Consider the following 71,799-nt stretch of genomic DNA (forward strand, 5'->3'; position numbering starts at 1 on the left):
GTTCGCAGTTTTCTTCAACACTTGATTTTTCTTTCCCAGAAGAAAGTGTATAAGCTGATTGCACGATATTGTAATGACTCCACCCCGAAAGCGGAGTATGGCTGCCTACATGGCGAGTGAACGTTGGAGTTGCAGCCCGCGAACGAAGAAGAAGAAGAAGTAATGACTCAGCTTTAAAGCGGAGGGTACATTCGGCAGGATCTTTAGTCAAAGGGAATGGTCATCAGATGTTGATTGCATTCATTATATTATCGAGTCCAGCCCGCTGCAAGGGGACCAATGAGAAAACAATTTAAGATGATGGCTGTGTTCAAGTGAACAAGCATCATAAACAGGGAGGGGAAGGACATTCTGTTTAGTCAGCAAAAGATCAGAGTAAACATGATTGTAGCTGCCCACACCTCGCTACTCCCGTCACACAGTGGAAGGACATTCTGTTTAGTCAGCAAAAGATCAGAGTAAACATGATTGTAGCTGCCCACACCTCGCTACTCCCGTCACACAGTGGAAGGACATTCTAGACGGGCGCAATAGCCGAGTGGTTAAAGCGTTGGACTGTCAATCTGAGGGTCCCGGGTTCGCATCATGGTGACGGCGCCTGGTGGGTGAAGGGTGGAGATTTTTACGATCTCCCAGGTCAGCATATGTGCAGACCTGCTAGTGCCTGAACCCCCTTCATGTGTATATGCAAGCAGAAGATCAAATAGGCACGTTAAAGATCCTGTAATCCATGTCAGCGTTCGGTGGGTTATGGAAACAAGAACATACCCAGCATGCACACCCCCGAAAACGGAGTATGGCTGCCTACATGGCGGGGTAAAAACGGTCATACACGTAAGAGCCCACTCGTGTGCATACGAGTGAACGTGGGAGTTGCAGCCCACGAACGCAGAAGAAGAAGAAGAAGAAGGACATTCTGTTTAGTCAGCAAAAGATCAGAGTAAACATGATAGTAGCTGCCCAACACCCCGACACTCCTGTCATACCCACAATATAAAGTTAATATTCACAAGGGAAATATCAAAGTGAATTCACTTGGCAAGATATGCACAGAAAATCTATAGCACAGACCAAAAAATATTTTGTTGCATATTTATTCTTTCCTTCACACGAGGCTAGCCCAGACTGACCCCGGGGTAAAAACCAGCAAGGGGGAGGGGGGGTAGACTGAGGTGTTACACCGGATTGCACAAAACCTGCTGTCAATGTCTTTTTACCTGTAGAATACACACACACACACACACACACACACATATACACCGAGTAAGGTATCAAATGAACTGCAAATACATCATAAGAACACCACCGTATTAAACCTTTTTTTCCCTTTCCGTATAAGCTAGTGCGTCCATATTAACATTGTAGTCTGTCTTAGAATATAAAAGCCATGTACTCAGTGTCCAACGGTGTGTCACACATACAAAATGACGAATGAAAATTTCATACAGCTCTTCCCCCTATGCAGTCCATAAGGACTGTGACACTATTGAAAGGACAATTGAATTATTCACGGAACAGTTGCAACTTATATTCGTCAAACATGGTTATTTCAGATGATCGCGCCGAAAATCAAAATGTACACCTTTTGCATTCGTGGGCTGCCATACTCTAAGCTCAGTTGAACACCAGCCAAACAGTTCGACTTGGAGACGGCTAGGGAGACAGATTAGAGCTTTCTTTGACATTGACAAGGGCACACAAAGAGAGAGAGAGAGAGAGAGAGAGGTGGGGTGGTGGTGGGGCTCCATGTTTGCAAACAGGCCTGCAAGGTTCCTTTAATTTCAGGTGGTCAGGTGGTGTGTGCGGGAAAGGGGGGGGGGAGGGGATTCGTGTGCGTGCGCATGTGTATGTGTATGTATATATATATATATATATATATATATATGCATATATATACATGTGTGTGTGTGTGTGTGTGTGTGTGTGCGCGCACACACACACATGCGTGCGTGCATACGTGTTTACTTGCTCGCTTGCTGTTTGCATTAAGTACACATTGATTCTAGTTGCCATTTTACTTCATGCAGACTTATTTTTGGGGGAGAAAGCTATTTGTCAGTTTAGACTTTTGAGGTATTGTGAACGATGAAGATAGCAAAATGCATTTGGACATTAATTTGTTTGTTAAAACTGCTTTGTACGACTGTAGCGAAGTGCGGTAAGTTTGAACGCGTGTTGGATAAAGGTATTGGAAGGTGCATGGGTAGTTAGAAAAAGCCGGGGGTAATTAAGTACAGGTACACGTTGGCAAGATTTTAGATAGTGGTAGGTAACTTAAGTGTAGGTAGGTATGAAGGTGGATTTGGAAGGTATACAGTATAGGTAGGTGTAGATTCATAGATACGTAGGCCGGGTATAGCTTGCCGTAGATTGGTAAGTATATATGTAAATATGAGTTGTAGGTATGTCTGTATAGGTAGTTGGTGCTGTTCCGCGCTGAACCCCGGCTCGGCTGTGTCCATGCAGAGAGCTTTGTCTGGCACTTGATTGGCACCAACAGCTGGTTTTTAGCCTGTGGGCAATATACAGCCACCAGTCACGCATGGTCGAGCTGCCGGCTTACCTAGTAGCTCCTTATATTGGAGCTCCTCACGTGTGTGTCTACACTTTGTGTGTGTGTGTGTGTGTGCGTGCGTGCGTGCGTGTGTGTGTGTGCGTGAGTGTGTGTGTGTGTGTGTGTGTGTGTGTGTGTGTGTGTGTGTGTGTGTGTGCGTGTGAGTAGAGGTTATTTGATAAAACCATTATAATATTTAATACAATTTTGCATAGAAACAAGAAACAAACAAAATATTAAGATAATAGTAACGATGATAACTACTACTACTAGTAGTAGTAACAGAAGAAGAAAAAGAAGACCATTTGCGACTGCTCAAATGAAAAAAACAAACAAACCAAAAAACAAACAAAAAAAAACACGTTTTAACCTTAAACAGTAAAGCAGCATTTTCTTTTCAAACATTAAAAGAATGCAAGAAGATCACGAATTTGATACAGGACAACACGAAAGTCCTAAACAATAGGCTTCTATTGAAACCAAACGGCTTCTATTTAAACAAGATAAGAAGATCTGTGTGATTTGTATTTGTATTTGTATTTGTATTCCTTTTTATCACAACAGATTTCTCTGTGTGAAATTCGGGCTGCTCTCCCCAGGGAGAGCGCGTCGCTATGCTACAGCGCCACCCATTTTTTTGTATTTTTTCCTGCGTGCAGTTTTATTTGTTTTTCCTGTCGAAGTGGATTTTTCTACAGAATTTTGCCAGGAACAACCCTTTTGTTGCCGTGGGTTCTTTTACGTGCGCTAAATGCATGCTAGCACACGGGACCTCGGTTTATCGTCTCATCCGAATGACTAGCGTCCAGACCACCACTCAAGGTCTAGTGGAGGGGGAGAAAATATCGGCGGCTGAGCCGTGATTCGAACCAGCGCCCTCAGATTCTCTCGCTTCCTAGGTGGACGCGTTACCTCTAGGCCATCACTCCACTGATATGGATGATACACGGTGTTCATAAACAGTTGTTTCCCCGTTGACATTTTGTTGTCGGAAACTATTAGTATTACTGACCTTTGAGCGCCAGGAAACAGTTTACACCACTTCAGTTAAAGTAGATCATGTCTGAACGTAATAAAATGGTGTTTAGAAAGGGGGGTATTTAGGGGCTAGAGTGTCGAAATGGAGCTGGTCTGTCTGTTGTTGATATATACAAATATTGAGGAATTTATTTCTCAGCACGTTTAAAGGTTTTTTTTTATGTGGCTTGTAAAGATCTTACAAGCAGAGCAAATCATGCTGTATTATGTATTTATATATATATATATATATATATATATATATAAACTGCCAAGTTTAGGAAACCAGTCTTTTCAAGTATTCATTAAACCTTTTGATTATCAGGTTTAGCCAATAATAGATCAATATGGTGCTGAAGTGTGGGAACTTGACAAGGCTGCAATGCATCGTGGAAAAGTGCGTTATTGGCCCTTAAGAAGTTTCAGGAGTATTCATACAAACGCCAAATGACTTCTTCTTCTTCTTCTGCGTTCGTGGGCTGCAACTCCCACGTTCACTCGTATATACGCGAGTAGGCTTTTACGTGTATGACCGTTTTTAACCCGCCATGTAGGCAGCCATACTCCGTTTTCGGGGGTGTGCATGCTGGGTATGTTCTTGTTTCCATAACCCACCGAACGCTGACATGGATTACAGGATCTTTAACGTGCCTATTTGATCTTCTGCTTGCGTATACACACGAAGGGGGTTCAGGCACTGGCAGGTCTGCACATATGTTGATCTGGGAGATCGTAAAAATCTCCACCCTTTACCCACCAGGCGCCGTCACCATGATTCGAACCCGGGACTCTCAGATTGACAGAATGGAACTCTCATGTTTAAGACAGTAATAAAGTTTGTGGACAATCTAATTCGTTGCACTGTATTTCAAAGTATATGTCAATGAAAATGGATAACATTTACAAAAAGTGTTATGACAAGAGAGAGAGAGAGAGAGAGAGAGAGAGAGAGAGCCAGCAATCATATATAAAGGCGCACCGTCGCAGACGCCTCCCCTCCCACCATCACACCCCCTCCATTGCAAATAACGTTTTGATCACCCATGTCTCTCTCTCTCAGGCTCTCTCTCTGTGTGTGTGTGTGTGTGTGTGTGTGTGTGTGTGTGTGTGTGTGTGTGTGTGTGTAAATCTGAACACACAATTAAACTTTTCAAACAAGCAAATCCGTGTACAAGGCCAAAGTACGTCAGTGCTGGCATTCAACAACTGAGATCAGGACTATTTAATTCTACGTGTAGACAATCAAGTTGCTTGCTCGGTAGAAAACTGAATGCTGTATTGGCGGCTACCGTACACGTGCATAAATTATGCTTCCAAGGTACCACTGGGCGTTCCCTGCTGGGAATGGAATCAAGTCGGTTGCGGGCATGTAATCCAGTAAAAGAAGCATTAAGTGATTAACCGTTTGTGCACATGTGGCCCACCGTGGCACTGCGGTCATGACACGTACTATTTACTGAGTGCGAAGAGAGTGTGTACTGATTGAGTTCGGTGCAGGTCGGCTCCTCAGTGACAGACAGACTTACCGGTATATGTGGGCCTACTTAATGTGTTACACACACACATACACACACACTGGCACACACACAACTAATAAATATAACACACACACATACACACACACACACATATATTATCATGATCATCATGGGCATTTACGCCTTATCTTGAAAATAAGCCCTAGGCGTTTATAAATAGAACAAGTACCTAATTAATATCAAAAAGTAAAAAAAATGAACACAAGATAGCATATAAAATATTACGATTGACACACACACGCGCTCGTTCTGTACTTGAAAACTCTCCGGTTCAGTTTAACAGATACCTCTTCAATTTATACACCACCAATATACCTCACAACCAGTACCTGAAAAGTATTCAAAATGTCTTTAATGAAATTGGATTAAGTAGTTTCTGGTAAAACCAGCACAGTTTCCGTTTCAGGTTCGACTGAATCCCGCTTTCCCCCTTCCTCCCAAGTTCAGTGACTGGAAAATCAAACTGAGCGTCTAGTCTTTCGGATGAGACGATAAACTGAGCTCCAGTGTGCAGCATGCACTTGGCGCACTGAAAAAGAACCCATGGCAACGAGAGTGTTGTCCTGATATAAAAAGAAATCCACTCTGATAAGTACACAGATAATATACAAGCATGCACTCAAGGCCTGACAAGCGCGTTGGGCTATGCTGATGTCAGGCATCTGCCCAGCAGATGTGGTGTAGCGTATATGGATTTGTCCGAACGCAGTGACGCCTCCTTGAGAAACTGAAACTGAAGCTAAACCAGCACAGTCTTGAAGTACGTCAGTCCCACTTGGTTCCAATTTCAGTTTCAGTTTCAGTTTCAGTAGCTCAAGGAGGCGTCACTGCGTTCGGACAAATCCATATACGCTACACCAGATCTGCCAAGCAGATGCCTGACCAGCAGCGTAACCCAACGCGCTTAGTCAGGCCTTGAGAAAAAAAAGGTGAATAAATAGCAGATAAGCGTACTTAAATAAGTAAATAAATAAATAAATAAAAATTATAATATATAAAAAGGGGTAGTACTAGTAGTAGTAATAATAATAGTAACAATAAATAAATAAATAAATAAATAAATAAGACAACAATGATGATAAATAAGCAAATAAATGTCCAAGAGAAGGTCAAGTGTTGCTTAAAAGATAAGTTTTTTGCAAGATTGGTACAGCCATACAGACAACGATGCTATGTATATCGATCATGGATGTTTGAGCCAAACGTTCGTCAAGCTGCCCATCAGTTTTAAAGTGTTACCAAACAACTGTATAATCCATAAGTTAGAACAACCAATAATACTTTTTCCCTGATAATAGAATGCGTGTCGACGATTTACCCAGAAATGAAAGAGTCTGATAACTGCTCCACAAATGACATTGCCGGTGAGCTTCTCTATTTGTTAGTTTCCTTTTTTTTCTTTTTTTCTTTTTTTGACAGCGTCAGACAAAAAAATGTTTATCAAGATATTTTAGAACCCATCCAAACTGGCTCCATTAAATTCCACCAGTTACTGTTTTCCGAAGAAAAGAAAACAATATTGTTAAAATTTAAATCATTTATTTCTTAATTTTGTAGTTCTTTTCGATAGAATTGATTTTGTTTGTTTAAATGGACAAGAATTTTGTCAATAGCAAAAAAAAACCCCACAAACTTATTAATGTGTATATGCGTGTTTGCGCGATTTGTTGTCGTTGATTCTTTTTGTTAGTTAAAAAAATAAAAATAAAAATAAAACTATAAAAAAAAAAAAATCCCCAAACTTCACCCTTTCTTTAAAAAAAAAAAAAAAAAAAATGTGTAAGCTGTATGAATCATAGGTTTTGGCAGGTTGCCGGATTGATTGATTGATTAATGTGAGGGCTTATGGCACAGGATGCACATACTTCATGAGTGTTTGTTCTGTCTTCCCTTTCTCTGTGTATTTGTTCCTGTCTGTTTACATATTCCTTTGTCTGTCTCTGTGTCTCACTCTGTCTGTCAATGTGTTACAAAAGCTACAAACAGCTCAGTGTTGTGTTGTTCGTTTAGTACTGAGTAAATATCCTTCTGTCTCCCACTCTCAGCTGCGCACTGTGAATGTAAAATAAGTATTTCTTTAACATTTCAACACCCCCCCCCCCTCTCTCTCTCACACACACACACACTGGCACGCACACACACACACACACACACACACACCGAGTCAGTGTCGGTTTTGTGCAAGCTCGCCGGACAGATAAAGGCAGGCTGATAGAGATATTCTCACATAGGATGGAAGGGCAAAAGAATGGGGTGAAAATTATCACAGCACACATGCCCGGCACACTGAAACACACAACATATCACTGCACACATGCCCGGCACACCGACACACAACATATCACTGGACACATGCCCGGCACACCGACACACAACATATCACTGGACACATGCCCGGCACACCGACACAACCAACATATCACTGGACACATGCCCGGCACACTGACACAACCAACATATCACTGCACACATGCCCGGCACACTGACACACAAAACATACCACTGCACACATGCCCGACACACACAACATATCACTGCACACATACCCGGCACACTGACACACACAACATATCACTGCACACATGCCTGGCACACTGAACACAACATATCACTGCACACATGCCCGGCACACTGACACACACAACATATCACTGCACACATGCCCGGCACACCGACACACACAACATATCACTGCACACATGCCTGGCACACTGAAACACAACATATCACTGCACACATGCCCGGCACACTGACACACACAACATATCACTGCACACATGCCCGGCCGGCACACTGCCACACACAACATATCACTGCACACATGCCCGGCACACTGACACACAACATATCACTGCACACATGCCCGGCCGGCACACTGCCACACACAACATATCACTGCACACATGCCCGGCACACCGACACACAACACGCCGCAAAGCGGAACGCTTGCTTGACGCGGCTGCGGGAGAGAGCAGCTCAACATGGCGCACAGAATGTTTTGCCACGGCCAAACACAGAAACAAAAAAATTAACTAGCCCGTAGTGTTTGCCACCGTGGTCCATAAGAGTAGGTGAAACTGCAACTGCAACTAATAAACCACTTGACGTTCGGGTCGGCTGTGTACTTGGAAAACTCACGTTGAAAAGTGTGGAAGACAGACAAACGATGTCTTTGTCCATTGTCAGCTGACGTGTTTGTGTCAGCGGGCCGATACGAAAACCGGCATAAGGCATGCTTGACACTTTCCCCAAAGGACTGTGTGTGTGTGTGCGTCAAAGTGTCAGTGATTGTGTGTGTGTGTGTGTGTGTGTGTGCTTGCGTGTATGCGTTCGTGAGAGAGAGAGAGAGAGAGAGAGAGAGAGAGAACCACTCCCCACTTTCAGCATCAGTCCATGGCCCTCGTTTCTTTCACGAAGGCCATGATCAGTTCCTCCCCCCTCCCCCTTCTTCAGTTCGTTCACCTCTGTGCTGGCCCCCCCATCCCGCACCCTCTCCGCACCATGGAGTGTAGTTATTTCCCTTTACTCTGTGTGTGTGTGTGTGTGTGTGTGCCAGTGTCCCGCCAGTGTGAGTCACGGGCCCGGACAAGGCGTGTGTTAACATTCAAACGACTTTGACAGAGCAGTAGTAGCAGCCCCGCATTCTGCGCCCGGCAGCTCACAGCGCACGTTCACCAGCACGTCCTCCACTGACCAGCTCGTTTGAACTCCGTCAACCACCATGGCCGATTTGACAAAACTCTGGAGCCAGCTGCAGCATCAGTCGCTGTTGAAGAAGAACCTGACTGTAGATCTTTACAATGAGCTGAAAGACAAAAAGACCAAGTATGGGGGAACCCTTGCTGACTGTATACGATCAGGTGAGAGAGAGAGAGAGAGAGAGAGAGACAAGAATATGCTTCGGGTGCATCGATTTTGCTTTTTTCTGTTGTTGAACTGTATCCAGATCAGTTTCGGCAATATCCACAATTCTTCCCCTCCACTCCTCGGTGTGAGTGACGGAGTGAAGGTCCACGCCTTGTTGTGAACACTGCTCACACGGAGGAGTGGTTGGGAAGAAATGCCTTGCCGGTGTCGTTTTCTCTTCCGGATTAAGATGTGGTTCAAGTTTGTCTTGTTTTTTTTATTTTTAGAAATAACGAGGAAAGAGGAAAAACGTTCGGTGCTGTTCGTACTTTATAATTACAACAACAAAAAATATATGCAGGAAGGCTGTTAGTGGCATTGTGAAGTGACACAAATTTGATTTTTTACACACACACACACACACACACACACACACATACACGAGCAATCGAGTTGAATCCAAGTGAACGTGGTGTGGGAGCCGTCAGTGGGTGTGGGCGATTGTCGTGGGCTGCTTCACTCAGTGTGGAGTACTTAAGGCGTCAAAAGGCAGGAAATCGTGGTTTTTTTTTTTTTTTTTTTTTTTTTTTTTTTTTTTTTTGGGGGGGGGGTTGGGGGGGGAGGGGGGTCGTCTTAGTACATAATTATAATTACCCATGCGTGGATCATTTACAACTGATCTTTTTTGACGCTGTTAACTGCTGAAATCATGTTTCACAATTTCTATCATATGAGAACAATCACAGGGCTTTTAATTGTAACCTATATTGTAGCAAATCACTCAGCGAAACACCAGTCTGGACACCAAGGGTCACTCCCTGAAACTGGCCCAGGGTAGATGCAGGCTTGCAGTACGCAGCTGGTACTTCTCCCAGAAAGTCGTAAACACCTGGAACAGCCTACCTGAGGAAGTGGTCACAGCCCAATCAGTTGATAGGTTCAAAAGCAGGCTCGACGCTTTTTGGAAAGGCAGTTCAACTGTCTACAATCCAGTTTGTCTTTGTTTGTCTGTGGGCATTATAATACCCACGAATGCCACAGTAACAGTAGGAGCGTATGGACCGTGTAAAGACAGAAGGCCTATACACTGATTTTGTCAAGTTCAAGTTCAAATCCTGCTAATGGTGTTACTGTTAGTTTCCTTGTTTGCTTCCGATTTTAACAGTTGGGAGAAAGGGGTTGGGGGCGAAGGGTGTGGTGGCAACAACAAAAAACAACAACTTTGTTTTGTTTCATTTCGCTGTTGGGGAATAGAAACGAAACAGCGTCTGCAACACACACGTACATAGCTCTGTTCGACCCGGCAGAAACGACAAAACGTGCTCCGCACAGCGTGTGCGAACAATGCAAAATGTCACGTTTTTGACCTTCACATTTTGATTTGCCATGTCACACACACGCACACGCACACACACACACACACACACACACACACAGAGGAAGAGACGAACGTGACACGTAACTATCGTTTACAAAGAAACATGTGGGCCTAAATATAGGCTGTAGGTTACAAACAGGTATAACAATACTGTAGGTTACAAAGAAACAGCTGTAATTGTACTGTGTAGATTACAAAGAATTAGACATGCCCATACTGTATGTTAGAACGAAACCAATATATAACTTTACTGTAGGTTACAAATGATTAGACATGATCATACTGTATGTTACAACGAAACTGATATATATCTTTACTGTAGCTTACAAAGATTGAAAGAAACAGATGTAACTACCGAAGTTTACAAAGAAACATATACTACACTGTTGGTTTTAGAGAAACACCTGTACTGTGGTGTAGGTAGGTTACAAAGAAACGTATATACCTGTAGGTTACAAAGAAACGTATATACCTGTAGGTTACAAGGAAACATATATACCTGTAGGTTACAAAGAAACGGATCTAACAATGCTGTTGGCCTCAAGGCCTGACTAAGCGCGTTGGGTGATGTGGTGTAGCGTATATGGATTTGTCCGAACGCAGTGACGCCTCCTTGAGCTACTGAAACTGACCTTAGTCACAGGCCACAAAGACGAAAGACAAAATGAATGGTCGAGTTCAATCCGGCCAAAGATTGCAGAGGTCGCGAAAACGCTGACGCTGTTTTTCGCTTTGTCACTGGCACGTCTCGCGTGTGATTAGATATCTAGCTAGCATGCGTCAATAATGTCACATGCCCAACGATTTTTTTTTTTTTTTTTTTTTTATAACTTGGAGGCCCATACCGAGCAAACATTGAGTTTTTTCGTTGTATTTTTTTCATTATTTATTATTTTTCACCGGTTATGTAGATGTTTGGTGGGATCGAAGTTGGAAGGCGTTAATTTAATTGTGTGGACGGTTGGACTCCTGGAATGCTTTTCAATACTTGCTCCACATGAAAGCCGTTTCCTTTTTTTGTTGGAGGGTCGGGCTCGCTCTCTCTCTGTCTCTCTCTCTCTGCCTCTCTCTCTCTCTCACTCACTCTCTCTATCTCTCTCTCCCTTTCGATGCCGGTTCCTATCTCTCATTGTTTTTTCCTCTTTCTTTCTCGCTCTCCCCCCCACCCAGCTCTTTCTCGGGTTCACACACACACACACACACACACACACACACACAGAGGATACGGATACATAATGTGGGGTGGGGTTTTTTTTTGGCATTTAGCCAGTGCCCAGACGACTGAGTAGAAAGATTTTCAAGCTGAATGAAACCGGATGCGCGCGCGTTCGTGTGGTGTGTGTGTGTGTGAGAGAGACACTCGGTGACACTGGCACAGATTTTTATTGCCATTGGCAAAGATATCCTTTCAGCAAGGGGGTTACAATTCATTTTGTGCCGGCCAAAAATTTGTTTGGCTAATATAAAGACACGTATCCAAACGCAATCAACAATGAACCAAAATATGCTCATCCACACTCGCACACGCTGACGCACAACCACTCATACGTTCACACACATTTTCAACAACATACATGTATCATCACGCACGGACTTCACCAAATCCATTTAACTTCAAAAGATGACCATCTGGCTACCAACCAAATCAAGCAAACTTTAACCTCTTCCACACTCCCATCCACTGGTGACCGAAGGAAAAACTGAGTATTGGTATTCTTTCTACGCAAATCGCTTGCTTCTGAAATGAATTTTGCGAAAGACACAATTACTTCATCACGTTCAGTTTGTGTGTGTGTGTGTGTGTGTGTGAGAGAGAGAGAGAGAGAGAGACCGACAATAGACCACTGGAGAGTTCCGCGGCCATCTTGGATCTTGCACATGCGCATCAAACTTTTTACTCGAAATCGCAAGCAATGCCAAAGGTGATCGACATCGGCAAAAGCAGAACTACATGTGCTGTCCCCCATTTCTTCTGTTGATAGCCTCCATTGCTACAACCAGACACAGTACAATGAAGTGCCATCATGTGCACAATAAAAAAAAAAAAAAAAAGAACAAAAATAATTTTAATATGAAACAAAAAATCGGAAAAAGAAGCCTTTCTCTTTTGCACGTTCCACCTCTCTCGATCGCCTTGTTGCTCGAAATTTCGGAGAGCCAATCAACTTCGAGAGCACAGATGATGTGACGCGCATCTGTAAGTCATGTGAGCACGTAACTCGCCAGCGATCTATTGGCCACACCATGGCACTTCAGAAAACTGACTGGCGATGCCCTCATTCCTAAAGTTCCCCCCCACTCTTGTGTGTGTCTTGCGGAATGAACGTTCACGCCTTGTAATTACTACTCACCCCGTTGTTAGGGGGGTGGGGGAATCGCCAACTGACTTCGTAACTGATTGTCAGTTCGAAGTTCACAAACAAAAATTACACTGCATTTTGACATTCACGAACGGCAGAAACCCGGGGATTAAAGAAGGAAACCGACGGTTGTTGCGACTGGGTCAGGCTGAGACCGACACTCGATCGGTATTCGGACGATACTAGCTGTATATTGTCATTATCTTAATGAACGCGCGCACACGCACACACATACACAACGCACACACACAGAGTTCTGGCGTACTATCAGAAAGGCGCTGCCAACAAACGCAGATCAATATAACTGTGTATAGTGCCTTGACCTAAATTGGTATTTTCTCTTGTCCTTCGATTTCTTTTTCCCAGGTATATGCCCTTACCGTTGGTCTGTCATTCTATGAGCGCAGTAAATCTTTCGGGTAGGGCTGGAGCTTTGGGAGGTAAGGGGGCGGTGGGTGAGAGATGATAGAGGGATTTTCAGAATTGTATGAAAATCAAAATATCTAACGAAAATACACGTATTCATACATTATTTGAAGCCAGTATCTCGACGTGTAACCCAAGCGCGCGCGCGTGTGTTTGTGTGTCTTTTTTCCCGAATAGATTTGACATGTTTTATGTATATCTTGTTCAGAGCACATTTAGTAATTAAAAATGGCAGTTCCTCACAGATAATGTGTATATGTACGAGCGTGCGTTGCCTGTGTGAAAGCTACTAAGAGTAAGAGGGGTTTGCCCTTTGTGCTAAGAGGCAGCAGCTAGCAGGGCTGTGCGGCACGCACTTGGCGCACTGAGAAAGTACCCATGGCAACAAATGTTTTTTGGCAAAATTATTTTAAATAAATCCAATTTGACAGTTTCACAAGCTATAGGCAACATGTAGGCTTATAATATGCTTGCACTCAAGGCCTGTCTGAGCCTGTTAGGCTGTGCTGCTGTCAGGCTTCTGCCTTGCGTGATGTGGTGTAGCGTATACGGATTCGTCTGAACGCAGAGACGCCTCCTTGTGAAACTGAAACTGAGCTAGGGGACTCCAACGTGGACAAAAGAGCGGTGAGCAAGTTACACACATCGTGTGTAAAAACAGCTGCGTAAACTGACGTGTGTGTGTGTGTGTGTAGAACGTTCAGCTTTAGCCATTTAATTAAAAATAAATCAGTCACTTTCTTAGAATTTTCGTACCATACATTATTACCGCTCGCGCGCGCGCGCGAGTGTGTACCTACGTGTGTGTGCGCGCGCGCGAAAGCGCATGAACCTGCGTTGCACTCCCATTTGGAACGGAACATGAACTTGAAAACCGCTCAACATAGACACATGCACCGTGCAGTTTCTTAATCTTATCAGCAAAGACCAGGTTAAACCTCTCGAAGGTGTGTGCATGGACTGAATGACTGTGTTGTCCATGTGCATTGCTCAACGTTCGTTCAAAGGCACCTTGAGACAGCCAGTGCTGACGTTGACAGATCTATGTGCGGTCATGGCCTGGGGGAGGGGTGGGTGGGAGAGGGGGTAGGGGGGGCGGGAGAGCCGGTTGTTGACATAAAGGTGCTGTCGCCTTGCCGGCCGGCTTGTAAACGACTCAGACCGCAGTTGATCCTCTATCTCTCTCTCTCTTCATGATAAGTAGTTGTTGTTTTTTATGTTATGATTTATATTGTAATATGTTGAAATGTGGGTTTTTGTTTTTTCACTGAGGTTCGGCTTCAAATGTGAACTACTTCTTGAATAGTAAGAGGAAGACTAAAAGAATCTTGGTTACAGTCGACTTAGTTGGAATAAAAGAGCCGACGTATCGAGCCACAGGCTCTTCTTCAGGCAAATGAAAAATCATTTCAGGGATTCTTGAATATCTGCCAGACCCACGTATTGTAATGCATATCACAGTGTGTCAGCAAGATTTCCAGAGACCCCTCACATTGAACAGCCGAGCCTGGATTACCCCGACCCATCCCCAACCCTCCCCCACCCTACCAACCCTCCTCAGACCGTTCCACATTTCCCTTTGTTGTTAAATGACGTGTAATGGGGGAGGGAGCTTATTCACTACGGAGGAGGGCGAGTTGGCGAGAAGGGTTGTATTGGGGAAGTGGGAGAGAATGTGTGAAACGGGATCAGCGTATTGTATTTTGCTTTTACACACCAGTTGGTAGTCTGAATAGCGCTTGTTTAAATACATACATTCCTAAGGTATTGATTGGATTGCCCCCCCCCCCATCCACCCCCTATCCTCTGTCTTCCCTACCCTCTATATAAGTTGCCAATGTATCAAATAGATATCCTTGGAACGACCTCTGCAATGACCGGTTGTTTTTTTTCTTTTCTAGTTATAATCTCCAGAGTGGGGAGGATGAAGGGGTGTAGGGGTGGGGGGGAAAGCCTTGAAGTCTGCATGGCGGGCGGCGTGAGCTGACGACCGTCAGAGATCGATATAGCCTATATGCCACCCCTACCCCCCTCTTTGACAAGCAAGCGCACCCCCAACTCCTCTGCAAAGAACGGAGAAACGGACAGGATCGTGTGTCAGCGCTGGTATTATTGTGGTTCTTGTATTCACACCAAAAATGTTGACACGGAAAGTCGCTTTTCAGACCTGTATGAATTCCCCTTTGGTCTAATCTTCAGATATGTCACTGATTAAACAGGGTCAGCTGGGTATGTTCTTGTTTCCATAACCCACCGAACGCTGACATGGATTACAGGATCTTTAAAGTGCGTATTTGGATCTTCTGCTTGCGTATACGCACGATGGGGGTTCAGGCACAAGCAGGTCTGCACATATGTTGACCTGGGAGATCAGAAAAATCTCCACACTTTACCCACCAGGCGCCCTTACCGAACCCGGGACCCTCATATTTAAAGCCCAACGCTTTAACCACTCGGCCATTGCGCCCGTCACGAGGAGGGATAGGTTTTTGTTTGTCGTATAGGGCTTCATGGTTCACGCGGAAGGCTCCTCACCAATTAAAAAAAAGAAAAAAAGAAGAAGAAAAAAAAAGAACAAAAGATCTCCGTCCATTATTCATTTCGTTTTGTTTGGAGTGAATGCACTGGATAACTTGTGATAGTTTAAAAGAGTGTCGTTTGAATAAGTGTGTGTGTGGTTTTTAGTATTCAGGTCACAGTGAGCCTCCACACAAACAGCCCAGTTTCAAATGACTACACTGGTAAGAGCACGTAGTACAAAAATCTTCCTTGCTGTGGGTCACGATTGTATGACGTATCTCTTAAACTTTTAAATGTTTTTATTTTATTTTATTTTATTTATTATAAATATTGACAACAGCTGACTGGCACATTTCCCGCTCGACATGTGAGCCTAGACTTTCTTTGTTCACCTTGTCGCAAAGGTGTGCAGCGTGCACGGGCGCATGTGAAAAAGCACGTACGCAGCAGTGTGAGTTGACACAAGCATGCGTGTCAGTTGGTTTATGCATGAGGTTAAACTGATCATTGCGATCGCAAAGCGCCGTTCGTGGTGGGCCGTCCTCTCCATCTCCACCCCCCTCCCCCAACCCGCACGCACACATCCCTTCATCTGCTTCCCCCGCCCCCTCTCCCCTCTTCTGCTTCATGGCCTGCTGAAGTGTGTGTGGTGCACATCTCACTCATATCTCGGAGGGAGGACGGTGCACGATTGTAGTGATGTTGGTCGTTTCTATAGTTTGTGGTAGAAGGGATTTTATTCCCCTGATCCTCGCAGCGTACGTGGTTTTTGTTCAGACATGCCATCTTTAATTTCGTGCATGTCATAGCTATGACTTAGTGTGTGTGTAGGGGTAAGTTTAACGACTTGTGGGCATTTCGCCCGTTAAGTCTGTTCCGTGAGGGCTGGTATGGTCGAGGCGTTGGTCCTGTGGTCCTGTGGGGGCGTAGTCTTGGCTGGCGGTCTGAAGGTGGTCCGCGCTGTGTCCTGGCCGTTGGCGTGCTGGGGATGTCCTCCCTGTGTCCTGGCCGTTGGCGTGCTGGGGATGTCCGTGTTTGAGGTCGGAGGGTGGTCCTCCCTGTGTCCTGGCCGTTGGCGTGCTGGGGATGTCCGTGTTCGAGGTCGGAGGGTGGTCCTCGCTAAGTCCTGGCCGTTGGCGTGCTGGGGATGTCCGTTTTTTAGGTCGGAGGGTGGTCCTCGCTGTGTCCTGGCCGTTGGCGTGCTGGGGATGTCCGTTTTTTAGGTCGGAGGGTGGTCCTCGCTGTGTCCTGGCCGTTGGCGTGCTGGGGATGTCCGTTTTTTAGGTCGGAGGGTGGTCCTCGCTGTGTCCTGGCCGTTGGCGTGCTGGGGATGTCCGTTTTTTAGGTCGGAGGGTGGTCCTCGCTGTGTCCTGGCCGTTGGCGTGCTGCGGATGTCCGTGGATGAGGTCTGAGGGAGGTCCGCGCTGTGTCCTGGCTGAGTTCGGGTGGTGGAGTCCTGGCTGTCGGTCCGAGGCTGGTCCTCATGGTGTGCTGGCTGTTGTCGGGTGGGGGAGTCCTGGTGCGTGTGTCTGGGAGGGCGAACGCGTGCGTTTAGTCTGGGTTGATCGGTACAGTGTCCGGAAACGAAAACATAAAACCTAGTCCCAGAAAACGGGGTATCGTTGCCGAAACGACAGGCCTTCGCCACTTGCGTGGGAACTGCAGGTCACGAACACAAATTATGGGCTGTGCATGTATACAGTTTATTGTTATTAAAAAAAAAAAAAAATCACTCGGAGACAAACTGGGAAATTGACACCGTAGACATTCTCTCTTCTTCCTCTTCTTCTATTTCTTCATCCATTTGACTATCCACAACCATCAGGTTGATTTCGCGATACTGTTTTGGTTGAGGTCCGAAGGTCGGATGGTCAGATAATTTCTGTGCGTGTGTGTGCGCGCGCACACAATGTCTGTTCTGTCTCCACATTCAGCCTCAAAACGCAAAAATTAATTAACTTGAATAGCCCAGTAGCTTTGATCATGTATCGACTTGAAGGCACAACTGCAACAGTAATATTAGACGTCAAGTCGGTTCGGTTGTGTGGTGTGTGTGTGTAAATCATTGAGCTGCAGTGACAACTGCCCAGACTGGCACACAGCAATCACTGTTCTGGTCTGCTTTCCCAGGCAGCAGTGGATGACCTCTGCCTGACATTTAATGGCTTGTGTGACACACGCGCAGGCCGTTGACACAAAACAACCATACCCGGTACACGTGGCTGTGCCTTGTGTCGTCACGCGTTGCCCTGGGAGCCCCTGTCGCCATGTACACACGTAAAAAGCAAACAACAAAACAACAAAAAAACACGCACTGTATTGATTTTAGAAAAGTTACTTTTGGCTCGCATGTAGCACCATAGGTTGTGCTACCACTCACACGAAAAGCGCTGAGAGTGCTTTTTTTTTTTGGGGGGGGGGGGGGGGGGGGTGTAGTCGGGACAGAGCCCGGAGTTTTTAGGTCAGTGGCTGATTCCTCCCTCCACCCCTTCCACTATTCCCCCCCCCCCCCCCGCCTCCTTCCCACCACCATGTCTTCTCACTCGTCCGCCCCCTTCCAACTCGTGTCCGTGCCACAGCGGTACGGTAAACGGTCTCCCTCAGTTTACAAACTTGCTCTCGTTCAGGCAGTACTTCCTCTTTCCTCTCCATTTGCGAGTCTGTGTGACGTGCTATCGGGAAAGACAAACGCGTATGGGTTATTTAATAACCCGTCTGTAATGAATGTGAGTTGGTGTGTTTAATCGAGTGTGTATGACGGGGCGTGCACATTCGTGTGGGCATGAATGTGTGTGTATGTGTGTGTGGACGTATAGTCAGCAGTATCCATCCATCATCCACCAAATAATGACCAATCCTCCATCTATCCGTCAAACATCCATCCATTCAACAACATTCATCCATCAAACACCCATTCCATCGATTAAACATCCATCCTTCGATTAAACATCCATCTATCTATCAAACAGCCATCCATCTATCAAACATCCATCTATTAAACACCCATCCATCTATTAAACACCCATCCATTACTCATCCATCTATTAAACGCCCATCCATCTATCAAACATCCATCTATTAAACACCCATCCAGCTATCAAACATCCATCCATCTATCAAACACTCACCCGTTCATCACTCAACCTCCATCCGCCCATCCATCCATCCATCCATCCATCCACCCCCCATCCTCCTCCAGCCATCCTCCTCCATCAATCTGTATCAGTGTATGTGTGCGTGTGTGTGAAATATTTATAATGTGCATGGTAAGGGCTATTTCATGTGGGCAGTCAAAGAACCCCAGGTCGATCTGTCTTCACAGGATCACTGTACCACTCTCTACATACATGCACACACATAATTACATGCATATGTGGGTGTCTTTTTGTTTCATTGTGTGACAGGCATGGTGGATGTGAACAGGCATCAATCCAACACCAGCACATGCACATGTGCATGCACAATCTCGTTCTGTCTGTATCACTTCATCCTCTCTACCCGCGCCACCCCCTCCTCTCTGTTCTTCGCTTATGCATTCTCACACTGCACTACTATGCAATCAAACAGCCCACATCAAGTTTTAAGCATTCCTATCACTGCATAGTATACTAAACCCATTAAAAACGAGAATGCACCAACTGAAAACAAAACGCCCAATTTGTAAAGGAGGAAGCAAGTAATAATATAGACCCGGTGAAAACATCCTTCATCATCAGAAAATTGTACTTCCATGATGTTCTCGCCTGCACCGAGTCGTCCAGGCTTTTGTTGCTCCAAAAGCACACAGAAGGCCTGTTGTCAGGAGTCAGATTTATTGTTCTAAGGTACGCATGGAAGCATCTTTGATTGTTGTTCCCAGCAGGAGTCAGTTCTAATGCGAGTGTCGTGTCGCACCCTGCAATTACACCAACATGATCAGGCCTGTGCCTTTAATAATTTAGGTCCGCGAGTTATCAGTACATGTAGGTAGTGTTTTTATTTATTTATTTGTTTATTATTTTATATTACACATGGGTGTTGTCTTGCCTGTGGCAAAGAGCATTGATGCTGCCTGCACAGCATGTGCCTCACTTTTCTGATTGAATCCAGCATCTGCAAAGGGAATCTAGCTGAGCGATGTGAAATTCTGTTAATCGGTAAATTCTGTTCATGGGTGTGAAGATGATTTTGCAGTGGGTTTTTTTTTTAATATATTTTTTTTTTAATCCTTCCCCACATCTCCCCCGCCTCCCTGCACCCCCCTGTTGTGAACAAAACTACATTTGCTTAGTAGTTATGTCCTTAACTCACTCAGTACGGCCAGTCCTCTCTTCTCCTCTACACAGACCCCTCGGATGTCCAGTGGGTGTCTGAATGACCCAACCTTTAGCTTCTGTCGCCAGTATTGTGGGATTCTTTGTCAACATTCACCTCTTCAGTATAAGAGCCTTCCGCTTGCAATATTTTGATGATGGTAATTGGGGTGAAACGCTGTTAATGTCGTTTCTTTCGCCGTTCGTATGGAGAGAGTTAAAACTGGAGATCACAGTAAAGTGTATTCCGTCTATTCCATGTGTGCCAACAGCCGGAGGTCTGTGCAAGGTGACAGAGTGGCTGTGTGTGCTATCAGCTTTTCTGTCACGCGTGCCTGTGAGAGAGCAAAATAAGACGGGTTACTGTTGGTTAAGTGCTGTGGATTCCATGCCCTTGATCAGTTGCTTCACTGATGATCAGGGAAAGGGGGGGGGGGGGAGGTGAGGTGGTAAGGAGGGAGAGAAAGAGGGGAGAAGAGGGCAGAAGCTGGCGTCGTAGTACAGAAGCAGAGATAGAGGAGACTTTTCAAAACCTCCGGTTGTGTAGCTAGCTTTCATTGGCTGAAACTTTGACCTCTGTGCCTTTTTTTTTTTTTTTTTTTTTTTTGAAGAGGGGGTTCTTCAAGGACATATAAGTTATAAGTTAGGTATCCACAGTTCAGTTGCTTTAAGGAGACAGTGAGAGAGAGAGATTTTCTTATTTTGTGCATTTTCTACAGCTGATCCTGAAAGATGTCTGACGTGGAAACGCTGTGGAGGGATCTCCGCAGTGGTGAAAGCAAATCTTTGCTGAAAAAACATTTGACTCCTGATTTGTATCGAAAGTTTAAAAACTTTGAAACGAAATATGGTGGCACTTTAGCTGACTGCATACGGTCAGGTAATTCTTTAAAAAAATTTTTTTATGTTTGCCTGATTATTTATCTAAGTTTACTTTCTGTTAGTGTTTGGGCAGCTTGTCAACAGGAATGGATATACATGTGTGTTTGTGTGTTTGTGTTGTATGTGTATATATATATATATATATATATATTTGTATGCGTGTATGTATGTGTATGTATACATATGTATGTGTGTGTGTATGTATAAATATATGTGTATAGATAGATAGGTATAGATATGTCACTTAGTTTGAATTGAGTACATTTTAGCCAGCATGATGTGAGATAGTCTGAAATATGTATTTTAGCAATTGTGATGTGAGACTGTGTCTATTTATTTATTTTATGTCATTTTTTATTCTATTTCATGTACAAATTTTTATGTCACTTAGTTTAAATATGTAAATCTTATTGTAAAACACAGTGAGCCCCGTTTGAGATGGGGTTATGGCACAATGTAAGCCTGCATTTTATTATTTATTATTATTATAAGAGTGCATTGTGCTAGCATCTTTGGCATTGTTCTTGAAAATACTGTGATCATTTTTACTTTTACACACACACACACACACACACACACACACACACACACACATATATATATATATATATATAGATAGATATATATATATACACCTTATAAACATATACCTTGTTTACCAGACATTAATTTTTATGACCTTATCAAATTTCATTGAAGCCATCACAAGCTACCATTTGAAATTGTATGTTACCATGATATGCTAAAAGATGAAGGATTATGCCCTATGTGTAGCTTGTAGTGCTTGGAGATGAATTTCATCTCATCATGGAACGTCCTCATTATCATGATTTACGACATGAATTGATACCCCAATGATTTCTTCATCCTAGGTCAGGTGATAATTTTTGCAGACTGATGTCTTCAAAATCAAGAGAACTATTGCTTTCTGAAACATTAAAAAGGTAGCAAATGTCTCGATTATAACTGCATTTGAAATAGTAGGTCATTCTTAATCATAGAACTTATTCCAAGGCAATTTTTCGGTTGTTTTGGTCACTTTGAGAATTTTACATTTTATTTGCTACAGGACTGTTTTAAGAACAGTCGTAAGTTGTTTTTCATTTTTTGCATGTGTGTGTGTGTGTGTGCTCTCTCCTCACTGTTTGGCTTTTTCTGTGCAGGAGCCAGAAATCCACAGAGTAACGTGGGTATCTATGCCAGCGATCCTGAGGCCTACACTACCTTCAGTAAGATTTTGGACAAGGTCATCAAGGACTACCACAAAGTGGATAAACTGACCCATCCTGATCCCAACTTTGGTGACCTGGACAATCTGGGTTTCTCTGACCTGGACCCGTCTGGAAAGATGATAGTCTCCACCCGTGTTCGTGTGGGCCGCTCGCATAAAGGCTTTGGCTTCCCTCCAACCCTAACCAAGGCGGTAAGACATTGGGCAGTATGAGGCGCTGGAGCAGACAGCTTCAGCAAATTAGATTGTGCAGAAAAAACAACAACACACATGGACATTGACAGATGGATGGACGGGCGCAATAGCCGAGTGGTTAAATCGTTGGACTGTCAATCTGAGGGTCCCGGGTTCGAATCGCGGGGACGGCGCCTGGTGGGTAAAGGGTGGAGATTTTTACGATCTCCCAGGTCAACATATGTGCAGACCTGCTAGTGCCTGAACCCCCTTCATGTGTATATGCAAGTAGAAGATCAAATATGCACGGTAAAGATCCTGTAATCCATGTCAGCGTTCGGTGGGTTATGGAAACAAGAACATACCCAGCATGCATACCCCCGAAAACAGAGTATGGCTGCCTACATGGCGGGGTAAAAACGGTCATACACGTAAAAGCCCACATGTGTGCATACGAGTGAACGCAGAAGAAGAAAGAAGACAGATGGATTAGGTTTGAGCGTGCGCATAGAATGTGCGTGCTTGATCATAGGTTTTTTTTACCTGTATGTGCAGGTACTGCTGTGTAGACAAGAGCACACACCTGCACACAAATATATGCAGAATTTATATACATGCACTTATGCAGGCCATTCATTCGTGTGCATGAACACATAAATGCACATACAATGTACATGCACATGCATGGCACATAAGTGCACATACATGGCACGCATGCATACAATACACACACACACACACACACACACACACACAGAGCACATTTTGTAAATCAGTACAATGCACTTTGATGTAAAAGGACACCACAGCTCATCATACATCACACACAGCAGATGCCTTTAAGTTCAGCAACATCACTTGCTCACATATAAAACACAATTGAACTGTTCAACGAAAAAGCACTGCCATGAAATGTAAATGTTAGAGCAAAAATGGAAATGCACTTTTTTTCTTTTCTTTTTTTCTTCTTCTATATTTCTTCTTGTTTTATTTATTTTATTTCATCTTTTTTTTTTTTTTGCTGTGTAGGTGTCATATAATATACATACAATACATACATGCCAGACCATTATAACACATCAGCAGAATGCAATACACTGTAGTTCTTGCAGTAGTGGTCAGAAACGTTCTTGCAGTGACACTCAAAACATGTTGATACTGACTGCAGGACCGTTTGAAGATGGAAGAGATAACCAAGGAGGCCTTGAACAAGCTGAAAGGCCCACTGAAGGGAACGTACTACCCCCTGGTGGGCATGGACAAACAGACAGAGAAGCAGCTGATCAACGACCACTTCTTGTTCAAGGATGATGACAAGTGAGAGATAGAGTCCCTGCGTTCTGTCCAGCATGCGCAGTGCTGTGTTAGGCATTAGAAGCGATTATGCTATGGAAGAGGGAGCAGTTTCATCAGATGAGATATTTGTTTGGTATATATTCAACAAAAAGATAGGTCTGATTGGTGCAGATATATGGTATTCAGGTCAACCCATGTGCAGACCTGCTTGTGCCTGAACCCCCTTTGTGTGTATACGCACGCAGAAGATCAAATACGCATGTTAAAGATCCTGTAATCCATGTCATTGTTCAGTGGGTTATGGAAACAAGAACATACCCAGCATGCACACCCCCGGAAACGGAGTATGGCTGCCTACATGGTGGGGTAAATAAACAAAATGGTCATACACGTAAAATGTTAAATGTTACAAGTTTGAGAGTGTAGGTGTACGTGCCTGACATCTGATTGAATGACACAGGAAATGAATGATGAGTGCCCAGTGGCAGCCGTCAGTCGGCTCTACCCAGGTAGGCAGCCTGTTGTGTAAATGACTGTGTTTGTAAAGCGCTTAGAGCTTGGTCTCTGACCGAGGATAAAGCGCTATATATGTATCCATATCAATCAATTCATAGCTTAGGAAGGTGAACTGACAGTGTAAAGAAAGTATCACTGGTCACTCTGGTTCCTGCTCCCGAAACCTGTCCTGTTATGGTCATGGGGGTGCTGCACTGCTGAATGCACCACCAACATTCTCTGTATCTGGTGGTCATAGGATAGGGACTGAGTTTCAGCTTCAGTTTCTCAAGGAGGTGACACTGTGTTGGGACAAATCCATACATGCTACACCACATCTCCTAGGCAGATACCTAACCAGTGGCATAACCCAACATGCTTTGTCAGGCCTTGGGTGCATGCTTGTTTATTTGTGTACCTATTACAGTGGATTTCTTTGACAGATTTTTGCCAAAGGACAACACTCTAGTTGCCACGGGTTCTTTTTCCATGCACCAAGTGTGTGCTGCTCAAGGGACCTTGGTTTATCATCTCATCCGAATGGCTAGACGCTCAGTTTGATTTTCCAGTCAAACGTGGGAGAAAGGGCGAGAGCGGGATTCAAACCCACACCCTCACGGACACTCTGTATTGGCAGCTGAGCGTCTTAACCATCCTGTCACCTCCCTCCTTGGAGACAGTGCCCAATATGGGACACAACCCATGATCCTCAGATTAAAAGTCTGATGCTTTTCTGACTGAGCTAACCGGGCTGTCGACAGTTAATTGCAATGTTTTTAAAAGCGAATATGTGAAATGCTTTTATTTGAGAACATATGTTTATTAGTCTTGTTTAATCAAGTAATCCGCGTGTGGGGGGTGGGTGGGTGCGGGTGTGTGTTGATTCTCTGGTTGCGGTTTTCCGCAATTTATCTTTATTCTTATCTTATCTGTCTATTATAATCAATGTGCAGTATAGTACTTAGTAGGCTATGTTTATAATTATATTCAAATAATGTTTCTTAATTCTTTCTGTTTTTACATTAAGAATACTAGTTATTACCTGCAGTGTGTGGATGTATGTATGAAACGATATACGAGATATTTTTTACATTTGTATCTTCGTAATATTCGTAAAAGCTGTTGTTGACTTTTACAGTTATGGTCCCCGTGTTGTTTACTTGTCTATGTTGTGATAATGCACCTGACCAAATTTCTCCAGTTGGAGATAATAAAGTTATTCTTATCTTATCTTTGGCAAAACTCTGTCCAGTCAAATGTTGTCAGCCCACTTTTGGCTGTCTGCCTCAATCAGTTTTGAATAATGTTTAATTGTTGAACAGTACACATGATTATGATACAATGCAAACAAAGATGGAGTGACAAGCTTGAAGCTTTACAGTGTGTTTTGCCTCAGTTCCTGCGCTCTTCTCTGAAAGGCGCTCTTGGAGAGCCTGCCAGATCTTAACATGTGACCAGTACCATCTCACTGGTGGTATTGATAACTGTATGATGATGTACATGATAATTCTTAAAGTGATGATGTTGATGATGACTTTAACACAGTCCAGGTCATGATGAACTTACTTCCTTCTTGAAAGGTAAAGAATAATGCATCTGTTCTAAGCTTGCGGAATCACTCTGATTGCAAACTGTTTTATTTTGATAATGAATAACAACAAAAGCAACAATATCTACAGTGATTCAGAGGAACTAACTGAATTCTTGCAAAGGTGATCATCCATCAATTTTGTTTATCTATCTGTCTATTTTTGTCATTGCGTTAGACATATTTTTTTGGGGGGTGGAGGTGGTGTGTGTGTGTGGGGGGGGGGGGGGGGGGGGCAGTAACCAGCTTCAGCCGTGGTATCTTCCACATTCCCAAGAAAACTTCCATTTAATTACACATACTTAACCGTGACCCAACTAGTGCAGACTCTGGCAGGGGTCTGACATTCCTGCCTGTGCAAACTACTATCCGCCTATGCGGAGAAAATGAAACTACGGCCGATAACCTCCCGGAAGTAGGTAACCTCCCCTTTGTCCCACTGGCTAGCGCCCTCTTTTTCCGGCAGCCATTATGACTCCTGTTCCTGTGCTCTCCATACGGCTAAGTTTTTTTTCGTATTTTCTGTCTGTCTGTCGATTCTCTTCCATTTATTTATTTTGTTCCTTCTTTTTTCTTCCTTTTGTTTTTTCTTTTTCTTTTTCTTCTTCCAATTGTTCTTATTTATTTTGTTAATTTTTTTCTGCCTGAGTCAGATGCTTGAAGGATGCCAGTGGGTATGATGACTGGCCTGTGGGCCGTGGTATCTTCCACAACGCCAACAAGACCTTCCTGGTGTGGGTCAACGAGGAGGATCATCTGCGCTTCATCTCCATGCAGATGGGAGGCGATCTTGGGGAGGTCTACACACGTCTGGTGAAGGTATGGTTGCTGCACTGTTGTTGGGGTGTGTTTCATGACGTTCATTTTTGGGTGTATGTTTTCTTCTTTTGTTTTATTCTTGCCTTATTATTGGTCTGTTTGTTTGAGGGGATGGCATGGGACATTGCTTTGGTGGGGAACCGATTTTTCTTCCAGCTTTACATGAAATGACTGCACATCTCCTGCAACAGAAACATCAGTGAGTGTAAAGACATGAGACCCAAGACATCTAGTGTCACATAAAAGGCAGAGTGTGACCAGTTTGCCAGCAGAGTAGCTTGCAGCTCGCACACAAAGAACAGAAGATCGGGCTGTGCGCTCCTGGCTACTGAATAACTTTTGAATTTTGCGCATACACCTGTACTCAACACCTGTACAGAACTTGAGATCACACAAGCATGATCTTGCCAATGGCAAAGAGCAAGCGCGGGCCAGTCAAACTCAGGATTAACTGTTTGGAACTGTCGAAATGTTTAATCATTATTTATGATGATTAAGAACATACCCAGCATGCACACCCCCGAAAACGGAGTATGGCTGCCTACATGGCGGGGTAAAAACGGTCATACACGTAAAAGCCCACTCGTGTGCATACGAGTGAACGCAGAAGAAGAAGAAGAGGTTGGAAAGATGGAGTTGACTGAGGTTGCCATCCAGGGTGGACGCTCACTCACTGTGGCTCTGAAACTACTTCTTCCTCGTTCGCCTCCCATTAGATAAGCAGCCCGGTGTCCTCGATGAAGGCTGCCGTCCGTCGCAGCTCCTCCAGGGTGCCGTACAGTTTGGCTTCCACTGCTGTCAGTGTTGGCCAGTACTTCCTCCTGGATGCTGCATGCGTCCTACAGTTTTGAAGGCTGTGGTTGGTTGTCATTGGTCCCTCACCACAAGGGCACTCTCCACTCTGTCCAATGCCAAATTTTGTATGCATGTGGTGGAGCAGGCGATTGTGTCCAGTCCTCAGGCGGAAGATCTTGACCTGTTCCCGTCGTTCCAGCAAATGGTATCTGTCTTCTGGGTTATATTTGGGGTGCTGGAGGCGCCACTTTATTCCTTGCTGTGCCTTGATGATTGTCTTGATTTCATCGTATGACACCAGTTTGTTGGCCTGCTCCTTCTGTGCACCGTCTTTTACCAGAATGTCCGCTTTTTCGTTGCCTCTGATGCCACAGTGTGCTGGTACCCATTGTATCACCACTTTCTCCACTCTGGCACTCAGGGCAACAAGGGCTGAAGTGAGATGGTTCTGTTCTTTGCAGGCTTGGCTCTGCAACAAAGCAGCTGTCAGTTGTGGGCTTAGTGGTGTCCTGCATATTTTGAATCTGTGCAGAGTCTCCTTTTGTGTGTAGCTTTATGTAATATTGATAGCTCCCTATCATGATGTGGACTTCTGGACTTTGGCAGATGAGCATGGGACTGGGTGTGTGTGTGTGTGGGATTCAGGGTGTGGCTGTGTGTGTGTGTGAGGGGGATTCAGGGTGTGGCTGTGTGTGTGTGTGTGGGGGGATTCAGGGTGTGGCTGTGTGTGTGTGTGTGTGGGGGGATTTCAGGGTGTGGCTGTGTGTGTGTGGGGGGGGGGGTGTGGGGGGGTCAGGGGGTGGCTGTGTGGGGGGGGGGATTCAGGGTGTGGCTGTGTGTGTGTGGGGGGGTGGGTGGGGGAGATTCAGGGTGTGGCTGTGTGTGTGTGTGTGGGGGGGGGGGATTCAGGGTGTGGCTGTGTGTGGGGGGGGATTCAGGGTGTGGCTGTGTGTGTGGGGGGGATTCAGGGTGTGGCTGTGTGGGGGGGGGGTGATTCAGGGTGTGGCTGTGTGTGTGTGGGGGGGGATTCAGGGTGTGGCTGTGTGTGGGGGGGGGGGATTCAGGGTGTGGCTGTGTGTGTGTGGGGGGGGATTCAGGGTGTGGCTGTGTGTGTGGGGGGGGATTCAGGGTGTGGCTGTGTGTGTGGGGGGATTCAGGGTGTGGCTGTGTGTGTGTGTGTGGGGGGGGGGAATTCAGGGTGTGGCTGTGTGTGTGGGGGGGGATTCAGGGTGTGGCTGTGTGTGGGGGGGGGATTCAGGGTGTGGCTGTGTGTATGTATGAGGGGGGGGATTCAGGGTGTGTGTGTGTGTGGGGGGGGATTCAGGGTGTGGCTGTGTGTGTGTGAGGGGGATTCAGGGTGTGGCTGTGTGTGTGTGAGAGGGATTCAGGGTGTGGCTGTGTGTGTGTGTGTGGGGGGGGGGGGCAATGGGGGGGGATTCAGGGTGTAGCTGTGTGTGTTTGGGGGGATTCAGGGTGTGGCTGTGAGGGGGGTATTCAGGGTATGGCTGTGTGTGTGTGAGGGGGATTCAGGGTGTGGTTGTGTGTGTGAGGGGGATTCAGGGTGTGGCTGTGAGGGGGGGATTCAGGGTGTGGTTGTGTGTGTGGGGGATTCTGGGTGAATGGCATGAGAGTGACCCACACTAAACTCATCACAGTTGATGGGGTAGCACACAGAAATGAAGATGAATTTCTCTGTGATATTATTTCACTACACATACTTTACCATGACTCACTAGTGCAGACTCCGGCAGGGAGTCTGATTCCTGTCCTGTGCAAACTATTATCCGCCTATGCGGAGAAAACAAAAGTATCTTCGGCGGTATTATTGTCTTTATTGAAATACTCAAAGATAAAAGTTATTACTGTCACTGCGATTACTACTACAACATTTGCTTTTCTACCACTCCTACCATTGCTTCTACTATTTACACTACAGCCTGCAGATGATGATATTGAAGATGGCCGTGATTCACCGAGATGATTTTGCAAATGTGCAGGCGATAAATGCGATGCAGTTGGAGTTCGAGAGGAAGGAAGGGCTGGGCTACCTGACGTTCTGCCCCACCAACCTGGGCACCACCCTGAGAGCCTCTGTCCACATCAAGATCCCTAACCTGGCTGCCACTTCAACCTTCAACGAATTCTGTGAGAAACACAACATCCAGGCCAGAGGTAGGCACAGGCAGCAAGGAGAGAGAGGGGGGGGGATGTTTTGCCATGGTGGGGAAGGGTTTGTTTCTTGGGTAGGGGATTGGAGCAAGGAGTAGGAAGAGGATAACGGTGCCTGGAGGGCAGGAAAGTGATGCAGAGGAGGGCTGGGCAATGGAGGTGGTGGGTAATGGATGGTTGGTGTGGTGGTGGGTGATGTATGGTCGGTGTGGTGGTGGGTAATGGATGGTCGGTGTGGTGGTGGGTAATGGATGGTTGGTGTGGTGGTAATGGATGGTCGGTGTGGTGGTGGGTAATGGATGGGCGGTGTGGTGGTGGGTAATGGATGGTCGGTGTGGTGGTGGGTAATGGATGGTCGGTGTGGTGGTAATGGATGGTCGGTGTGGTGGTAATGGATGGTCGGTGTGGTGGTGGGTAATGGTCGGTGTGGTGGTGGGTAATGGATGGTTGGTGTGGTGGTGGGTAATGGATGGTCGGTGTGGTGGTGGGTAATGGATGGTCGGTGTGGTGGTAATGGATGGTCGGTGTGGTGGTGGGTAATGGATGGTCGGTGTGGTGGTAATGGATGGTCGGTGTGGGTGGTGGGTAATGGATGGTTGGTGTGGTGGTAATGGATGGTCGGTGTGGTGGTGGGTAATGGATGGTTGGGTGTGGTGGTGGGTAATGGATGGTTGGTGTGGTGGTAATGGATGGTCAGTGTGGTGGTGGTAATGGATGGGCGGTGTGGTGGTGGGTAATGGATGGGGCGGTGTGGTGGTGGGTAATGGATGGTTGGTGTGGTGGTAATGGATGGTCGGTGTGGTGGTGGGTAATGGATGGTTTGGTGTGGGGGGTATTGAGGTTGGGTGGTAATGGATGGTTGGTGGTGGTGGTAATGATGGTCTGTGGTGGTAATGGTTGGTTGGTGTGTGGTAATGGTTGTAATGGATGGTCGGTGTGGTGGTGGGGTAATGGATGGTCGGTGTGGTGGTGGGTAATGGATGGTTGGTGTGGTGGTAATGGATGGTTGGTGTGGTGGTAATGGATGGTTGGTGTGGTGGTGGGTAATGGATGGTTGGTGTGGTGGTAATGGATGGTTGGTGTGGTGGTGGTAATGGATGGTTATGTGGTGGGTAATGGATGGTCGGTGTGGTGTCGGTGTGTGTGATGGTGGGTAATGGATGGTCGGTGTGGTGGTGGTAATGGATGGTCGGTGTGGTGGTGGGTGGTCGGTGTGGTGGTGGGGTAATGGATGGTTGGTGTGGTGGTGGGTAATGGATGGTTGGTGTGGTGGTGGGTAATGGATGGTTGGTGTGGTGGTAATGGATGGTCGGTGTGGTGGTAATGGATGGTTGGTGTGGTGGTGGGTAATGGATGGTCGGTGTGGTGGTAATGGATGGTTGGTGTGGTGGTAATGGATGGTTGGTGTGGTGGTAATGGATGGTCGGTGTGGTGGTAATGGATGGTTGGTGTGGTGGTGGTAATGGATGGTCGATGTGGTGGTAATGGATGGTCGGTGTGGTGTCGGTGTGGTGGTGGGTAATGGATAGTCGGTGTGGTGGTGGTAATGGATGGTCGGTGTGGTGGTGGGTGGTCGGTGTGGTGGTGGGTAATGGATGGTCGGTGTGGTGGTGGGTAATGGATGGTTGGTGTGGTGGTGGGTAATGGATGGTCGGTGTGGTGGGTAATGGATGGTCGGTGTGGTGGTAATGGATGGTCGGTGTGGTGGGGTGGTCGGTGTGGTGGTAATGGATGGTCGGTGTGGTGGTGGGTAATGGATGGTCGGTGTGGTGGTGGGTAATGGATGGTCGGTGTGGTGGTAATGGATGGTCGGTGTGGTGGTGGGTAATGGATGGTTGGTGTGGTGGTAATGGATGGTCGGTGTGGTGGTGGGTAATGGATGGTCGGTGTGGTGGGTAATGGATGGTTGGTGTGGTGGTGGGTAATGGATGGTTGGTGTGGTGGTAATGATGGTCGGTGTGGTGGTGGGTAATGGATGGGCGGTGTGGTGGTGGGTAATGGATGGTCGGTGTGGTGGTGGGTAATGGATGGTCGGTGTGGGTGGTAATGGATGGTCGGTGTGGTGGTGGGTAATGGATGGTCGGTGTGGTGGTGGGTAATGGATGGTTGGTGTGGTGGTAATGGATGGTCGGTGTGGTGGTGGGTAATGGATGGTCGGTGTGGTGGTAATGGATGGTCGGTGTGGTGGTGGTAATGGATGGTCGGTGTGGTGGTAATGGATGGTCGGTGTGGTGGTGGGTAATGGTCGGTGTGGTGGTGGGTAATGGATGGTCGGTGTGGTGGTGGGTAATGGATGGTTGGTGTGGTGGTGGGTAATGGATGGTTGGTGTGGTGGTGGGTAATGGATGGTCGGTGTGGTGGTGGGTAATGGTCGGTGTGGTGGTGGGTAATGGATGGTCGGTGTGGTGGTGGGTAATGGATGGTCGGTGTGGTGGTAATGGATGGTCGGTGTGGTGGTGGGTAATGGATGGTCGGTGTGGTGGTAATGGATGGTCGGTGTGGTGGTGGGTAATGGATGGGCGGTGTGGTGGTAGGTAATGGATGGGCGGTGTGGTGGTGGGTAATGGATGGAAGGTGTGGTGGTAGGTAATGGATGGGCGGTGTGGTGGTAGGTTATGGATGGGCGGTGTGGTGGTGGGTAATGGTGTGGTGGGTGATGGATGGTCAGTGTGGTGGTGGGTAATGGATGGTTGGTGTGGTATCGGTGTGGTGGTGGGTGATGTTTCAGATGGATGGTCACTTGGTGTGCACCTTCACATTGCTTTCATAAAAAAATATTTAAAAAAATTCCAAAACAAAATCAAAACAGCAGCAACAATGACTATGAACAAAATGCACACAAATGTGTGAAGGGCACAGTTGCTGAATAGTTTCAATGTTGAACTTTCAGTCCGAGGATCCTGGATTCAGTCTTGGTATTGACACCTGTTGAGTTAAAGGTGAAGATAAGTTGTTGTTTTTTTTCTAATCACCCAGGCCAGCATGTATAGAGAGTGAATCCCCTTTGTGTTCACATGCAGAAGATCAAATACTGTAAAAGACCCTGCAACCCATGTCGGCACTCCTTGGGTTATGGAAACATGAACATACACTGGATATGAAACTTAGGAGATGCCCTGAAAATGAAGGCCGGCTACCAACTTGGTGGGGTTTAAATGGCAATGCACATGAAAACCCACTTTTTGATTGAAATGGATAAGATCTGCAGCCCACAGACACTGAAAAGACAGAAAAGAACACAACACTCTTCCCCCCACACATACCAACAGTGACCATTCCACACATCACCTGCATTGCTGTCCTGGAGCAGGAATGAATAATAATAATAATGATAGTATTTATATAGCGCTGAATCTTGTGCAGAGACAAGTCTAAGCACTTTCACACCAGTCATTCACACGCATGCATAACTCTAAAACTGAAGAAACTGGAGACAAGGAAGAGGCAGGGGAGGGAGGCTGGCTGTCTTATGAAGAGGTGGGGTTTTCAGGTCAGACTTGAAAGAGGTGAGTGACGGGCGCAATAGCCGAGTGGTTAAAGCATTGGACTGTCGATCTGAGGGTCCCGGGTTCGAATCACGGTGATGGCACCTGGTGGGTTAAGGGTGGAGATTTTTACGATCTCCCAGGTCAACACATGTGCAGACCTGCTAGTGCCTGAACCCCCTTCGTTTGTATATGCAAGCAGAAGATCAAATACGCACGTTAAAGATCCTGTAATCCATGTCAGCGTTCGGTGAGTTATGGAAACAAGAACATACCCAGCATGCACACCCCTGAAAACAGAGTATGGCTGCCTACATGGCGGGGTAAAAACGGTCATACACGTAAAAGCCCACTCGTGTGCATACGAGTGAACACAGAAGAAGAAGAAAGAGCTGAGTGCAGAGACCTGAATGAGGTTGAGAAGTGACGTGACTGTAAGCCGACTTCACTGAGCATCATTTTGTCTTTCACACATTATCTCTCCTTTGTCAGTAATGTTCAGTATTCCAACAACCACCGCACACTGGGCAGATTGCAGATGATGATTTTCACAGCAACTAAACACAAGTCTGCTACAGTGATCAGATGACTGTTCCCGACAGTATATTGTATAAAAGATTTGTCTGATTATTGTGAGGCAAAAAAGACGATTAGTCTGTGAAAGTAACTGAAATATGAATACTTCCATTACACAAGCATACACTCCCAGCAGATGAACGCACTGCTTCTTACTGTTTCATCTGGGATTCGTGTTCCCCTTGTGTTCGGTTCAACAGAAACTGTGAATTAATAGCTTTCATTTGAATGGCATAAAAAAAAATCCAACATTTTGGAATTGAGCTGTTTAGTGTTCTGTACATACTATAAACTAAAAAGTACCAGTGTGAAGTTGGCAGCAGCAGTGGTATTAACCCATCCAACCCCGTGAAGGTTACAGCCTCAGCTGGCTTCCATGCCACATTAATGCAGAAAAAAACACTGAAAATATTTGTATTTGTATTTCTTTTTATCACAACAGATTTCTCTGTGTGAAATTCAGGCTGCTCTCCACAGGGAGAGCACATTGTTATACTACAGTGCCACCCATTTTTTATATATATTTTCCTGCGTGCAGTTTTATTTGTTTTTCCTATCAAAGTGGATTTTTCTTCAGAATTTTGCCAGGAACAATCCTTTTGTTGCCGTGGGTTCTTTTACGTGCACTAAGTGCATGCTGCACACAGGACCTTGGTTTATCATCTCATCCAAATGAGTAGCCCCCAGACAACCACTCAAGGTCTAGTGGAGGGGGAGAAAGTATCAGCGGCTGAGCCGTGATTCGAACCAGCACACTGACGGGCGTGATAGCCGAGAGGTTAAAGCGTTGGACTGTCAATCTGAGGGTCCCAGGTTCGAATCACGGTGACGGCGCCTGGTGGGTGAAGGGTGAAGATTTTTAAAATCTCCCAGGTCAGCATATGTGCAGACCTGCTAGTGCCTGAACCCCCTTCGTGTGTATATGCAAGCAGAAGATCAAATACGCACGTTAAAGATCCTGTAATCCATGTCAGCGTTGGGTTCTGGAAACAAGAACATACCCAGCATGCACACCCCTGAAAACAGAGTATGGCTGCCTACATGGCGGGGTAAAAACGGTCATACACGTAAAAGCCCACTCGTATGCATACGAGTGAATGTGGGAGTTGCAGCCCACGAACGCAGAAGAAGAAGAAGAACCAGCACACTCAGATTCTCTCACTTAGTAGGTGGATGTGTTATCTCAAGGCCATAACTCCATTGGTTTTCCTCCAGAGTACATGTGGACACATCTGAAAAAAAAACTGTAGAAGTAAGTTCCTTTCTGTGCAGTGTATGTCAGAATGTGAAAACCATTTTAATGAGACCAATTTTGATGCCAAAGCAGCGTTCAGGCGCAGGGCTTTGGTGAATGAAGTGAGAGCTTGTTTGACTCCACCCACACATGTGCACTGCCAAGTTTGATGCTGACAGCTGCTGCCATATATCCTTACAATGTTGTGTCATTGTGTGCTATTTATCATCATTGTTGTCTTATTGATTTACTTATTTATTTATTTGTTATTATTATTATTATTATTACTACCTTTTTTTCATATTATAATTATTATGTATTTATTTACTTATTTATGTACGCTTATCTATTATTTATCAACCTTTTTTTTTTTTTTTCTCAAGGCCTGACTAAGTGTGTTGGGCTACGCCGCTGGTCAGGCATCTGCTTGGCAGATGTGGTGTAGCGTATATGGATTTGTCCGAACGCAGTGATGCCTCCTTGAGCTACTGAAACTGAAACTGTCATTGTTTGAAACCTAAAATCTCTGTCTTTGTGCTGTGCAGGAATCCACGGTGAACACACGGAGAGCGTTGGAGGAGTGTACGACATTTCCAACAAACGCCGTCTGGGCCTGACCGAGATTGAGGCCATCCATGAGATGAGGAAGGGAGTGGAGGCCGTCATGAAAGAGGAGAAGAAACTTGCTGGGCAAAAAAAGTAACTGCTGGCATTGTTTCAGTGGGCTTGCCATAGTTTTTCAGTGTGGAAATGACGTTCTAGTTCTGGTCAAGCTAGTGAGTTGTATCATCTTCCCCAGAAATAAGAGAGAGAAAAAAAAGGTTTTCTGTTTACAGATTCAATGAACTGCATTCATGACAGTACAAAAGAAAGTCTGAATGGAACGTGTATTTTGAAGTCGTAGTGATATCAGCTGTTAAGTATTTTTCCAGAATACCTCACTCAGGACTTGCTGAACATTCCATTTGTTCTCTTTTAATACTGGTTGTATACCGTGCAGTTGCAGCAGTATGAAACGCCTTGAATAACTGAATCAGAGATGGGACAGTACATGTGAACTGAAAAGTCATTGATACAATAGCCAAAGTTATAAAGAGGTTCAGCTGATGCCAAGACTATAACATGATTATTCATTTGGTAACTGTTCAGTTTTGAGTTACCACTAGCAGTGAGTTAAGTAATGAGAACAAAGGAAATGTGTACAGACCTGGGAAAACCATTGGTAAAGAAAACTCCCATTTTCGAACTAAAAACAACAACAACAAAACTTGTATGGGCTCCAGCTTTGCCAGATCTGAACGGCCACATGATGAACCCAAAATGACATGGCAGAAAGTCCTTGCTATCTTCTTGTTTTTTCTGACACATTTTTTTCTTCTTTTCTTTGGTGTGAACATTACAGAATAAAAACTGATATGAAGTCAGTATCAGAGTCTGATTTTGTGGTCAGCAGAAGAAATAAGAAAGGTAAAAACCATCACTGAGATCACAATAATCTTCCTTGAAGAACAAAATGAGAATCTTTTTTCGTGATTTTTTTTTTTTTTTTTTTTTTTTTTTTTTTTTTTTTCCCCCAGTTGGTTTGCATGTGTCGCATTGAGCAGACTGAACTGATTTTTCGGTGTTTCATTGACAGATGGGGTGATGGGAAGTTGCAGTGCTTTAGTGTTAATGAAAACACCCTATGAGTGCTTTGTTTCTTTTTTTCTCTTATAATTTACAAGTGTAATTTGTATTGTGGTAAGAATTTGGTACATCAGTTTTCCCAATATACATATTTTGAGAAATGTTCTGTTTATGTATGGGTTGGTGAGTGTAGCAAGTTGCTTTTATAGAGATTGAAATAAAACGTGTCTGTGTATAGTTTTTCTGTGCATGTAACTCTGCGTGTGTGTGTGCGCGCGCGTGCGCGCACGTGCTCACAAACTAGTCTGTGTTTCTCTGTCACCCACTCTCTCCTGATTGAATGCTGTATAATCATATAACTTGATTTCCAGTTAACCCGCATCAGAATTGTGCCACATATGTACTCTTTCCAGCGCGTGCGTGCACACACACAGACACACACACCACCGCATGCATGCATGTGTATGTGTTGATTGCATCGCATTTCATTGCAATGCTTTTTTTTCTGTTCACATTTCTTAGATGCACTCAGGCTAGTTTCCCCAGTGAGAATATATCTACATCACCACAGCACTGCACCTCTCTCTCTCTGTCTGTGTTCTGATTTGTTTTCCTATCAAAGTGGATTTTTCTGCGAAATTTTGCCAGGGACAACCCTCCTGTTACCGGTGATTCTTTTACTCAAGATATGATTATGTGCATGCTGCACGTGCGCCGGTTTATCGTCTCATCAGAACTGAAGATTAGCACATACATTTGACCACCATTCAAAGTCCAGTGGAGGGGGCAGTAAAAATCCCATATGCTGGAATCGAACCCAGAACACTTTTAGTTACTACACGGGCGCTGTACAACTGGCCATCATTCGTTACGCGAATCTGTATGTGCCATTACTGATGTGTCATGGTGGCCATGCTGCTGAGAGAGAGGTGATTTCTACTACCACAACTACTTACAATAACCACCACTTCCACACAGACATAATGTGTGTTGCATGTGTACCAACACATATTTACACACACATGCACACACACACAATACATCGTGTTATTGTTTCGACCCATTTATTGTGTAAACACACACGTCAGTAAAAAAAACAGAAAGAAAAGGAAGTTGTGCTGCACTATGGTGACAACATTTTCCCTTGGGAGAACAGCACGAATTTAACATAGCTATGACAATACAATACAGTACAATATAAAACGATACAATACACTTTTTTCGATATTCACCGACAAGCGAAACACCAGAAGCGAGGGGCGCGAACGCTGGCAAACTCCTCCGTCTCGGGTTCATGTGTATAAAGGAGGCGTCACTGCGTTCGAACAAATCCATTTTTCCGCTACACCACCTGCCAGGCAGACGCCTGACCAGCAGCATAACCCAACTCGCTTTGTCAGGCCTTGAGTGCATGCATAATTATACTTGTGTACCAATTGGAGTAGATTTCTTCTACAGGATTTTTGCCAGAGGACAACACTCACATTGCCATGGGTTCTTTTTCAGTGCGCCAAATGTTTGCTGCACACAGGACCTCGGGTTGTCGTCTCATCCGAGTGACCAGACGCTCAGTTTGATCTTCCAGTCAAACTTGGGAGAAAAGGGCGAGAGTGGGATTCGAACCCAGACCCTCACGGATGGACTGTCTGTACTGGCAGATGAGCGTCTTAACCATTCTGCATACACAGGCTACCTTAGACATGCACACATTTTCACACATTTCTATTGTACAGGCGCATACGTTAGCAAGCAAGCGCACACACACACACACACACTTGAAAGCGCGCGTCACTGAGTGCATCAGCGTATGAATGCACCCCGGTTTCATGCGTACATGCATTATGAACTTGCCCCTTTGCAGATATACGGACACACGTACAGAAGCACACGCACATGGGTACACGTCTATATAGACACGCAGGCATAACGCAAGCGCTGCTGATCGGGGTCTAAACACCTTGCAGCAGCTATCGTCACAAGACAGTGACGCTAACCGCGAGTTACTGAGTTTTACGACCCAGTGTTAAGGTGATGCTGTTCTGTGTTGTGGTCTTGTTTGGAGAGCTGAGGATTTCCTTGTTGGAGGGAGTGGCCCGGACTTCGGGGTGTCCGGGCGAGAGGTCCAGGGGGCGGGGGGGGGGGGGGGGGAGTCCGATGACACACTCATGGCACTTCGGTGATGAAACGGGTCTTCATGTACTAAACTTCTCAGCTGAAATAGGGAAGTCATTTACAGTTTATAGTCTTTTGTGAAGGACTGTGACTCTCAAACCAGGAGGCAAGATTGTACTGGCTCTTAGTGCTGCAGCACTGGGGGCTATCCCAACGCCAACTTTCCTAAACAGCCTCTTGGCCGAGAGAGTGGGGATGTAATCTGGGCAGGACACTCCACTATAATCAAATTTTAGCCTACATAGTCGGGACAGCACTGAGTTGCCTCCTCTGCTGTTCTGATGGCCACAGTCGGACACGACAGACCATCAGACATATACATGGTGGGACAGTCGTCAGTCATCGTTATCATCAGCTTCGTCTTCAGTCATCATCAGTGTCCTTGTATCAGATTGATATTGAGAGTTGTATATGTATTACTCTTCAAGTTGCAACAACAGATTTCCCTGTGTGAAATTCACCGGCGCTGCTCGCTCCCCCCCCCCCCCTTCCCCCGCACTCCCCCCTCCCCCCACCCGGAGAGCATGCGTCGCCACCCTCATTAAAAATCAAAACAAACAACACAACTCAACAACAACAACAACAACAACAACAACACCTACTTAACTCTCTCCATACGAACGGCGAAAGAGACGACGTTAACAGCGTTTCACCCCAATTACAACCATCAAAATATTACAAGCGGAAGGCTCTTACACTGAAGAGGTGAATGTTGACAAAGAATACCACAATTCTGACGACGGAAGCTAAAGGTTGGGTCATTCAGACACCCACTGGACATCCGAGGGGTCTGTGTAGAGGAGAAGAGAGGACTGGCCGTACTGAGTGAGTTAAAATAGTTGCTGCCTGCACGTATTTTAGTTCAGTTCCTTCCGAAACGGAAATTTTCCACAGAATTTTGCCAGGGACAACCCTTTCGTTGCCGTGGGTTCTTTTACGTGCGCCGGCAAAGGGCTTGCTCCACACAGCGGACCTCGATTTATTTTCCCATCTGAATGACTAGCGGCCAGACCACCACTTAAAGTCTAGTGGAGTGAGCGAAAATTATGGCGAGTGTCGCGGCAGCTTTAAGCTGTTTGAAATTTCGGCATTCATAATAGTTATGATTGTTTGCAGCCCCGCAAGTACATAGCGGTGGAAGGATAGAGGAAGAGAGGCAATGACAATGAGTTTATTCCCATTAACTCACTCAGGACGGCCAGTCCTCTACAGACGCCCCCCCCCCCGCCCCCCCTCCCCACCGGATTCCAGTGGGTGTCTTTTGCTTCCCAACCTTTTGCTTCCGTCGTCAGAATTGCGGTATTCTTTGTCAACATTCACCTCTTCAGTGTAGGAACCTTCCCCTTGCAATATTTTGATGATGCTAATTGCGATGAAACGCTGTAATTGTCGTCTCTTTCGCCGTTCGTATGGAGAGAGTTAACTCTTTTGAGTCATAGCGAAACAAGGAAACAGGGTGACGGCCACAGTTGAAGAGCGAAGATATTTTAATTAAACAGAAGTAAAAGGGGGAGATAATACGAATGGGGAAACATAAAATAACATCAAATAAAATGCCAAATGTAATCATCAGTCTGATACAATGCAATAAGAATAGCGAAAGCAATACTTCATAGACAAATGCACAGATCACAACTGACTTAGATTTACAATAATAGTGAGTGAAGTGACTTGTTCGCCGGCTCTGTATCTGACTAGTTGAGGCAGGCTGAACTGGGAACCGGCTGACACGGCGGAGATAAGATAAGATAAGATAAGATAAGAATAACTTTATTATCTCCAACTGGAGAAATTTGGTCAGGTGCATTATCACAACATATAGCGCAGGAACTGAGGCAAAACACACTGTAAAGCTTCAAGCTTGTCACTCCATCTTTGTTTGCATTGTATCATAATCATGTGTACTGTTCAACAATTAAACATTATTCAAAACTGATTGAGGCAGACAGCCAAAAGTGGGCTGACAACATTTGACTGGACAGAGTTTTGCCAAAGATAAGATAAGAATAACTTTATTATCTCCAACTGGAGAAATTTGGTCAGGTGCATTATCACAACATAGACAAGTAAACAACATGGGGACCATAACTGTAAAAGCCAACAACAGCCCCTACAAATATTACGAAGATACAAATGTAAAAAATATCACATACATCGTTTCATACATACATCCACACACTGCAGGTAATAACTAGTATTCTTAATGTAAAAACAGAAAGAAGCAAGAAACACCATTTGAATATAATTATAAACATAGCCTACTATACTGCACATTGATTATAATAGACAGATAAGATAAGAATAAAGATGAATTGCGGAAAACCACAACCAGATAATCAGCACACACCCGCACCGCAACCCCCCCCCCCCCCCCCCCCCCCCACACACACACACACCCCACACACGCGGATAACTTGATTAAACAAGAGTAATAAACATATGTTCTGAAATAAAAGCATTTCACATATTCGCTTTTAAAAACATTGCAATTAATTATTACATCGTAATTATTAAACAGAAATATATTTAGAATATGGACGTTAGCATTAGACATATTCATTGTACATTCACCAGAGTTAGCTGGAGCATAGCAATAACAATGGCATGGTGTAGCAAAATAAAGTATACAATAATTTGTTATTTCAGCACCCATTTACCAGTAATACTGGACTTGGTTTGATATATCATACAGGTGAGAAAAAGACATATAAAAAACTTATATATGATCATGCAGTTGCTGACAAATGGGTATGTACAGGATGCAGAGTCAAGATTAACACGTGTCATTATTCTAATTCCTATTCAACAAGTACAGTTGAGGCATAAGTGGTAAAGAATCCAGACTCAGTGAAACTGACACCCGTAGCGAAACACATTAAAACCTTCTTCAGTTAATGAATTTACTGAGCAAAATTTAGCAACTTTTTCTTACTACTAATAGACATTAATGTTGCATATTTGTGGAAATTGGGAGGTGTTCTGTAATACTTAGGTAAATACTGATTGCGGGGCATTCCATGACAAAGGGTTATTCGTCTCCCACTCGATTCATGTCACAAAGATGACACAACGGCGGAATGATGTATCAGTGTAAGGGACGTAACAGCACTGATGTCTGTCCGTGATCCACTGGGTTAACTCCCTTGTTCGCCTCCCTCCCGGACTCCAGTTGACAGCCCCTGAGTTCAGCAAGCCATCATGACCCCACAGGGGGAGGGTGCTTTGTCGTTTCTTGTTTCTGTTTTCTTTCTTTTCTTTCATCTTCTCTTCTTTTTCTGTTAATTCATTTCTGTATTTCTTCTGTCTGTCTTTCTGTTTGTCTGTCTTTCGATATAATTTTATGTGATGTGTGTGTGTGTGTGTGTGTGTGTGTGTGTGTGTGTGTGTGTGTGTGTGTGTGTGTGCGTGCGTGTGTGTGTGTGTGCGTGCGTGCGTCTGTGCGTGTGTATGTGTGTGTGTGGACACATGGTTTGTGTATATCGTGTGATACTGGAGGTAGTTTACCCCACTTTTAAGTCACCTTCAATGGTTACCAATCCAGTACAGAATTCAATTTTTTTTTAAAGCCATATTGACTTATCGCCACTTTGAAGGATCTTTCCCTTTTTACTTATCTACTGTCCTTTATACTTACACCCCTTTCCGTTCTCTCAGGTTTTCTGCTGAAAAACTCCTTCGAGTACCCCAAACCTCTTCAAAGACATTTAGCCTACACAGGGGCCTTTAAGTATCAAGCACCTTCTGTCTGGAATTCTCTTCCTCTGGATCTCCGTCACTTACTGACCAACGCTGTCCTCTTTCAAAACAAACTTGAAAACTCATCAGTTCAAACAGGCCTTTGGGTGTGATGAAGCAGAGATAATTGTCTGCATTCTTCCTCCTGTTACCCACCCCACTTTGCACTCTACTGAAGTCATCATATTGTGTGTGTGTGTGTGTGTGTGTGTGTGTGTGTGTGTGTGTGTGTGTCTGTCTGTCTGTCTGTCTGTGGGTGGGTGGATGTGTGTGCGCGGGCGTGTGTGCACGCAAGCTTGTGTGTACGCGTGAGTGCGTTTGTATGCCGGGTATTTTGTGTGTGTGTGTGTGTGTGTGTGTGTGTGTGTGTGTGACATCTCATAACAAACTAAGGTGTGTGTGCCTTAACCCCTCCTTGTTCTCCCACCCCTTTCAGCCGGAGAGCGGTGTGGGTTGTGCTGATTGCACGGGAATCCCATGTGTCTCAGTTCAGGCTGTCACTGAATGAGATCAACCTTTCCTCAGCTGGTCAGTCAGTGACAGGATTCTGGGCTTTTCGCCCACGACTGGCATTGGAGGTAGTCGTGTCTGCTTTGCTCTCTTCAGGGCTGTTTGCCCGGTTTTGCACTCTGCAGTGGGGATAGTTTTTTTCCTCCGTCCTTCTTCTTCTTCTTCTTCTACATTCGTGGGCTGCAACTCCCACGTTCACTCGCATGTACACGAGTGGGCTTTTACGTGTATGACCGTTTTTACCCCCGCCATGCAGGCAGCCATACTCCGCTTTCGGGGGTGTGCATGCTGGGTATGTTCTTGTTTCCATAACCCACCGAAAGCTGACATGGATTACAGGATCTTTAACGTGCGTATTAGATCTTCTGCATGCGTTTACACACGAAGGGGGTTCAGGCACTAAGCAGGTCTGCACATATGTTGACCTGGGAAATCGTAAAAATCTCCACCCTTTACCCACCAGGCGCCGTCACCGTGATTCGAACCCGGGACCCTCAGACTGAAAGTCCAACGCTTTAACCACTCGGCTATTGCGCCCGTCTTTTTCCTCCGTCCGAGTGTTTGGTGTTCGGTGTTCTGTGTTTGGTGTCTTTCAGTGTCTGGGTAGCACTGAGTACCCGCCTGGAAGTGCTTTGAGTGTTCCCACTTTCCGTGTCTTCCACTGACTTCCCTGCCCTTCCACTGACCATCACTGTCTTCCCTGGAATCCCACTGCCAGCCTTTGACTTCCATAGTCCAGGCCTCCGTTGGCTGCTGCCGCCTGCCGCTGCCTTCCGTCACTCTACACACATATTCACACACTCTACACACACTCATGTGCTATTCGTTTTATTTTCCTTCCAGAAGTGAATTTATTCACTCATGAGCCCATTGCCCTTTACTTAAGGACTGTGATTATTTCCACGTTTTGTGCCATTCCATTCTCTTTAGTTAAGTTGCTGGATAACTTTGTTTTTGTAGTTGTGTGGCTTTTCCGTCGTCTATTAAACCCTCTGTGTATTGTCTGCTCCATGTACGGAATAAATATATATTGAACTTTTATTCTGTTATAGTCTGTGTTTGTGGTGTCAGGGTGTTAGTGCAGGGTGGGGTGGGGGTTACTTGTCCGGTCTCTTATAGAACGTGACAGTGTGTGTGTGTGTTCATACCTGTAATTTGTAGCATTGTCTTCATGGTGTATAGATACACATGCATTTGTGTTGTTTTTTCATGGGCAGAGGTATGGGGTTTTTTTTTGTTTTTTTTTTTTTTGCACTATTGTTTTTGTGTTGTTTCATGTAAGATTGACGCTTAGAGCCCATTACATGGGTAGTTTGCACCATATCCTAAGTACTATCTATTATCATTATCATTTCTCTGTGTGACATTAAGGTTTCTCTACTCGGCCGGGGAGAGCACGTTGGCACTGACAGCACAGCGCTATACATTTTCCCCCTTCTTCTTTCCTGTCTTGAAGTATATTTGTTTTATTGTTGAAGTGGATTTTTTATTTTTATAGAATTTTGTCAGGGACAACCCTTTTGTTCGCGTGTATAGGTTCTTTTACGTGTGAAAAGTGCAGGCCGCACCCGGGAGTTCCTGTCCATCGTCTCGTCTGTCAAGAACAGGCAAAAGTCCAAACATGACTCACACAGACGTTAATTTGCTTTCGGAGAAGCTGAGAAAACCATGATGCAGAAAAAGACAAGTTTTCCGCCGGGTGTAACTGGTGATAACAGTCGTCAACTGGGCTACCTGTCGTTACTGATTTCATGATATATGAAACCAGCCTCAGCAATAGCGGTCGTGAGACGTTCAGTGGTGGCGAACGCAGTATCGACTATAACACAGTGCTTGAACTCCCCCCTCCCCCCCAAAAAAGAAAAAAAAACAAACGTTGGAATGTGAATCAACAGGCATAGCTCGTTTGATGCAACTGGCCTTATTAATTACACATTTTCATTTTTTCTTCTTCTATTAACATCAGTTACATTTTATAGTCAGGGTATCATACTGAAATGTTCATCTCATATATCAACGATTATAGTTTATGCTCAAACTATATCATAGGGTAAAGAACAAAAATCTGTTGCTTTTTCCATTGTTCATGGGATCTAGTGATCTTCACCACTTGACCTGTTGTCAAGAAACAGGCTGTCAATACTTCATCAATGTAAATGCCTAATTGCTACAAGAATGTCGTCAGATTCATTGTACATTTCTGTCCATGTGTTCCAGTCCAGTATACGAACTGGAATTTTCACACCACACCACCCCCCCCCACGTACTCCACTAGGCATTGAGTGGTGGTCTGGGTTCTAGTCTTTCAGATGAAGTGACAGACAGGAACTCCTGTGTACAGCATGCTGATGACGGTACTGGTACAGCTTTACACCGATTCTCAGTGCTACCAATCTTAGTTTGCTTAGTCCTCTATAATGTGTGTGTAGTGTTCTAATCTGGTGATTACAAGATAATATTGGGTTAATATCAGTTAATGGTTAACACCACCTGATATGTATTACAGTCTGTTAATTGTAATTTAGCTATCATGCTTTTTCCTATATGACTTACTCTGGTATAGGTGATAACTGATTCTGATTCATTTGAGTCACTTTGATACAGTACAAGTTTCACCCAATCTTTACTGTCAGTGTATTTTCAGTAAATCATCGTTGAACTACACTATTTAAATTATTAGAAATGTCATTTGTTGTCAGTGTTTGATCTCCACACACATGTGTTGTGTTGTTGCTTATCCCAAACCGAGTGGTAGTCATTGCCAGTCCATGTTAATATGTATACATGTGTTCACTACCCACTTGTAACTGACATGTTGTGCTGATGACATTTGTTGTTTGTGTCTTTTACAGGCACTCGAACTATTGTAAAGCAAAATAGTAAAACCCTTTGTGACTGGCCTGTGTATGTCATTGGCCTGTTCCAGGAGCTTTCTATCCTTTCACTCTTTCGAGTTTTATCCTAAGTCGGTAATTCAGTAAGTTCTTATGCAACCCCTTTTTTGATATACCTACCACTCAGTTCACGGTTACATTTTTATCATTTTTTCTTCTTCTCTTCTTCCCTTCAGTGTGTATCTTTTTTTCTCTTCATGTTTAAATATGTCCTTCAGATCTATATACACATGAACCTCTTCTATATATATATCTACCTATCTATCTATCTATCTATATATATATATATATCTACTAAAAACATGTAATTAGAGTTATATTACGTTAATACATACATGTTGAATACACATTTGATATATTCATAATGCATATTTACTTTTTATGAATATGTATTCTGTATTCATGTGCACAATGTAAACTTGGCGCAAAAAATAAACCAAAGGAAGCCTGGGAAGGAAAAAAAAGGTTACCTAACGATAAAACTTTTCCTAAGTCTACGCTAATTCAATAGACGCATTGAAATTCTGAACGCTAAGCAAACTTTGTGCTGCTGAGATCACCTGTGCAACTCGGCCCACGAGGCGATCTTTGCAGAGCTACTGCAAGTTTGCTCAAACACTGTTCCTGAGCATGATTATGGAATTTACCACTGCTAAGATCGTGCAACGCGGTCCATGACTGTAACGAAGGAACAGACTGACGCAAACTATTAGTATTAGCTGTCAGTCAGAATGACACGAGCTGGGACTGAAGTAAACGACTGGTCACCAGACAAGGCAAGCACGAACTGTCGGCACATCAGCTAGCTCGCTCACTTTCCCTAATTCTGGGGTGACGCCCTCTGACAGGGTATTGTCAGTGAGAACCCGGGCTGTGTTTTGTCAGTTCCGTCAGTCAGTGCAAAACGTATTTGGAACACCAGTGAGAGGCGGAGACTGGGAAGAGAAGAGGAACGGAAGCAGACAATCAGACAACGGACAGTCAATGACTACACAGCAGGAAGTGAGGGCTACACCACCACTAGGATGGATTGTTGATGACGACCAACTGCGCTTATAATTGCGGCCTTAGCACATCCATCGGCGTTAACGAGAAAAGGTGCGTTCCAATTGGTGCAAACGGAGACTCGCCGAGCGGCACATCGTTTCCAGTGAAAATAGCTTGTCTGTAGGCTTGCACATAAGGACAGGCTACTATAAAAGACTTTAGGGAGCGTACATTTTGTTGGTATGCATCCTGCGATTTAATTCATTGTCCCTATTAGCTTGTTGGGACTGTGCTTGACACTGACGCGATTTGGTTTTCTTAATACACTGGTGACGGATTTTGACTGTGAAACTTGTCAGCAAACTGTCGTCACTGATGTGATGTAGTGTTACAGCATTGTTCAAGTTAAATGCTGAACTGAATCATGTTCAAATGATTTCATCAGTCAGGTGTGCTTTTTTTGTGTGTGTAGTTTTCTTTTCTTTTTTTTCTTTTCTTTTTCTTTTTTTTTTCTTTTCTTTTTTTAAGACAGAGTGAAGCATTGACCAGTGAATTAATTACCAGTGTGTTCAGGTCAAGTAATGATAATGAAGCAATTCAGTTTTGATTTTTTTTTTTCAAGAGCGATTTGTTGAAATCTGACCGGAGAAAAACGAACACCCGCAATAACAGAGTGTATGGTAATGTAACGTTGTTTTTCTTTTTCTTTTTTCTTTTTGGGGGTGTGGGGGTTTGAGGGGGTTCGTCAGTAGAGAACATAGAGGCTGGTGTGTTGAACTGACGTATGGGTGACACGGCCGCGCGTAACATCACACACATACAAACTGAGTTTCATTGCTATACAACATACAGGAAGAAGAGAACATCCGTTCGGCAGTGCGAAACAGAAAGGGGTGCTTGTGGTGTAGTCAGTGAAAGTACGCGGGGAAATCCTGCCCTATGTTCAATGTTATATCATTGTCAGCAAACCGGCTGTGTCTGACTTGCGACAGTTCACGTTGTGAACTCTGTGTGTGCGTGTGTATGCGTGCGTGCGCTCGCGCTTACAGTGTGTGTGTGCGTGCGCACGCAAGGGCGCGCGCGTATGTGTGTGTGTGTGTGTGTGTGTGTGTACCATGCACTGATCAACGCTGTGCACTGTAATGTAGGCCGGGCAACATCCTGAACCATAATTGTTTGAATCTCGGAACAGAGGACTTTTTGGGGGGGAATGACACTCGTCAGTGTATGGGATATATAGATCTATCTACAGGAACACATAGATTTATCTACAGGAATTTAAAGGCACGGGAGGGGGAGGGGGGTCTTGGCAGGTGCCCCCCCCCCACCCCCCCTCCCCGCCCCCCGTAGCAATCCTGTGGCCTAGCTGTAGAGTAGAGAAAAGAACCGAATTATCAGTGGTGTGGTTCACGTACAGTGTTACTGAACACCAGGAGATGCTGTCCCGGCCGACTGACCACAAATGGTATTATGTGTGCAGTACTGTCGCCGCCGCGATTTCAGCAGTCTACACTAGTCACGTTGGTGTTGAGGACTATGCAAAACAGTGTACGTCACACTAATCTTATTTGATGCATGGAGAGAGAGAGAGAGAGAGAGATTGTTCATGTACAGACCAAGGCCCCTTATGAAAGGGTATGTGAACAGTCTATTAAATAAATACGACATGGAACACACTGTCAAACACAAATATCGCTAAACTGCACTCAGTTACAAGGACCAGAACAATGCTCAGCATTCTTACGAAGTTGCAATTTCTCGGAATTTGAAAGCTTTGTATAAAAACAAAGAGAAATTTCGACTGAACAGTTTCAGAAGAGTTTGAAGACATTAATAAGTTCAGTTTAAACATCGTAGGTTGTCTAAAATATTCAGGCTTAATAAATTTTTCTCTAATATCAGTCCCTCAAAGCTGGACAACAAAGAACGACTCGGAAATGCCGCGCGTCTCATTTTCTTGTGAATCTTTACATAATGGACAAGTAAATCACTGTCATTGCAATATCTGTATCCATAATGATGGACCGCTAATTCAGAAATGCCTAGTCTGAATGGAGAGAGAGAGAGAGAGAGAGAGAGAGAGAGAGAGAGAGAGATTTCCAGGTTTTAGACTACTTTGAATTTTTAGCTCAGTATCCCCTTTAATTGTATGAAATGGAAACTCATAGACTAAATGAAACATGCGGATATTCTAAAAATAAATAAATAAATAAATAAATAAACCACCAAAATTTACACTCTCTATTTCCTGACATGTTCAGGTTTTTCTCAGAATACAGTTACGGGGAAAATCGCACGTAGGCATTCTTTCATGATTTTTCATGTGCGCGTCGAAAACTGAGGACCCGAAAAAAAATAAATAAAAAAATTGGGGGGGCAATGATTGTTTTAACGTCTGTTGAAGAATCACACGACAGCTCAGTGTAAATGATGGACTGAAAGTGAAACTTCAATGTCTGTTCTCGTTTATCATACACGTATTGCTACACGTGTACAAAGCCACTGTAACGACTAGACTGGGAAAGTAAATGGAAAAGGTTTTGCACTATATTTGGAGATGGGTGGGAGTGAACAATTATGTGCATGCAAGTGATGAGTAATGTCAGTTTTTGCGAAACGGACATACAGGCGTAGTCAGACGGACTATTGCGTGCGCTGCAGCGTACAGATGAGAGAGAGAGAGAGAGAGAGGATAAGACAAATCCTTATTTTCGAGGGTAATAGATAAGCACTGGCGCGCGGCTTTTTTTTCCATCCAGTCCCCGCCCTGAAACAAGAGTCTACACTACACAATACCGGCTACATTATATATATCATTGTATGCACTACACAGCGCTACTTAAAGTCATAACATGCGTAGACAATAGTACATAAAGCATAGGCATGGTATATAATAACACATACACACACAGACACACGGACACACACACACACACACAGAGGCACAAGCATGGTATTCATAAACTACATAGGAAAAAAAAACACAAAAAAACAGAACACACACACGCACATACACACACACACACACACACACACAAACACAGACAAACAGAACACACACACACACACACACACACACACACACACACACACACACACACACACAGAAGAATCAAGAAAGCAGAAAGAGATAGAAAGAAGGAGATACAGAGACAGAGAGTGATACTGAGACATATAAAAAAAAAGATACCCGCAAAGACCGTTGCAGCAGCCGAGTGGTTAAAGCGTTGGATTTTCAATCTGAGGGTCCCGGGTTCGAATCTCCGTCATGGCGCCTTTTGGGTAAAGAGTGGAGAATTTTCCGATCTCTCAGGTCGCAGACATGTTAGTTCCCGAATTCCCTTAGTCGTGCGAACACGTATGCAAAAGATCAAATGCGCACGTTAAAGATCCCATGATCCATGCCAGCGTCCAGTGGGTTGCGGAAAAGAAAGAAAGAAAAACAAAAACAAACAAACAAACAAAAAAAAACCCTCAGCATGCACGACCCCGAAAACCGGCGGAGTACAGCTGCCTACACGATAGGGTAAGAATGGTCATGCAGGTAAAATCCCACTCGTACATTTATGCTGATGAACTAGGGTGTTACGGCCCCCGAATGCAGAAGAAAAAGAAAAAAAATTGACAGAGACAGAGATGGAGGTGGAGACATAAAGAGACAGAGATGGAGGTGGAGACATAAAGAGACAGAGATGGAGGTGGAGACACAGAGAGACAGAGAAGTAAGTGGAGACATAGACAGAGATGGTGGACACATAGAAAGAAGAGATGGAGGTGGAGACACAGAGATAGAGGTGGAGACATAGAGATGAATGTGGAGGCATAGACAGAGATGGAGACATAGAGAGACAGAGATGGAGGTGGAGATATAGAGAGACAGAGATGGAAATGGAGACACAGACAGAGATGGAGGTGGAGACATATAGCGACAGAGATGGAGGTGGAGACATAGAGAGATGGAGGTGGAGACACAGACAGAGATGGAAATGGAGACACAGACAGAGATGGAGGTGGAGACATATAGCGACAGAGATGGAGGTGGAGACATAGAGAGACAGATGGAGGGGGAGACACAGACAGAGATGGAGGTGGAGACATATAGCGACAGAGATGGAGGTGGAGACATAGAGAGACAGAGATGGAGGGGGAGACACAGACAGAGATGGAGGTGGAGACATATAGCGACAGAGATGGAGGTGGAGACAGAGATGGAGGTGGAGACACAGGGAGACAGAAATGGAGGGGGAGACATAGAGAGACAGAGATGGAGGGGGAGACATAGAGAGACAGAGATGGAGGGGGAGACAATGTTTTTACCGCTGTTACTATTACGACAGTGAATTATCAGGATCGATTGCTCTCTCCATCTCTCTCTCTGTGTCTCTGTCTCTCTGTCCTCATCTGTCTGTCTGCCTCTCTGTCTCTGTCTCTGTAGCTGTGTCTCTGTCTGTATGTCTGTCCGTCTGTCTCTCTCCCTTTCCCCTCCTCCATTCTGTTTCAAAACAAGACAAGACAAGACAGGACGTGTTTATTTCAGGAAACCACGCGGGGTCTCATGAAAATGTTACATATTTCATGTAACTAATATAGATATTAGTGTCCTCTGAATGATATATGTTTTTCAGATTCATACCAAAGAAAAAACAACAACAACTGTCAAGCATATTCAGTAACGCACAAAAAGTAGGACATCAACTCGACAGCGCTCTTCCGGCTCACCAAAGAGCTAAGGGACTTGGCATTCGAAACAATCGTTCTTCTTCCACCACCCATTGGCCGTTTGCGAAGCAATGGTGCCCACACATACACGTCATGGTGTAGGCGTTTCCTTTCCTTTTACTTCCTGTTCAAAGCCCGGCCGACCACAAATGCCACATCATGTCTGTTGAGTCTGGTTAACTCACTCAGTACGGCCAGTCCTCTCTTGTCCTCTACACAGACCCCTCGGATGTCCAGTGGGTGTCTGAATGACCCAACCTTTAGCTTCCGTCGTCAGAATTGTGGTATTCTTTGTCAACATTCACGTCTTCAGTATAAGAGCCTTCCGCTTGCAATATTTTGATGTTTGATGATGGTAATTGGGGTGAAAAGCTGTTAACTTCGTCTCTTTCGCCGTTCGTATGGAAAGAGTTAAACTCCTGTAAACAGATAAACTACAGGACCGTGAGTGTATGTTGTTATTTGTTATTGTTTGCTTTCAGTCGATCGTTAGGTGTGCATCTGTCCTGTATACAATGTATATAACTGAATCGAAAAGGAAGAGAGAGAGAGAGAGAGAGAGAGAGAGAGAAACGCCATTCTTTAAGCGCTATCCAGTAACCCGATAATCAGACAATGGGCCAGCTGATCATGTAATGTGAGACGCCGTGACACAGTCAGTTAGGCGTTGGTCATGTAATCTTGTGTTCACCAGTGATTGAGGTTCGAGGCCCGTTTGGGCATGGCGTTGTGTCCTTGGGAAAGGCATTTTACAGCTCCGATTTTCCTCACTTCATCCAGGTGTGAATGGGTTCCTGACTTCGGTTGGGGAAAGCTACATCTGCGGAAGGAGAGGATTGGGCCCTGCCTTCCTATGCCCAGCCCTGGACACAGTGGACATGAATTCACTGCCTTCCTATGCCCAGCCCTGGGCACAGTGGGCATGAATTCACTGCCTTCCTATACCCAGCCCTGGGCACAGTGGGCATGAATTCACTGCCTTCCTAAGCCCAGCCCTGGACACAGTGGACATGTATTCACTGCCTTCTTACGCCGAGCCCTGGACACAGTGGACATGAATTCACTGCCTTCCTATGCCCAGCCCTGGACACAGTGGACATGAATTCACTGCTTCCTATGCCCAGCCCTGGGCACAGTGGGCATGAATTCACTGCCTTCCTATACCCAGCCCTGGACACAGTGGACATTAATTCACTGCCTTCTTACGCCGAGCCCTGGACACAGTGGACATGAATTCACTGCCTTCCTATGCCGAGCCCTGGACACAGTGGACATGAATTCACTGCCTTCCTATGCCCAGCCCTGGACACAGTGGACATGAATTCACTGCCTTCCTATGCCGAGCCCTGGACACAGTGGACATGAATTCACTGCCTTCTTACGCCGAGCCCTGGACACAGTGGACATGAATTCACTGCCTTCCTATGCCCAGCCCTGGACACAGTGGACATGAATTCACTGCCTTCCTATGCCCAGCCCTGGACACAGTGGACATGAGTCCACTACCTTCCTATGCCGAGCCCTGGACACAGTGGACATGAATTCACTGCTTTCCTATGCCCAGCCCTGGACACAGTGGACATGAATTCACTGCCTTCCTATGCCCAGCCCTGGACACAGTGGACATGAATTCACTGCCTTCCTATGCCCAGCCCTGGACACAGTGGACATGAATTCACTGCCTTCCTATGCCGAGCCCTGGACACAGTGGACATGAATTCACTGCCTTCTTACGCCGAGCCCTGGACACAGTGGACATAAATTCACTGCCTTCCTATGCCGAGCCCTGGACACAGTGGACATGAATTCACTGCCTTCCTATGCCCAGCCCTGGACACAGTGGACATGAATTCACTGCCTTCCTATGCCCAGCCCTGGACACAGTGGACATGAGTTCACTGCCTTCCTATGCCCAGCCCTGGACACAGTGGACATGAGTTCACTGCCTTCCTATGCCCAGCCCTGGACACAGTGGACATGAGTTCACTGCCTTCCTATGCCCAGCCCTGGACACAGTGGACATGAATTCACTGCCTTCCTATGCCCAGCCCTGGACACAGTGGACATGAATTCACTGCCTTCCTATGCCGAGCCCTGGACACAGTGACATGAATTCACTGCCTTCCTATGCCCAGCCCTGGACACAGTGGACATGAATTCACTGCCTTCCTACGCCGAGCCCTGGACACAGTGGACATGAATTCACTGCCTTCCTATGCCCAGCCCTGGACACAGTGGACATGAATTCACTGCCTTCCTATGCCCAGCCCTGGACACAGTGGACATGAATTCACTGCCTTCCTATGCCAGAGCCCTGGACACAGTGGACATGAATTCACTGCCTTCCTATGCCCAGCCCTGGACACAGTGGACATGAATTCACTGCCTTCTTACGCAGAGCCCTGGACACAGTGGACATGAATTCACTGCCTTCCTATGCCCAGCCCTGGACACAGTGGACATGAATTCACTGCCTTCCTATGCCCAGCCCTGGACACAGTGGACATGAATTCACTACCTTCCTATGCCCAGCCCTGGACACAGTGGACATGAATTCACTGCCTTCCTATGCCCAGCCCTGGACACAGTGGACATGAATTCACTGCCTTCCTATGCCCAGCCCTGGACACAGTGGACATGAATTCACTGCCTTCTTACGCCGAGCCCTGGACACAGTGGACATGAATTCACTGCCTTCCTATGCCCAGCCCTGGACACAGTGGACATGAATTCACTGCCCCGATGACCGTAAATGGGTGCGGGACCTTGAACCTTTTAATGACTCTGTCATATTTCCCGTTTCATAGTGAGTACGGTAGTTAATGATTGTGTGAAACATGTTGCTTTTCTGCTGGTTAACTTCTTCCCAATTTGAAAATCTGTCCCTGTTTTATAAATCTTCTCATGTCTTACGTGTTATGGCCTTCTCTGTCACGATAGATTTGTTTTTTTTCATGCGTTCCTTTTAAAGAAACAAACAAACATAAACAAAACGGTTTCATGATTCAGTGAGGGAGAAACAGTCCTTAGGAAAACCAGCGAAGTATATAGAAGCCAGAACAGATGTGTATAATTTGTTAGTGTTGGAAAGGCTACAGACTTCCTGTTGAGGTTAATTTCGCCTTGTTCCCTAATCACCCACTGCAGCCAGAGCCAATCCGTCCTTGCCAATCAGTGTGCAGATAATTGGCCTCATTGTGGGCATCTCCAGCAGCGGTGGTTAAAAAAACCCCACCAACAACTGTCTCTGACTGTAATAACTCCACATCGACATCCACATCTACGTGCCGCTGCGGGTCCACAACCAGTGACCAGCCAGGCCCTGTGGTGATTTCTGTTTGGAGCAGTATCTTGACCATTATTCAGATCGCACGACTGGCAGCACACTGACGGACAGCCGCACAGACGCCGTTCGAATCAAACCTGTGCTCCCAAAATATTTCCACAGGTGTGTGATATTGTTCGACACACGAACTGGGTGCATTCCTGTGCCATATTGTCCAAGATAAGAAGAAACGTTTGATTTTCAGTGCTTCTTTTATTACTACTGTGTTCCCGGGTACATAACAGGGAAGAAACAAGAAAATACACACAAACAACCACCACAAAACTTGCTCGTACAGTTTATTGGCTGAAGACCACATCCACCACGAACAAATTTTACTTGCGTGTTTTATGAACAGTGGTCGTCCGCGGTACAGAATTAAACAACAAACCTGGGCAACAACAAACGATTTGTAAGTACAGGACATGGTGTGAAGACAGCCAGTGATCCCCTAATATAACGATAGCCGCAACAACTTGAAAGGACTGGCCGTGGCAGCAGAGTGAGTGGCGGACACTGTGTGACGGTCACCATGGCTCCGAAGAAGGCCGGGGCGGACAGGCCACAGGTGTTTGAAGGAGGCTACATCGACGACTACGTCATCGCTGCCACCGTCACTGCTGCTGTCCTCGTTGGCGTCATCATCATTGTCATCGTCTGTATCTGCTGTCGAAGGTGACTCTTAAAACGTCAGCATGCCTCCACTCTCTCTCCATCCCGTCTCAAGTTGTCTGCATGTCTTTTTGTCTCTGTCTGTCTGTCTGCCTGCCTGCCTGTTTCTTTCTCCCTCTGAACATGTCTGTCTGTCTGTCTCTATGTGAACATGTCTGTCTTTCTCTCTCTCTCTCTCTCTCTCTCTCTCTCTCTCTGAACAGTGGTCTGTTGTCCATGAGGATGTGGTTTCCAATCCCGCTCTCGCCCTTTCTCTCAAGTTTGACTAGAAAATCAAACTGAGCGTCTAGTCATTCGGATGAGACGATAAACCGAGGTCCCGTGTGTAGCAAGCACTTGGCGCACTGCAAAAGAACCCATGACAACAAATGTTGTCCTCTGGCAACAATCTCATAGGTACATAAATAAATAAGCATGCACTCCAAGGCCTGGCTGTATATATATGATAGTCAGTCGTACCGACTATGACCATCAGAACAGCAGAGGAGGCAACTGCTGTTCCGACTATCTGGGCCAGAATTTGATTATAGTGGAGACTGACTTGCCCAAGTTACATCCCCACTCTCTCGGCCACGAGGGTTTTAGGACAGTCGGCGTTGGGGTGGTTCCCAAAGGCCAACCAGCCCACAAGGCTGCAGCACTAAGAGCCAGTGCAATTTTTCCTCCTAGTTTGAGAGTCATAGTCCTTCACAAAAGACTAAGCTGTAAATGGTTTCCCATTGACTGGAGAAACCATTGATAAAACAGCTCTCACTTTGCTGTTGGCCCAAATGTAAACTTATGTCAATCTGTGATATAAGCCGAGTGTTGGGCCGGAGTGCCTGACTAAGCGCTGGTTGGGTTAAGCTGCTGGTCAGGCATCTGCCAAACATATGTGGTGTGGCGTACATGGTAGTGCTGATGTCAATGTCGGCCACATCGAGGATGTAGACAGATTGTTGAGCTTTCTCAGCTTTTTGTGTTATTAAGGAGGAAAGTGGCAGGATGGTTAAGACGCTCAGCTGCCAATACAGAGAGTCCGTGAGGGTCTGGGTTTGAATCCCGCTCTCGCCCTTTTCCCCTCAAGTTTGACTGGAGAATCAAACTGAGCGTCTAGTAATTCGGATGAGTCGATAAAGCGAGGTCCCGTGTGCAGCAAGCACATGGCGCACTGAAAAAGAACCCATGGCAACGAGAGTGTTGTCCTCTGGCAAAATTATGTGAAAAGAAATCCTCTCTGATAGGTTCACACACACACATGTATATAAGCATGCACTCAAGGCCTGACAAGCTTGTTGAGTTATGCTGCTGTCAGGCATCTGCCTAGCAGTGACGCCTCCTTGAGAATCTGAAACTGTAATTCACAAACTCACGGGTGTTCAGTGTGTAAGGAACAGTCCCACTGACCACTACTGACCATCAATGACCACTAGCCTACTAACCACTGCTGACCGTTGACCACTACTGACCACATCTAACCACTACTGACCATTGACCACCGCTGACCACTACTGATCACTGACCATTGACTACCGCTGACCACGACTGAGCACCAAATGACCACTGCTAACCAGTGCTGACAACTGACCACCACCAAGTACTTATCACTATTTGATATATTTATCGACGACGAGGTTGAAAGTGGCTGTTGTCTTTGACTATCGTTTTATATATTATTTGATATCAGTGACAACTGACCACCACTAAGTAATGATCACTATTTTATATATTATTTATCAACAACGAGACTGAAAGTGACTGTTAGTCTCTGACTGTCGTTATATTTGACATACTTATGAACTGTTAACAACGAGACTGAAGGTGACTGTCGTCCTTATCTTGCAGACGGCAGATGACCCGCTGCTGCAGATGCCTGTGCCTGCGACGGAAAAGAAGCCGTGGGGGCCGCTTGATCATGGGCTACCTGCCCGCCAACATCGCCGTCAACTCGGCGGCCCTGGAGCAGGGGGTTCCCGACATCTTCCTGCGCGGGTCCCAGGCGGGCCGCCTCTCCCTGGGACCCTGCAGCACTAGCTTCGACGGCAGCAGCTACGCGGCCCAGGGCCCCGACTCCTCCACGCCGCCGCCTGAGACGAGCGGCACGTGGTCCGACTTCATGCGGCAGGTCATCCTGATCCAGCGAGGCAGTGCCGCCTGGGTGGTGGAGGGCAGGGCGCTCGGCGAAGCAGGGAGAGTCACCAAGGACCTTCAGAAGGGCAGAATCCCTGAGGAGGAAGGGGGACTATCTGAGGAGGAGGACCCTCAGAAGGGCAGAATCCCAGAGGAGGAAGGGGGAGTGACTGAAGAAGAGGTGGGGGGAGTCACCGTGGACCATCAGAAATGGAGAATCTCTGGGAATGAGAGAAGAGTACCTGAGGAGGAGGAGGATGGGGGGAGTGTGCTTGAGAAGGAAGAGGAGGCGAGAGTGCCCGAAGAGTGGCGAGTCGTCCGTGACGGGAGAGCGCCCGAACAGGAGAGAGTGCCCGTGGGAGCGAGATTGCCTGTGGAGGGGAGAGTGCCTGAAAACGGCGTCCTTCTCTTCGAGCATAGGGGATCCCAACGCACTGGACACAGCACGGAAAGCATCACCATCCACACCTTGGCCGATGACGTCCTGGCCGTGGATGATGACGAAGCACTGAAAAGTGACGTCACTAACGATGCCGTGCCTCAGGCGGATGACTTTGTGAATAGTGGAGCCTTGAAAGGCGACGTCACGGGGAATGACGCTATGTGTCATGTGGATGACGTCGAAAATGACGTAACCGGCTTGAAAGACGTCACGATCGGCGCTGTGCATTATGTTGTGCGGTTGTGACAACTACATGGTGTTTCTGACCGAGGGTGTCAGCACTGGCTGACGTCATGATTTACGGTACAAAGCACACACTGGTTGATGACTCAGAGGAAGCTGTGTGGGTTCCGTACTGATCAGCAGACGGTCATTTGTTGAAAGAAACCTTTCATACTTTCCTGCACCCTCTCCCTCATACACCCCAGAGGAACACGTATAACTTGTTGTTGGGTTCCTTCTCACCTTGGTCTCCTATATAATGAATGGGCTGACAGGGCTGCAAGAAAAGGTGCAAAACACCAACAGGGAAGCACATACCTTTATGTACCTTTGTACAAGAGGGGTACCGCTTACTAGAAAAAAGCATCATGGAGCAAAGTCAGGGAAGTATACCAGCAAAATGGCAAAGTTTTAAATAAAAGTATAAATAATATTCAACAACCGGAATCTATCAATCAATCAAATACATTCACTAATTTATTCAGATTAAGGCAAATTCGGGCATTATCAAACAGGATAAAGCTGAACGCTTTTATAACACAGTTCAGCAGAGATGTTAAATGCATATGTGGAGAATCTGTTTCTAGAAAACACATACTCTTTGAATGTCAGAGTCTGAAATCGTTTTTACCAAACTTCTCGGAAAATTCTTTTTGACAAATTTCAAGATGCTATCTGCTATTGCAGAAGGTTTGCTGCATAGTCCAACTGGACATTTGTTATAGTTGTTACAGTTGTTTGATGTTAGCGTTTCCTTCTATATTGTGCCTATGTCTCCCGTTTTGATGCTTTATTTTTTCCAATGCTCTGTATCTTTCCCCACCACACACACACCATTTTTCACCCTCTGCCCAATAACGTTCCCTCCACCACGCCCCGCCCTCCATTATGTGTAATTATGCCCATAGTATCCAGGAAACAACAGGGGTAACTGACACATCAATGTACACAGGTAATGAAATGTGATATACTTTAAAACTGTATCATACAACACTGAAGAACATGAGCTGCGAAGTGAGCAACTGATGTCCAGTTAGACACAAACTGATTAGCCCAGGAAGCTAGCACGCACACTCGAACTGTGACGTGGCGCCCTGTCATGTGGTAGACTTAGCCCAATTAGCACCCATGCTCAAACCATGATTCTGATGTGGCACCCTGTCATGTGGAAGGCTTAGCCCAATTAGCACCCACGCTCAAACCATGGTTCTGAGGTGGTGCTCTCTCTTGGAGTAGAATTAGTCCTTAGCCGCTCTGACTGGTTCGCCCACACAAAACAGACCCACACTCAAGGTCACATGCTGATGTTCAGTTTGTAGCTCTGCTATGGACTTGTAACGTTGCTATTGTAATGGTCTCATTCAGAATTCGCAACAACCGACCATGGAGTGTAATTTGTTTTTTTCTTTTTCTCAAAAAGTGATATTCCTAGGAAAATTACATTCACTCTGTTCATTATTTAGTATCAGTGTATTTTCATCAAAAGTGGTATTTGACCAGCTCATAATTTGGCATGCGTTTGGGGCACGTTGGATTTAACTAGCAATATTTCTGCAATTTTCTTTTCTTTCCAAACTTCTATGTTAATATCTATCTTTTTTCATCTCTTTACTATATATATACATATATATATATATATATATATATATACATGTGTGTGTGTGTGTGTGAGTGCATCTATTTTTACTTACACCATTTCTTTCAATGTCTCAATGTTGGATGAATACATTCAGACATATAATCCTGTATTGACTATCAGAAATCGCATTGCAGTGTGATGATAATACTATTTATGTGTGCATTTCATTTGAATGAGCCACTGTATGTTGGAGAGGGGAAGGTGGAGGACAAGAGATTTGGGGGCGGGTGTGAGGGACATGCATTTGTATCTGTTATTAATCAAACTACTTTTCATTTTTGAATGATTCATGAATGACTATAGTTTTACACACACACACACACATATATATGAGATTATATATATATATATGTGTGTGTGTGTGTGTGTGTGTGTCTGAAATTACATGCATGTGGGCTGCTTTTAACGATGATATGCCATTTTATGATCAGGCCGACTGCATGTTTATAATAATGCAAGTGAATGTGTGTTCATGTATATATACATAGTCTTGATCACAACACACTTCTGGAATCACTTTAATGCTTCTTTTGCGAATAAACCACTAGTCAGGTAGCTGGAAAGTACTTTTGTCTTTGTGCTGTCTTTCTGGTGAAGACAGTTTTGTGGAAAATTTACCCCCTTGTCTGTTTTGTGGTGACAGTTAAAAAGTGTTACTTTACAGGTCGCAGTGTTTTGAGAAGTACTGGACCAGGGGTAGGGTGTTTGTGTGTGGGGGAGGATGGTGGTGGAAATACATCGAAAACATTGACATCACTGGTGGCTGGGACTAAATGGTTTCCTCACACACTCTCAACACTGGCCCACATACATACAAATACACACACACTCACTAACATGACCTATCTCTCTCTCTCTCTCTCTCTTAAGTCTCACTTTCCTCTCCTTCACCTCTTTCAATTTGAATGTTCTGATTCAACATTTACACTCTTCCAACAACACTTTAATGCAAAAACCTTGTTAACAGCACACAGCACAGTCAAGAAAGAACGCTTTACACACATCTACAGCAGCCTCTGCTTGTCGCGGTTTGTCAAGTTAAGTTTTTTCAAAGTTCTTCTCTTCCACACTCTCCGTTCATGATCAGGGTTAGGTAACTCTCCAAACTGGCAAGGACCCGTCAGACAAGGTCTGACAAAACTGTCCTCCGTGGAGGAGACGTTGTGACGCACAATGTCCACATCCCGCTTGAATTCATCTTTGACTTCTGGCAGAACACTGGTCGGGCTGTCAAAGTGAACCAGGAAATAGCTGAAACAGAAAACAGGCGTTGTCAGCATCAAATGAGGAAGATCAGATCGGAACTTGTTGCATTTTGGATGAAAGCCGTACTGATCATGATCACTATTTGCTCTTCAGTACAAGCCCTTGTGTACAATGGGCAAAGAAGAAAATTCTGTGTGATTGTTTAATTACAAGCTGTTAGTATTACAATAACTTCTAAGATGTGATAACTTTGTTAGCTTACTTAAATGTTCTGTTCCCTATTGGTTCAGTAAAGCTGTAACGATTTGCTATGAAACAGCTATATAGCACAGACACAGGGACACCACTCACTACCTACATATACCACTCATAATACCAGTGCCACAGACACTACCAACACCATGACTGCTGAAATGCAATATTTCAAAAATTGTCAGAAGATGTATACACTTTTTAAATCATTGTCATTTTTATCCAGATCTGCTCGAGGTCCTTTCGTCAAATCAATCTGTCAAAAGTTTTGATTTGTTTGATGTAATGGAAGTATCAAGCCTTCCAAACAGACCACAGCAATACCTACCATGCTCTGGTCAGACTACATTTTTACCATCAAAAGACCAATGTACCACAAGTAATTACGTTTTCCTGGGTATGCTGAAAACTGGCTCTTGTACCACCATGATCCAAATACAAGCCTAGCTACACCCCCTCAAAACCAGCCACAACCATCCACAGTCAACAACAGATCAACCCCCCAAAAAAACAACACCATCAGCCACTGTGGCGAAGTGGTTCGAGCTGTGCACTGACGGTTGGGAGGATGTGGGTTCGAATCCCAGCGGAGGTGGGTTTTTCGGCCTGTAGCCAGCTGCTTCCCAGAGTTGAGTGTGCTATGGGCTTAAATGGGGAGACAGGGACCACACAGTCAAGTGTCATCCACTTTATGGATGCGTCTTTGGGTGTGTTGATCTAATTACCTGACCAACACTGCAAGTGTCTTTGTCTCTCGGGCCTGGTTAATGCCGGGATATCATCAAGACAGGAAGCGTAGAGTACTGCCTTGTCATGCAGTCCCAAACCAAAATGGACCTCCATAGCAACATTGTCATCCTCCTCCTCCTTCATCATCAGCAATATAAACAAAACAGACTCAAAGTCTGTGGCCTTTCATGCCCTGCTCTCATGGTGACCTCAGTTTCGATACCCCTCAACTTCTGTGCTTGGGGTGAGTCCTGTCAATCTTCAGTGTCAGTAGGTTCATGGGGGGCTGTTGTTTGAAGGATGTGGTGGCGGTCTCCACTCTGGGAGGGACGTTCACTCAGTCTGGCTCCGCGACTAAGCCATTGTTGTCGTTAGTAGGGGGCTTAGTAGGTGGTGTCCAAAGTACGTTAAATAAGAACAGGCACCAATGAACACCATCGAAGTGACTCAGCAGCAGTGCAGGGTCTCCTCTGGTGTGTGGCCTCCTGGCGACTTAACACTGATGGTTCCATACGGACTGCCGATGGTGGAACTGTGATGGACGAACCGCGGTGTGGCCATGTATGGGGGAATCTAAATGAGCGGCTTGGGAGCAATGCCACTGAAACGGTGCAGATGATGGTGCAAAAAACCAAAACAAAAAAAAACCCCACCACCAACAAAACAACCACAACAAACACAAGATCAAAAAAACAAAACAATGCAAAAAATCGGAAGTTTCATAAAAATGTAGTTTTTACCCTACCTGCCAGAAGGCAAAATGGGCAGTAAAACTCAAAACCTCATAAAGATGTTGAAAACTTTTTTTCCAAACACTGTTCATTCAAGCCCTGCAGGTGGACTAACATGTAACCAAGCAACAGCATACATACTATGCATAATATATACTATGTGACTGACTGGCTGATTAGCTGATATACTTTTGTGACTGACTCAGTGACTGACTGACTTTTTACTCTGTCAAGAACCAACCTGCCAGTCATGTGGCGCTGGCCATGAGCAGACATTTTGTAGGGCAGTGTTTTGTGGCCCAGGTTCTCCATACTGCGAATGATGCCCCCTTTCTCCAGAATGGTGGCACAGCTACGACGCAGCGCCCGGGCCAGTTCAGGCTGAGAGAAAAACCAAGCACAATACATATTGTAGAAATTATACAGCCATCTACAGTTTTGGTTAATCAACTTATCAAGTGTGTGTGTGTGTGTGTGTGTGTGTATGTGCGTGTGTGCATGCACATGTGTGTTTGTGTGCACGCGCAAACATGCATGTGCACCTGTTAGTGTGTGCATGCATGCAGAAACTATTTTAGATTTACAACCAAAACTAACAATTTGAACAGCACATGCTAATCAGAACACTGAAGGCAAGGTCAGATACATGCTAAAGTCATGGTTATGAGCTGGCAGTATTAGTCTATGGGTTCATACTAAATTTTTATTGTTTAAAATGCAGATCATGTTTGATGCTATGGAATATTAACATTCAATACAGCAACCTGAGAATGCTGTTCCCTTAGATCCAAAAAGAAACAAAAGCAAACAGAAACACGGCAACACACAAAAAGGAATATGAACCCACTGGAAGAAAACAAATAAAAACAATCATTTGTGAAATTTCAAACCCCTTGCAGACTCTTACAAATAACATCATAAAATATGACTGCGACTATGAGCTCAAAATGGAAAAACTGGGACCACAGGGTTGTAATATTTCACATCCAAGGAGCACCCACAGCACCAGAAGTTCCAGTAGAGTTCCTCTCTGCTGAAAGCAATAAAGTCTGGCCAGGAACAGCTGTAACATCCAAAGCAAGGAAACATGGGCTGCTTGATGGTGCCGAAGATTGGGAATGCACAGTTACCTACCAGAGGTGAAGAAACACCCGGAAATCATCAGCAAGAGCGGCATGAGACCTGATATAGTATTCCACTCCAAGGTAACGAAACAAGTGATTCTGATTGAGCTCACTGTGCCACATGAAAGCACAATGGAGAAAGCCCACATCCACAAGTCCGAGAAGCATACTAATCTAGCCAGCAGCCTGAAAGAATCTGGCTTCCAAGCCAAAGCCCTTGCCATAGAGACTGGTGCAAGAGGGTTTGCGAGCGCATCTGCCTACAGCCTCATGAAACAGCTGTCGATTTCTGGAAGAGAGAGGACAAGGGCAGAAGCAGCAGAAATGAGTTCCAGCTGGATCTAGTTGAGGAGGAATGAAAGTAAACTTCATAAGGATTGAATTTCCCTACTCAAACTAGGTGTACGATGACTTGGTGGTTAAAACGTCTGCCAGAAAAGGTGACTCAGTCCTAAAGTGACGATCACCCTGGAGGTGCAGGTTCAAACCTGCTGAGGACCAGAAAAAAAAGGTGGCAATATAAGGGCATCCAGGAGTCATGACCTGGGTGCAGCCCAGCTCCCTTAGAGTGTAAGGAATAAGGGCTGAAACATCTGACTGAGGGGGTCTTCATCTCTGATGACCTTGTAATGTCCAGCTCTCCCTAGAGTGTCTTATCACATCCACATCATGGATGTCTGACAGCGTTGCTCTACCTTCTGACCAACACTGCAGGTGTCTATGTTTCTCAGGTCTTGCTGATGCAGAGAGATGATGAAAAGATGCATTTAGGTTTTAACACAGTCTTGTCCATAGTCTCAACCTAAATGATTCTACATCGTAAAAATATCACCATCATTGCCTTTATTCACTATCAAAAATATTTAGAAAAATTACAACCAGTTCAGATTCCTCTTCTACTTCTATGAAATTTATTGTCAGCAGATGAGTGCATGGTAATTGTCATTGAAACTCTGACATATCCATAAATTTACGCTCCATGATTAAGCATAGCTATTGTCAAAGGGGGTTCACTAGGTCATGACCTCTGAATCAGCACAAGCACTACTTATCATGTCTGAAGAAGAGGCATGTACTACTTAGCATCCCTGTATCAGATGAGGCACTACATATCAACACCATGTGACTTGACAGTAGTGCAGGGTCTCATATGGTGGGTGGTCATATGGTGACGTGACACTGATAGTTTTAAGTGAACTGCTGTTGCTGGGACTGCTACTGATCATGTGCTGGTGAATATATCATATTTTCGAATATTAACAGCTAAAACTACTAGTACAGTACTTGTGAAATCAGAAAATGAATTTACAGAAGGAAGTGCCCAAACAACGGGATGGCCATCGCAGTGAACAACAAAATATAATTTACAGTTACCTATCTATTGTTATTCCAATCTCCCTCTAACGTATAATGCACACAGACGCACACACAGACACACACGCGCGCGCGCACGCATGCATTCACGCACACACAGGCAACACTGAACTAATGACCATGCATACACTTTAAGTATATACTTGATAGCTTATTGAATAGAGTATTCTAAAGTTGAACATTACCAGACTGCAGTTAAGCTTAGCACAAATTTATCAATGTTGATATTCGCGAACTACAGTTCAAGTCGTCCTTCATACAGCTAAACCACTAACTAGTTGACCACAGCGTTTATTCTGGACAGCGATTTTAGCAGATGTGTTCAGGTCAAGAATATAAATGAACATCTGAATTTTCATCACATGTGTGCATCCCAGGCAAGACAGATTAAGAAACGAACGTACCCTCTGTAAAGTCTTCACGATCAAGGACAGCTCGTAGCTGGGCATGATGAACACGATGTCTACTGCTAATAACCGATCTCACTTTTTAAATAACTCGAAATTTTTCATATCTATACTGATAAATATGTAATAAATAAATAAACGAATAAACAAATGTATCAAAGGTTTTGTTTGCTAGTAGTTAAAATGTTTCAAAAGGATTGTTTATCGATAATGTCTTTAAAACGTGTTAACAAACAATTCTATTTTTTTTACAATTCAAGTTGCCAGGCTGCTTCCGGTGTCCTTCGGCAATCATGGCGAGCTTCAGGTTCTCACAAGTGGTAGGAATCTATTGCACTTTGACCTTGTTTTCATCTTTGTCATGTACTTTAATGCCATTCTCATTTCCGATTATTATCATTCCTGGGTGTGTTTGATGAACAAAATTGAATAGCAGTCTACCGAAGAGTTCAGAGTCCAACGATGGATACCGGGTGCGTCTGCTACAGTTGACATTGACGCCAGAACTTGTCGTGCAGCAAAGCTTCGCAGACACTTCAGTGGAGGACTTTACTTAAATCATTTCTTTCCACAATTTCGGACGTGACGACATGGAAAGACTAGTTTTCTGACAGATTTGTTGGTCTTGGAATTTTTTTTTCATATGAGAAAGTTTGCGTTTTACAAGTAAAATTTGCCAAATTTTAATGGTGCACACATTTGACCTGACTTTCAGTTTTAGTTTCTCAATGTGTCACTGCGTTTGGACATTCACAACATAACCCAACACACTTAGTCAGGCCTTGAGTGCATGCATTATATTTGTCTGCCTATGAAAGTGGATTTCTTCAACATAATTATGCCAGATGATAACACTTTTGTTGCCATGGTTTTTTGGTGTTTTTTTTTTACAATTTCAGGGTGCCAAATGCATGCTGCATATGGAATCTTGGTTTATCGTCTCATCTGTGTGACTAGATGCTCAGTTAAATTATCCATTCAAACTTGGGAGAAAGGGTAAAAGCAAGAATCAATCCCAGATCCTCATAGATTCTGTGTGGGCAGATGAGTATCTTAACCGATCTGCCACCTTCCTAACTTTCAGGTTCATGTTCTGACCGGAGGTACATGGAAGCTTTGGGATACACTTAGCTTTGGGCAAAGAAAATTAATAATACATGCTACAACTAGTGCAAGATGTACATTAGTAGTAGTATTGGTCTTCATTTCACAGGAACATCATGAAAATCCTGGAATTGGTATTCAGAAGTTTATCGCCATATTTACTGTTGCACTGAAGATGCAAGAAAAACGTGACTGATTTCATTTTATCAGTCAGTGGATTGTGAGAGCTACCGAACAATACATTTTGGGTGAAAGTAATCTGACATTGAAAACATTTAAATTAATATTATTACATTTTAGAAATCACCTGTCATCAAATTTCAGTTTTTGTGATCAGTTCTACAACTGAGGAAGTGTAACAGAACTGTATATATATGATTTATTACTGACCATTCTTTTTGTTTTTCAGGTCAGGCAGTTCACAACTTCTGCTGTCCAGCATGGAAAGCTTGTCAATGTAAGTCTTATTTCATATTGTCATGTGTCTAGTGTTAAAGTAAACTGCCATCAATCATTAACTGTGCTTTTGCATTGGTGTGTCCTTTATATGCTTCAGATTTGTTTGATAAATTTTGCATTGTTTTCATCTGTTACATTGAATGTAGAACTTTTTATCCCAGTATTACATAGCGGTTGAATGAATAGCTTTTTATCCCAGTATTACGGAGCAGTTAAATATAGAGGTTTTTGTCGCAGTATTACAGACCAGTTGAATGAAGAGCTTTTTACCCCAGTCTTACAGATCAGTTGAATGTTGAGCTTTTTACCCTAGTCTTATAGACCAGCAGGTTGAAATACATTCTCAATGTCTGTCTGATAAATTCTTGTACATAGCTGTGCGCATATACATGTTAATAGAATGCTGATATATTGCACATAATGTACAGATTCGCAAGTGTGTGTTCACAAAATGCACACACTCATCTTTTGGGATGGCATTCCCCAATCATCACAGTGGATATTGTGAGAAACAGACAGTTTGAATTTGACTGGTTTTATCATGGATACATTTAAAAAAAAAAAAATGTTTTGATTGTTGTTTATGTGTAAAATTATAAATGTTTCGTTTTGTGCAATAGGAAATCTAAACAGCATGTTGTGTGTACATGTGTATCTATTTCTTAACAAAAAATACAAATGAGACAGGTGGAATACATGTTATACAATAATACTTTAAAAGGTTGTACTGATAACAAAATCCTAATGGTGCTCATTATTGTTTCAGACGCCCATCCAAGTGTTTGGCATTGAGGGCCGTTACGCAACAGCTCTCTTTTCTGCAGCTTCGAAACAGAAAAAGCTGGATGCCGTGGAGAAAGAAATGAATTCTCTCAGTGTAAGGCTTGTGTAGCATAACAAAAGCATGTCTATGCCAGTATGTGTGTGTGTGCAGAAAAAAACTGAGGATTAGTAACTAAGATTAAACGTGGAAGGGGGCAGAATTGTGGATTGGAAGGGAGACTGAAATATAATCCTTGACATTGACTGAGAGAAAATTGTTCACTGTAACCCTTTCAGCCCTTTGAAGTCTGCCTGTGCAGCCTCCTCCCTAGGCTGGCATGTTTTTAGCCCAGCTGAATCAACGCTTCGTTTTTTTATTCAAATGTCTGGAACTGTTCAGACCAGTTGCTGATTTCATTTCCTTTTCTTTCCCAACAATTATTAAATGAGTTATGTGTCAGTTTGTCATTATCTAGATCAGATTCACTGCAGGAGTCCATATTTAGAGTTTGTTGTGCAGTAAGTTATTGATGTTTAACCATGGTGGTGTGGAAGACCAGATAAAAAACACACTAATTGTTCAAATTACTCAGTGAATTTCGTATGCATGTTAGGAAGGAAATTCTGTTCAGCTACTTTACTTCCTTAACAGTTTAGTGCATACTACTGAGCTGATGAAACAGTGTAAGTGAATGGATTTCTTTGCCATTTGGGCTTTGGTTGAGAATGATGATTTGCAGTGTCTGCCCAACATACAGGTGCAGGATTGAATAAGTTAATGTCAGTTGTTGAAGCATATAGAATGTTTGCATCTTTGTTCTTTGTGATAAATGTCTTGATGATGCAATGTATCAAACATAGGTATGCTTCTACTGGTGGTGTTTTGCCTTCTGTTCAAGTGATGTGCACTTTGGTATGGTCAGATTTTTATTATATATATATTTTTTTTTCAAAGTGTTACCTTTCTTTATGTCTTTATCCATTGTTATTTTAGTTTTTGTTCTGCTATATTTTATCCATTGCTTTTTGACACACATGATGTAGAGCAAAGAATTTGAATTCAACACTGTTCATAGATACAAAATGACACATTTGATTAAAGTGTATGTTGTAACAATCCACTTGTCACTTAAAAGCAACTCTCAGTCTATTTTGAAAATCAAAAGCATCCCAGAACATCAGAAATCTTAAAGTGGATGATTGTTGTTGATCTAGCTGGGCAGCACTGTAAATGTTAACAGCACAGTATACCATTTCTTTACTTTACAAACAGCCAAGAGTGATAACTCTCTCCATACACAACTTAGAATCAGTGCTGCTTATCCTACAGATTTAGCTAGCACACGGGTAAATAAAAGTTACATTGGAACGAACCCAGATACTTAATGTTGATTTCTTTACTACTTTTTGTCTGTAAAGTCTGGAAATCAAAGCTGGCAAATGGTTAAGTATAAAAACAAATATATTTGTTACTTTATTGTGTTATGTATTCATTTGGCATTTTGTATCATTTCAGAATTTGCTGCAGAAAGACAAGAAACTGGCAGACTTTGTGGCCAACCCCTCCTTGAAACGCGTGGAAAAGAAAGGTGAAGTGCATAGTTAATGAACTATCGTGAGAGATGGTGTTGCACAAACAGGACTTCTGTATGGCAGTTTCTTTTTTATTCTTGTATCTCTTATAGACTTGGAAACATCTTCCCAGTTTTTCCGCATACTTTGATTCTGTGTGTGTTTTTGTATTTATGTGTGTGAGTGTACCTGTGTTTAGGTTTAACTTTTGGACACCATAGTTATTGTAGATTTTGACTGAGTTCACCCATTTGACAGCATATGTTCATATTGTTGAAGGCTGATGGAAGGACTTGTTTTTTAAATACCACCAGATTTACTGTATGTTTTAACCATTTGTGTTCAGAATATTATAATTATTTTCCATTTTTACCATTTGCACATAGTATACATTTCACTGTTTCAGACATCAGATTGATATGTCGTTAGCTTGATATAAATATGGTATGAATTATGATGTAGCATGCTGTACATTGCGTGATTAAAAAAAAAAATGTGGAAAAGTGTGTTTTTGTTTTCAGCTGTGCTTGAAGATGTCCTGAAGAAACAGAAATACTCTGACCTGACCGTCAACCTTGTTGGTAAGATCTCATTGTTTCTCCTTTTCTTCTTCTGTATTGTATCACTCTTTTGTCACAACAGATTTCAGTGTGAAATTGGGATTGCTCTCCCCAGGGAGAGCAGCTTGCTACATTGAGAGCGCCACCCTTGTTTGACTCACTTGTGTAAACGGTCTGTGTAATAACCTAGTGTTAATTTATCCATGTGTGTGTGTGTGTGTGTGTGTGTGTGTGTGTTTCCCTGCTGCATCAGATATGTATAGAACTCCATTAATGTGTCACTGTCAGTGTGAATGCCCTGTTGAGGACCTGCAGTAAACAGAAATACTTTCTGTTTGTGCTTGCTCCTTCTGCAGCGGCCATGGCTGACAACGGACGCATTGCCAAGATCAAGGGTGTCCTGTCCACGTTTGCCCAGCTCATGAGTGCGCACCGCGGGGAGGTTGTCTGCACTGTCAAGACTGCCAAGGTACGTGTCTGTGGGTGTGTAGAACTGGGGTTATTTTGTTGTTCCAGGTATTTAAACTGATATCAGTTTGATGCTGCTGCCTGATTCAGTGTCAGAACTGCATTGACTTTATGTTGCACAGACTGTGTTCATGAAGCATTTATGTTGATTGAGAACCAGAGATTACTGTTCGATTTTATAGGTCATACAATACAATACAAATACAACACAAGACAATACAGTATAATACAGTATAATGCATGCAATATGGAAATTCCGATGTGTGATTGCAAGGCTCATAACACACATTCCTTTTATATTCTCATGCAGGTAAAGTACAGCAATAAAGCTTGCCAGAAAAATAATTTTTACGCATTATTTCAAGATTAAAAAAAAAAAAAAAAAAGGATCACTTTTCACAAACATCACCATGCATCCATACCTGCCTGCATACCCACCCCAGTATACCCTTACCACCAGAGCTTACACTGAATATACTTCACATTTTAGAATTGAAAAGTATTTGATTCATATACCAAGTGATTGAATCAAATGGTATTCACACACCATTATGGGAATTCCATCGTACAATGGGAATTGAAGGATATAAGAATACAGTAATAAAGCTGAAACAAGCATCAAGAAATTTACCATGATCACAAAAAAGTAAAGTCAGTGTGATTAGCATCGACATATACCTGCTCTAGTGTAACTATTTTACCAGAACACGCTCCCAACATACCTGATGTGTGAAATGAGAATAAAGAACGGGACTAAGAATAAACTGTTTACTTTCAGAGGAGTTAAATATATCTGATTCACACATTTTTATTGTATAGATGAATAAGTAAGTGTCATATGACAATAGCAACAGCAGAAGCAAATAAAAATTGTCCCAAAACTTTTTTTTGTTTTTTAATGCTTGTCCATATGAACTGCTGTTTTACTTGACTAGTTTTTAACCAGTTTGAGCCATACAATTTAAGAAGAAACAGACTATATTAATGTATGTGGTCCTTGATAACACAGATTAACTGCTGTATCACTTAACATTGATCCTTGAATTTAGTTGACTAATGGTACAGTGTTTGTGTGTTCGACAGGCTCTGGACAAAGCATCACTGAATGACCTGAAGACAGCCCTGGAGGGATTTCTGAAGAAGGGGGAAACACTGCAGCTAGCTACGGAGGTTGGTGTCACAGTTACTCTTTGTTGTTAGTGTTTTCTGTTTGTAACATAGCTCTAAGCTCTTTCTGTCTTTCTCTTTTCATACATTTATGCATTATATATTTGTGTTTGTGTGTTAAAACACAGGCATATATATGTAATTAGCCAATGTGCTA

At 44.3% G+C, this 71,799-nt stretch overlaps 4 protein-coding genes across 7 annotated transcripts in view; 3 read left to right on the top strand and 1 right to left on the bottom strand.

Moving 5' to 3' along the window:
• Positions 1 to 8,703: 8,703 nt before the first annotated feature.
• Positions 8,704 to 36,536, top strand: LOC143282774 (arginine kinase-like). 2 transcript variants are annotated; one of them, XM_076588539.1, is made up of 6 exons: positions 8,704 to 8,969; positions 21,977 to 22,236; positions 23,387 to 23,535; positions 26,251 to 26,416; positions 29,209 to 29,383; positions 35,221 to 36,536. In XM_076588539.1, the coding sequence occupies exons 1-6, from the start codon at positions 8,831 to 8,833 to the stop codon at positions 35,376 to 35,378; spliced, it is 1,047 nt and encodes a 348-aa protein (XP_076444654.1). In that variant the 5' UTR covers positions 8,704 to 8,830; the 3' UTR covers positions 35,379 to 36,536. The 2 variants fall into 2 exon arrangements, with proteins under 2 accessions (XP_076444654.1, XP_076444653.1); XM_076588538.1 differs by lacking the exon at positions 8,704 to 8,969 and adding an exon at positions 20,633 to 20,811.
• A 10,294-nt stretch (positions 36,537 to 46,830) lies between these two features.
• Positions 46,831 to 60,337, top strand: LOC143283298 (uncharacterized). 3 transcript variants are annotated; one of them, XM_076589481.1, is made up of 3 exons: positions 46,831 to 47,279; positions 54,494 to 55,318; positions 57,140 to 60,337. In XM_076589481.1, the coding sequence occupies exons 2-3, from the start codon at positions 55,176 to 55,178 to the stop codon at positions 58,110 to 58,112; spliced, it is 1,116 nt and encodes a 371-aa protein (XP_076445596.1). In that variant the 5' UTR covers positions 46,831 to 47,279; positions 54,494 to 55,175; the 3' UTR covers positions 58,113 to 60,337. The 3 variants fall into 3 exon arrangements, with proteins under 3 accessions (XP_076445596.1, XP_076445597.1, XP_076445598.1); XM_076589482.1 differs by having other exon boundaries at positions 46,831 to 47,048; XM_076589483.1 differs by lacking the exon at positions 46,831 to 47,279 and adding an exon at positions 51,729 to 51,768 and having other exon boundaries at positions 55,002 to 55,318.
• Positions 60,338 to 60,635: 298 nt separating this feature from the next.
• On the bottom strand, positions 60,636 to 65,697 carry LOC143282777 (small ribosomal subunit protein bS6m-like). The gene is made up of 3 exons (XM_076588541.1): positions 65,548 to 65,697; positions 62,887 to 63,026; positions 60,636 to 60,978 (listed from the first exon to the last, which is right to left on the bottom strand). Exons 1-3 carry the CDS (start codon positions 65,590 to 65,592, stop codon positions 60,732 to 60,734), a joined length of 432 nt encoding a protein of 143 aa, XP_076444656.1. The 5' UTR covers positions 65,593 to 65,697; the 3' UTR covers positions 60,636 to 60,731.
• A 63-nt stretch (positions 65,698 to 65,760) lies between these two features.
• The window catches only part of LOC143282776 (ATP synthase peripheral stalk subunit OSCP, mitochondrial-like), a 6,943-nt gene continuing 904 nt past the window's right edge, over positions 65,761 to 71,799 (top strand). Inside the window, exons 1-7 of the mRNA XM_076588540.1 lie at positions 65,761 to 65,870; positions 67,064 to 67,111; positions 67,880 to 67,990; positions 69,392 to 69,464; positions 69,969 to 70,028; positions 70,364 to 70,476; positions 71,559 to 71,645. Of these exons, the coding sequence (XP_076444655.1) occupies positions 65,844 to 65,870; positions 67,064 to 67,111; positions 67,880 to 67,990; positions 69,392 to 69,464; positions 69,969 to 70,028; positions 70,364 to 70,476; positions 71,559 to 71,645 (519 nt within the window). The 5' untranslated portion in view covers positions 65,761 to 65,843. The remainder of the gene's footprint in view (positions 65,871 to 67,063; positions 67,112 to 67,879; positions 67,991 to 69,391; positions 69,465 to 69,968; positions 70,029 to 70,363; positions 70,477 to 71,558; positions 71,646 to 71,799) is intronic.

Source organism: Babylonia areolata, chromosome 6 (assembly GCF_041734735.1).
Source record: "Babylonia areolata isolate BAREFJ2019XMU chromosome 6, ASM4173473v1, whole genome shotgun sequence".
NCBI lineage: Eukaryota > Metazoa > Mollusca > Gastropoda > Neogastropoda > Buccinidae > Babylonia > Babylonia areolata.

Bases quoted from the DNA above. Each gene is read 5' to 3' on its own strand.
- LOC143283298 (XM_076589481.1), top strand. From the start codon at position 55,176: ATGGCTCCGAAGAAGGCCGGGGCGGACAGGCCACAGGTGTTTGAAGGA. The intron at 55,319-57,139 runs GTGACTCTTAAA...CTTATCTTGCAG, and splicing joins GTCTGTATCTGCTGTCGAAG to ACGGCAGATGACCCGCTGCT.
- LOC143282774 (XM_076588538.1), top strand. From the start codon at position 20,664: ATGTCTGACGTGGAAACGCTGTGGAGGGATCTCCGCAGTGGTGAAAGC. The intron at 22,237-23,386 runs GTAAGACATTGG...TACTGACTGCAG, and splicing joins CTCCAACCCTAACCAAGGCG to GACCGTTTGAAGATGGAAGA. The intron at 26,417-29,208 runs GTATGGTTGCTG...GCAAATGTGCAG, and splicing joins TCTACACACGTCTGGTGAAG to GCGATAAATGCGATGCAGTT.
- LOC143282777 (XM_076588541.1), bottom strand. From the start codon at position 65,592: ATGCCCAGCTACGAGCTGTCCTTGATCGTGAAGACTTTACAGAGG. The intron at 63,027-65,547 runs GTACGTTCGTTT...TTTTTCTCTCAG, and splicing joins TCGTGAAGACTTTACAGAGG to CCTGAACTGGCCCGGGCGCT. The intron at 60,979-62,886 runs GTTGGTTCTTGA...TTTCTGTTTCAG, and splicing joins CAGCGCCACATGACTGGCAG to CTATTTCCTGGTTCACTTTG.